The sequence below is a fragment of the Neolamprologus brichardi genome, chromosome 7 (assembly GCF_056152115.1).
Source record: "Neolamprologus brichardi isolate AB-2024 chromosome 7, ASM5615211v1, whole genome shotgun sequence".
NCBI lineage: Eukaryota > Metazoa > Chordata > Actinopteri > Cichliformes > Cichlidae > Neolamprologus > Neolamprologus brichardi.
This window is the reverse complement of record NC_142110.1, coordinates 32,095,648-32,159,436: the sequence shown is the minus strand read 5'-3', so window position 1 is coordinate 32,159,436 and position 63,789 is coordinate 32,095,648. Positions and strand designations below refer to the sequence as shown.

Sequence of the window (63,789 nt, the reverse complement as noted above, 5' to 3'; positions counted from 1 at the left end):
TGAAAAGTCTATTGTTCTTCCAGTGTTGTAAATAATTGAAAATTCTGAAAAACAAGCTAGCTGTAATTGCTGTAGCTCAATTATAACTAGCTTGTCTATACCATGTCAATAATTGGTAAAGTCACTTTTCTAATAACAAATGCGTTACCAAAATAACTGTTTTTCAAAACATATCTCTTGGGGACAGTGACAGTGAAGGCGATGGGGCACGTTCTGTGGCCTAGCTGGGGGCCAGCAACAAAGCAGGAGACTGACAGTGCTGACAACAAGGAAGGAGACCTTCTATAGAGTGGCATCATTGAACATATCAGAATCACAATCACAAAACTTTATTAACCGTTATGAAAGTATGTGGTTACAGTTCAATTCAATTTTAATTTTTACAGCGCCAAATCACAACAACAGTTGCCTCAAGGTGCTTTATATAGTAAGGTAGACCCTACAATAGTACATAAACATTTCTAGCAGTGCTTCACAAACAGGGAACAGTCTGTCTATTCTCTCCATCTGTCAGCTGCTGCTGGCTCTTCCTCCTCCTCTTCCTCACACACTGCTGAGTTTGTCCTGGTGGATCATCAGGGGTGCAAAGCCTCACAGATGATGTGCAGCAGTGGGTCCCTCCGTCTGTCCTCACTCTGGACACTTGCAGTTGTCACACATGGAAATCAAATATTTGATAAGCTGCAGGATTCAAACACAAGTGTAACTGTCATGGCGAGTGGGATGAGCCGTGTGGGGAAAAATAAAGGAGGATCCAAATGCAGACACTCGCCGATATGTGAAGGTGGTTTATTGAAAATATAAAGCACGGGATGAACAATGACAGAACGGAACAAACACTAAACTATACTGGGAAAAAACTAAACTACAAAACTGCAAACCAGAACATGAAGGAAAGTAGACAGGGGTAGATGATGGTTGATAGCAGGGACGATACACAGCAGATTCACAGACAGACCAGCGACTACAACATAAAAAGACATGACTTAAATACACACAGAAGAACACAGGGAGATTACATACAGGTGGGGAACACAGCTGAATGTAATTGACGAGACGAGACAAGGGAGGCATATCTGAATACACTCACATAAGATACGGACTTTCACAATAAAACAGGAAACAAGAAACCACTCCACAAAAACGCAGACTAGACACAGAACTAAACCTACACTGAACATGAGACACAAACCTAAGAACTGATCTCTTAACAAGAATAACTGAAACATAGATTAATAATAATAATAACAACCAACAAAGCACCACAAGAGAATGAGAAAAGAATCCATAATGCAAAATTACACAAAAACATGAGAACTTAAACTACTGGGTCAAAACTGACCCAGAACCGTGACAGTAACTTATAAATACATGTTCATACTTTTATTCCACAATCAGAGAGAAAGAAAAAGAGAGAGAGTGCAGGACAGACGGACAGGTGACAGCCTCAGGTGTACACTGCTGCAAAACAGCACAAGAGAAGGAGGATTTAGTGTTTGTGTTATTACGAGTGCTAAACAAGAAGAGTTCCCAGATGGTACAGTGGACACATGTGTGACTCCTGTGATTAAAGCATCTTTCTTTCAGCTTAACGAGTGAACCGTCAGCTCGTTCAAACACACGTTTGGCTCGACACCACCGAACAGAGGCAGCAATATAACATAGCTAACATTAACAGTGCAGTGAATCCTGCTTGTACCGTGATATTCAGGACTGCAAACCGAGCACCATCACTGACTTTCAGCTTGTTGTGTTTTGAGCAGCCTTTGAATTAGGACAGCCTTCGTCGCATAGTTTTGACGTAATCGGCCTTAAAATGCAGCCTTTAAGGCTGCAGACCCTGAATTGGGAATTGGGGGTTTAATAAATTTGTCCATATTTCTAGCTGCTCCATCCAGAGTGGGATGGATGCCGTCTCTCCTAACAAGACCAGGATTTCCCACAGTATAATTCACACCCCCATTAGTGAATAAATATTTCTGCCCTTTTACACCATCAAACTTAGATAGCTAGGGATGAAGAACCTTTTGTTCTTTAAAGAACCATTTGTAATAGCTGAAGAGCCATCCAAAAAATAAAACGGTTTTTTGACGTATGATGTTTCTTTAAAGAACCATAAAGACATCTGAAGACATTAAGAAGCATAATTTTAGTACTTGCCATGTGTCGTAGCTCTCTTGTCCAACTACAGCCTAGTTTGACTCCACAGCCGTCATGTTTGCAAAACTTAGGAAACTGATTCATACTACAACCAAAAGCTTAGAGTTCCTCGGTGAAACTCAGGGGAACAACATCCTCACACAGGATCAGGATCTATTTTATCTATACTTTGGGCAAAGTTCTCTTTTTTGGATCTGCAAAGGCTCTGATGTGCTTTTCATTCACAAATCAGTTTCTCCTCCCCACCGTCATCTACTGGTTGTTCATGTTATAATTGCCACTCTCCCTGGCAATTATAAATAGTATCATTTGTCTACAAATTTGTTACTATAATTACATCGCTGCATAACATTGTAGCCTTATTAACATTAAAGAAAACAAAAAAGAAATATAAATCAACTTAAAGCAAAGAATAACTTTACGAATATTGTTTTTTAGTCTGTAACAGAAAAGATTTAAAGTGCATGTAGTCACAGTGAAGCCAAGCTACATACACTGGTTATATTTCCTTGTCTTAGCTTTCGGGAGACTTTGGTTTGTCTCATTATCTCTGTCTGTCTCCGCCTTTCTTTTTGTTACTGTTAAATATTTTTCCATTTATCTTGAGGGTTTGTTTACTGCTAGAGGTGGGCGGATCGATCCAAATAGTATCAATACCAACTCTGCTATTGGTATTTGATTGATACTAGCACAATTGAATCGATCCAGTTCAGTATGCAGCTCACTGAACTGTGTTAATTATTTCTTTGTAAAAAATAAACCTCAAACTTGCACTATGAAAAATGTTCGAACCTTTATGTGTGCTTTAGAGACCAGAAAAATGTACATTCCAGGTCTCCAAAAACCCAGTTTCAAAACACATGAAAAGGTGAAAGGTGTGTTTTGTTGTGTTAACTAATTGTTGTGGAAATTAACAATCACAGTCATATAGTTGTGTTTAAATTGTGTTCAAAATTTGCAAATTGGGAATTCATCTCATAAGTCATGGCACACTACTTTCCTCCAATTAGCTGCCCGAATAACTTCTGCAATACTGGCCCTGTGTTTACTTTGTATTAGATTGATACCAACATTTGTAGTGTGCCACAGCAGTGCTGTGAATGAGGGAAATTGTGAATGTTGAATTTTCTTGTTGAAATGTCCAGGCAAGTATATACATGTTAAATGACAAGATATACATGTTCAAATAGCATCAACTAACAAAAAAACTTCAGTTTTTAATTTCTATATGATAATTCAACAATAGGAACAAGTAGTCTGATGTCCTGTAATTATTATGACGATATAATTTAAAATACAATAACACGTTATGTTTTTGTACAAAGTATCGGTATCGGATCAGTATCGGCGACACCACCCTGAATTTTGCTTGGTATTGGATCAGAAAGGAAATCAGTGGTATGGCACATCACTATTTACTGCACTTTCATTTCTCCTGCTCTGTGCTGTGTGTGTGCACATGCTTGGTGCAAAAATAAACCCTGCCACCTACTGTAGTGGATATGCAATTACAGTTTATTCTAGTATGGCGATAAAAGCATCTTCCCATTCCCCCCTGACATCGGCCCCACTATTTGAGAAAGACTGCTCTAGGGTCTTTACCTGACAGTACAGAGAGGCATGAGGTGGTTATTTGATTAGGAGCTATATAAATAATCTGAAACTGAATTCAAATAAACAGTCCAAAACCAAAACAAAATAAAAAGTTACAGTAAAATATTTTCAATAATTTATCTTTTACTCAGTTGTCTTAATGAGTTTGGTAGTGATAGTGTTAATTTGTCAAAAACAAGTTTAATAAATAAATTAATCAAATTATGATGTGAGTTCTATTCCATGGAATAAAGTCCTCTATGTTTTACACTGTATTAGTTCGAGTTTAATATGTGCATACATCTACAGTGCTTTTATTTTTCTAAGAACATAATTACTCATGATGGATAAATACATTCTACTACAAATTTTATGATTTTTAATCATTTATTGTGTTGTGCTTTGCAAAGACAATAAGAATCATTTCAGTTTTTCATGGGAAGCAGTAATTGAGAAACTAAGCAGCTTTAATGTGAAGGAAAAGAAATGCTAATGTTGCCGTGGTAACCAGAATGTTACCACTGTTCTATGCTCTAATGACATGCTCCTTCATGATGTCATTTGAGTTTATCACACATGATGTCATTCAGATGGCTTTGATGTCTGGAATCCTTTCATCTTTCTTTATTCTTATATAGAGGTTTGGACTCATTTCACAGCACTTGGTTCCTCCATAAAACAGGTATTTTATTCTTTACTGCTACGTTTCGTAAAACTCGGCACAACGTTTGTATTACAAATTTTCTTTCTCTTCTACAGAACTGACTATAAGCAGACATGCCCCTCCTGCTTTTGTCTGCGATTTCATGGGCTGCTAGAAGTGCTGCAAATGTCATCAGATCAAGTCTTGGATTTGATCATCCTGATTCATCCACTGCCCACCAAACAAAAGATGTGCCATGTGACGTAGCTCCACCAGACTACTGTCCAACTAATGGTGAGTTTGACCCCACACTCTTCAGCTACATAAAACTTAGGTCACTGACTCATTCTACAACCAAAGGGTTGGAGTTAGTCAGTGAAAATCAGGGAAACAAAACAGAAAATACTCACACAGAATCAGGAAAATCTATTTTATCTGGAGTTTGCACAAAACTCTCATATTTCTCTTCCCTACCAAGAGCTGCTGCTCTGTCTGTGGCTCATGCAATAATTTACATCACCAGGACAATAATCAATAATTCATGCAGGGCAGTTGTGGCGATGTTTAACATGCTCCTGGCAACAATTAGACGCTCTTTTTCTCGGTTTTGGGAAAGAATTGCAGCTCTGATTTCCAGAATCAGAATGGCTGCAAAACAACTGGTGACAACAAAAGTTGCTGTTACCTTTCGTGGAAGCAAGATAGTAATTCCACTTTTTATTGTAATCATATTCACACCAATTGCAATTTTCCATGCAATACTTAACACTTTAGTAAAACTTGTACTTACTAACTTAAAAAATGAACAGGCGAAAAATGAAAAATCTGAAATTTTAATTTCCCTGGCCTGTAACAAAAGGGCAAACTATGAAAGTGTTGGATGCTGGATTTTCAAAGACAAGAATCTGATTTTTAGATGCATTAAGCCTCAATATCACCAAGCGAAAAGCTTAAATTTGCTTGTTTGGTACCATATCAAAGGAAGACTTGTGGAAGTGGCTTGTATCAAAGATCAAAAGAAGCGCCGGGGAGTCGCTTACATGTTTTTGTAAGAGACTCCCTGGAGAAATCCAACAAACCAAACTTGCTGTAAACCCCCCAAATTGGCTCAATCTTAATTAGGCTGTAATGATGTTATTTAGGCTCTTATCACACAAACAACAGTTAAAAATGGTTTATCTTACAGGTAAACTAACCCAACCAGTCGCGACAGATGGCTGCCCCTCACTGAGTTTGGTTCTGTCAGAGGTTTCTTCCTGTTAAAAGGGAGTTTTTCCTCTCCGCCATTGCCTAGTGCTTGCTCATAGGGGATCATTAGATCGTTGGGATGCTCTCTAATACTTTAGGGTCTTTACCTGACAGTATAGGTGACTGTTGTTGTGATGTTGAGCTATAGAAATAATTTTAAATTCAAATAAACATTATTTAAAAAAAAGAAAAAAGATTTGCATATTTTTTAAGCGATATCAGTGTCACAATGAAACTCAGTTGTTCATATAGAATGTTGCTGTTTTGCACTCCAATAGGTCTACACAGCAAGCCAGAACCATGGGTGCCACAGATACCACAGATAAGCTGTGGTATAACTGTAGCTTCCTGTGTTTTGTGATTGGTGTATAAATACACTGTAACTCATTAGGACTTGTTGTGGTCTGTTGTGGTCTAATAATCGTAGCGTATGTCTGTACGTATGTTTGCATGTTCTTTCTCTCTTCCTGCACAAGTGGACCAATGTTGATCAACTTTTGCATAAACATTGACTGGGGCTCTGTGATTGCTAACATCTGTACTGCCTACACAAATATTTGTTTAACAACACTATACATTTGTATATTTTACAGTTAAGTTGAGCAACTAATGGAATGTCATAGCATAGAATGGAACGTGAGATTAGAATAGTGTGACACAATCATAGCATCATGCTGTTGTGACTGTAGCATACGTATGTTTGTATTTTTGTTTGTTTGTGTGTTCTGTGTCTCTAATGTGTTGTGCAGGGATTTGCTACTGTACATTTATGACTGCACAGGGGTGCTCAAAACTTTCTGTACTACCTTCTTGGTTTCTGGAGTCATACACTCTTACACCTAAACCTTGCATTTATTGTGCAGCAAAGACAAACAGTTGGTTTACTTCCTGGTTTAATGTGTCTTTAATGGTTACTTTTTTTTTTTTTTTGCCTGTCCCATTTGGTTCTTTAGCCGTCAGAATTGTTGTCTGAAGACCAACAAGGATACCCAATGGATTTATTTTGCCAAATGGATCATCATGGCATTGCCATATTGCCGTATTGGTCCATTTGATCGACCTTTGTTTTTATTATTTATTTTATTTTATTTTCAGTTGTTACAGACGGGACAGACATGAGTGAGGGATAGGAAAGGGAGAAAGAAAGAGGAAGGAAAAGAAAAACAGAAGGGGAGAGGGACAGTGAGAAAGGGGGGGGGGGGGGGGGGGGGGGGAATATATCTCCGGGATCACCTGTTGAGAGAAAAAGAATAGAAAACAAGCAAAAAAAGCAGAAACAAAGCAACATACTATACACAACACCATCGCATTAATCTAGTTAAGTGTAAACAGCAGTAAATATTAAATATTGAATGTTGTTGTGCAGCACGCAGGACAGACAGCGCACAATGTGCTTTGAAGTAGCAGCCAAGAAAGGTGTGATTTAAGTCTACAAACAGTGAACACCCGTGTGCACACCTGTGTGGATCGGCGCGCTTGTATTCAAATGGTTTCCCCATGTAATGGTCTGCAAGAGGATGTAGAGAGCCATAGCCCTGTCCCCCAGGGAATGAAGCAGGCATGGAGGAGATCCAGGCCCCAGACATCCAGAGGCCCCAGAGTGCAAGAGCCCAAGGAGGACCACCGGAGGGGCATCCGTGCCACCTTCATGGGAAGGGCTGAGGATCCCCAGAGGAGGGGTCACCCAGTAGCCACCGGGCAGAAGCTAGAGGGGGCTGCACCGGCGTGCCCGCCGGCTCCGCCGGCAGCCAGCTGTGCCAGAGTGAACCGAGCCGCAGGCACAGAGGCCGGAGACCCGAGGGCCCTCCGCGCCCCGGAAGAGGCCTGACCAAGCAGTAGGCGCCAGGCCCCGCCAAGTAGCCACCGGGAGTGAGCTGGCACATGACCTGAGCGCCCAGCCCCGGACACCAAGAACCAACAATGCACCGACCCCTGAGGGCATCAGTCACCGGCAGGGAGTATGGTGAGGGGAGATAGGCCTCCACACTTGGAGGGCCTGGGAGTTCCCAGAGAGGTGGAGTCTAAGACCCGACCTGACATATAGACCCAGACAAACAGGCACACACAGACACAGACATGCATTCCCACCCTCATGCACACATATACAAACACTCAGCACTCACCCAACGTAGGAATAAACGTAAATGGACATGTACACACAATCACACTCCCCAAACATACTCTATACCCCGGGTCCAGGTATCCTCGCCCCCAGAGGGGGAAACGGCACCCAGACCCAAGAGATGTTACCCTTCCCTCCGGGGTGGAGGCAAGCAGACCGCCCCAGGCTCCGCAGCAGCAGGGAGGCCAATCGGACAGCCAGCATCTCTTCCCAGCCCCCCCGCCCCGATGGCTAGCAGGGGTGTGTTGAGACCCCATACCTCCCTCCTCCCGCTCAAGTGTAGTGTTGCTGCGTGTTGCTCTAAAGTGTGTTTAAAACAAGGGAGAGCATGGTGCTGCTGCCAGAGAGCAGCAGGTGTTAGCACGGCCCCTCCCGAGAACCCTCAATGTCTACATGGATTTAAAATTGAGAGGTGGGCACCGGCGCCAGAGGTAGGTTTGAATACACAGACCGCCTACTGGACGCCGTTAACGTGCCCACCCTCAAGGCCCTATATATATATATATATATATATATATATATATATATATATATATATATATATATGTGTGTGTGTGTGTGTGTTATGAGAGTGTAAGTAATGTGGATGTCTAAGTTGTGAGATAAAATTGAGGCACAGGTGGCCAGAAGAGGACAGAGGGGGGGGGAATGTCTCCCCTGCACCCTGGTGACACACCCGCACCCCAAGGCCCTACCTGTGTGGGTGGGTGTGGTGGAGCGGGAAGAGGGAGGTAGTCGGGGATGGGGAGAAAAAGAAGGGAGGGGAGGGTGTCCCTCCCTAGGGCCAGCTCCCCCGCTGACCCCAGTAGGCACCCCCGTCCTCTGGTATCCACCAAGGCAAGGGAGCCCAGGCCCATCCAGACCGGGGCCTACGACAGCAGCACCGCCAAGCCCCACAGGACCCGGGGCAGCCCACCCTACCCCACCGCAGAGGAAACTGTACCCACCCCAACATTCAATCATCTCCCAGACTGCACAAGACACAGACACCCAGGTTAAGTATATTCTCCACCTCTCCTATGTCTCTCCCCCACCTGCAGAGTGGACTCCTGCAAAGATGGAACAACCTCCCTGCTTTAATGGTTACTTAAAGACTCCTTTGAGGCACTTATTTAAAATTTCTCTACTTAAAAAGTGTGAAGCCTTTTGGTCAAAAGACCAAAAGTTAGACCAAAAGACCAAAAAGTGTTCAAATTAACTTAAGCTATCATCAAACTGTGAAGAAAAGTGCTCTTATTTCCTGTCCTAAACGTCTGTGGAGCATGTTGAAGAGATGTCAGCAGAAATGTTGAAGTCTTGCTGAGCAGAACTTTTGTCTAATATCACTTTGTACTACAAGATGCTGCAACCTCATTTTAAACCAGCAATGTCAACATACTCACTGGTGAAATACTTTTCTTTTTTATTCTTATTTAAATTGTCTAGCTTTGAATAAATAATTATCAGAATCTCATAACCAAAGTGGTCATCAAATGTAAAATGTATAGAAATCATAGATAAATACCAACAAGACAGTGTATATCACTGTGACAACAGTGTTCGTTTTCATTCAAAGGCTTTATGGCTTTTCCTATAATACCTGGTGGGCCGGTCTCTAGTCAAAAAGCCCATGCCAATTTTTTGTCCAAGTTCAACCCTGGCAAAGACAATAAGAAACACTTCTGTTTTTCATGTGAAGCAGTAATTGAGAAACTAAGCAGCTTTAACCCTTTAAGACCTACCATAGAACCAAGTCCGCCAGAGCTTATATTTTTACATGCTGTGGAGCCATTTTTGGGAGTTTTTCAAGTTGATATACATCAATACAACCATTATAGCCCAAATTTTAATAATATGTATGCATTAAGTGCATAGTAATTACATAAATTGCAAAAAAGTGCAATAAACTACAAAAAAATAGAAAATTGTTTTTGTTTTTTTTAACATATATTTCTAGTTAGAGAAATTTAGGGAGGCTTATCCCTCAAAATTTTGTAAATACAAAAAAGTTGCACAAAATAGTTTCCCACCACAAGAAATTTATTTTGAGTATCTTCATAGTTTTATTTTTGAAATACACCAATTTTTATATACTGCAGGAAAAACGAAAATAAATATTATACTGCAAATTTGCAAAAAAGCAGCATATGCATCAAAATAAACTATTTCCAGCAGTGCAATATGAGTCCTAAGCATCCCAGAAACGACACAGAAAGTCATAAAGTCAAACATAACTTTTAAAAACACCAGTATAGGCTCATAAGGCCCTGATAGTAAAAAACTACATTTCCTCAAAATGGCATCACTTCTGGTTTCGGGCAGGACATGGCGGACATGCGATAGTTCGCGCTGATGGACGTAGGAAGTGTTACAAACAGCTGATCAGAGCGGCAAAGCGTGTTTCTGGAATATTATGTTTTTGTTGCTGCAAGTGCTTTTTATGCAGTTTTTGCAAAGCCATATGTAGAAGGAAACTGTGACCTAGGACAAGCTGATGGCATAAGATGTAAGTACAACTCCTCCGGTTTCATATGCAAAAAAAATTATTGCCCTAGCTTATGTGGTTGCAGTGCTACCGGGATTTAAAAATAGTTATGCAAAAACGGAGCATGCCTGCTCAATCGGCTTTAAAGGGTTAATGTGAAGGAAAAGAAATGCTAATGTTGCTGTGGTAACCAGAATGTTACCACTGTTCTATGTTCACATGTATCTGAAAGCATCATGCTCCTTTAATATTGCACGGTCTCTACCTATCAGTATAAAGAGGCTGTTGTTATGATTTGGAGCTGTATAAATAATCTTGAACTGAATTCCAGTAAACATGCCAAAAACCTTTTTTTAATGTATGAATTCCTTTTGCATTTTCATTCTGTTCCTTTCTTGTCTCCATGTTTTATCTTCTGTCTGTGTCAAACTCATGTCTTAGTCCAGGTCTCAGTGTTAATTATTATTAATCCCCGTAGGAAAATTACTCCTCTGAATTTAACACATTCACTCAGTGAAGCAGTGGGCAGCCACCAATCCAGCGACCTTCTCATCATGGGTGACCACCAGAATAATGCTGGCATCTTTGGTCGTTTTAATCCTGATAGTTGTTTCAGCCTACACCACTCTGTTCTTCTGTTGCTTTGCCACAGATTACTACAGACTCTGGTTACAGATGTACTATCGCAAAGACCTGATCTTTCCCAGAGTACTGGTAGGACACAGTCAGTGTGAAAATGTATTTGCCCCCTTCCTGATTTATTTGATTTGCATATTCGTCACACTTTAGTGTTTCAGATCATCACACAAATTTTTTATATTAAAATAACCATGTCAAATATGAAAAAAAAAGTAAGAAATTGGGAAGGGGGCAAATCTGTCTCCAATAGGCAATAGTGATGTGTCGGTCGCGAACGAAACGGATCTTTGACGTGAACAAAGCGAGCCGGCTCCTTATTGCGAGCCATGGGTTCTTTCTCTCACCCTCTCTCTCGCACTTTTTTTCCGCTTCACTCTGCACGTGAGCCTTGTGCTTTGCGCTGGGAAGAGGGGGGAGGGGTGGTAGTTACACTCGCAGTAGCACAGGAACAGAGCGGGAGGGAAAGAGAGAGAAAGAGAGCCAGGGACAACAATGTCACATTTGAAAGGTATAGTAATCATCCACAACTATTTTAAGCTGCAGATGATAAAGGATTCAGAAAGTTTATTCATGCAGGCCCATATGACAGAGAATGTGCATGTTGTTTTTGTTTTCATATTTTAATTTCTATTTAATTGTATTCTGGTTTGCAGTGTTTTGTGTTGTTTCACTTTAAATTTGTTTAAAAGGAAAAAGCTGAAAATTTAAATGGTTAAAAGTTGAAATGTGAATAGTTGGTTTTTGTATTATATGATTTATTTGTTACATTTTATGTGGAGTGAATAAATAAAAGTATATTTATGGTACCCTAGAGACAAAGCACGTACAAACTTCAAAACATGTAAAATCTCCAAAACACGTAAAAACTCTGAAGCATGTGCAAAAGACAACAGAAGTGCTCCAGGATGCTAGGGGCAGTGTTGAGGTTTTGTTACCTAGTGGCTACAGGTGTTGGTCAAGTTACTTGAAAAAAGTAATCAGTAACTAATTACTGATTACTTTCCCCCAAAAGTAATCCCGTTACTTTAGTGATTACTTATTTTCAAAAGTAATTCTTTACTTAGTTACTTAGTTACTTTTTAAAAACATGATTTACAACCTTAATAGGTGATAAAGCGATAGATCTTTCAACTGAATTCTACTTTTTCTACATAATCCATCATACAAAATGTAATCAAATGGAAAAGTCTCTTTTTAAAAGTTTTTTTTATTAGTTTTAATCTTTTAACTTTATGCATCAAGCAAAAATGTAATTATACGCAACATTCTCTGACTGGAAGAAATTTGTTTAACATTTAAACCTATTTTCTGCACATCCCAGCATATAAAATAAAATATATTTTGTGTTTACACTCAGTCTTTCAAGTAGATGTAAGTAAAACACAGCAGAAAATAAATAAAATCAAAGACTCAGCGGCCCTGTTGCTCTATTTTCACCTGTATAGCAGGAGTGGGTAGGCGGAGGTTTGCCCTGGTGCAGGTGTGCCGCAGCGGTCAGTTGAAGAATCCGCGAGTTTCACACTCTTCACTTTCACACTCACACTCTCTCCTGCACTCAATATATTATCCATTGTTTATCTGCACACAGTGTTACAAGTAACGCGTTACTGCCCATCTCTGGTGGCTACACAAGCCAGGAAGTACCAACAACCTCAACATCAACTCTAGTCCTGGCGTGCATCCTTTTCGTGTCCAGATTCTTCACGGTGCTCTGGAGGAACAAGTGGCGCCCCCTCCACTCCCCGGGCTCAGCACGGCTGATGGTGTCACCCCTCGACGGCAAGATGTTCAGAGTCTTTTCTTAAACGAAACTCGTGCCTCCCCAGACCCACTGAGTTACATGTTCCCACCACCTCTACCTGAAGGTAGATCTAAATGTTAAACAGAGTTTATCTGTCAGCATGGGGAACAAATGTATTTCTTCAGTGGAAGAAAGAGTCTGCACGGGAAGGCAGGAAACCCACAAATCTTTTCTATCTGTTCTTCAGCTGTACTGAAGAAAATAGTCTGAAATACTTTCTTTAAAATAAAAAACTACTACAACTGTTTAATACACTGCTTAATATTATCTTAATGTACTTCATTCTTGTATTTCAGTGTTTCCTACTCATACACTTTGGTTTGCAGGTTTATTAGTGGCTCCCGCAGCTCATTTTTGATTGCTCAGACTATAATGTTAACAGGAAAAGGAAGAATTCCTTTTTAACAGGAAGAGGCCTCCTCAGCACCAGGATCAGGGAGGTGCTGCCATCTGCTGGAAGTGTTTCAGGTTTGAAGGGAAAAGAAAAGAGAAAAGAGGAGCCTTAACCACACCAACCCTGACTGTAAGCTTTGTCACAAACATAAAAAACAAAAAACAAAACATTGATGTTGACATTATACATTTAAATGTTGATTGTGTGAATTCAGTTTTTAAGCCGTGTCACCTCTCTGAGGTATGTTCGACACTCACCTCTTCTTCAGCTTTCCTGCTCTTTTGGTGTCTTGTCAGTAAATTGCTGCAGTCTGCAGATGTGAACCCAGTGTGGGAACTAAAACTGTCAACATGTAATATACCAGCTTGCATATGACTGCTTCACCAACATTGTGGTTTTATACAGCTGCTTAAAATAAAGACAAAAAGGAGGTTTAACAAAGATGAAGAGCTCAAGCTTCAAGTGTGCATTTACATTTAAGCCCTTTTTATTTAATATTATAAGTGTGTTTTTCTTCCTTTCAAGTTGCTTCCTAAAGCCCTAAAAGATTACCTGAAATTGGTTCAAGAGACTTTTAAATGATCTGTTTTGTGCCCATTTTAATGAATCAGTTCTTTTGGCCACTTAGGATCACATGTGAACATGTGTGACCAACCGAGATGGGCAGTAACGCGTAATCCGATTACTTTTTCCAAGTAATGAGTAATGTAAGGGATTACTATTGCAAAACGGGTAATTAGATTACCGTTACTTTCCCGTAAGCACACTGCATTACTGCTTTATTAATACCGTGACTTTTTTGCGAGTGTCTCATGACAATGACGTAAGCCAGTGTGACGTTCGTGACAACAGCTGTGTGCAGATCAACAATTAGTGATGGGATTTCCGGCTCTTTTTAGAGATCCGGCTCTTTCGGTTCGGCTCACTAAAAAGAGCCAGCTCTTTCGGCTCCAAACCGGCTCTTCAGGTTGTTTTGTTGCTTTAATTAATTTATTATTAACAATAATATAAAATTATGCACAAAAGGAATTACTAACGTAAAAAAAGGGGTTTTATTTATATATGTTTATATATAAATATATGCGGTGGCCCCTAGAGACAAAACACGTACAAACTCCAAAACACATTTCTAGCATGAACTGAACTTCCAAAGCAGAGCTACTAGATCACTTAAATTACACAATTGAAAGCATGTGTGTATTGTTTGTGTATTTATACACAGGCACTCATATATATTCAAATAATTTTTAAAAAAAGTTCATTTACCTGTTACTACCACACACCAAATCCGGTCGTTGGTACTTGCTGGCTTGTGTAGCCACTAGGTAACAAAAGCTCAACACTGCGCCCTAACATCCTGGAGCACTTCTGTTGTCTTTTGTACGTGTTTTGAGTTTTTACGTGCTTCTGAGTTTTTATGTGCTTCTGAGTTTTTACGTGCTTCTGAGTTTGTACGTGTTTGTACGTGATTTGAAGTTTGTATGTGCTTTGTCTCTAGGGGCCACCGTAAATATACTTTTATTTATTCACTCCACATAAAATGTAATAAATAAATCATATAATACAAAAATCAACTATTCACATTTCAACTTTTAACTATTTAAATTTTCAGCTTTTTCCTTTTACAAATTTAAAGTGAAACAACACAAAACACTGCAAACCACAACACAATTAAATATAAATTAAAATATGAAAACAAAAAGAACATGCATATTCTCTGTCATATGGGCCTGCATGAATAAACTTTCTGAATCCTTTATCATCTGCAACCGAAAATAGTTGTGGATGATTACTATACCTTTCTAATGTGACGTTGTTGTCCCTGGCTCTCTTTCTCTCCCACCGGCTCTGTTCCTGTGCTACTGAGTGTAACTACCGCCCCTCCCCCCTCTTCCCAGCGTAAAGCACAAGGCTCGCGTGCGGAGTGAAGTGGAAAAATGTGCGAGAGAGAGGGTGAGAAAAAGAAAAAAAACCCCACGTGACGGCTCGCAATAAGGAGCCGGCTCGCGTCGTTCACGTCAAAGACCCGGCTGTAAGAGCCATTTCGTTCGAACGACCCATCACTATCAACAATGGTGCGGGAGAGAGTATGAGCATGCAGCGTTTAAAGCGTGGAAGTACTAACCTTACTTTGAGTTTGATTCCGTAAAAAGTGACAAAAACATTAGCGTCCGCTGTTCACTGCGTGGGAAGAAAACTTCTTTTAACAGCAAAAAACCCACTTAACTTCCGAGCAAGCACTGAATACGCTACGACGGAATGGAAAATTCACAGACAAACTCGCGGATTCTTCCACTGACCGCTGCAGCACACCTGCACCAGGGCAAACCTCCGCCTGCTAAACAGGTGAAAATAGTGCAACAGGACCGCTGAGTCTTTGATTTTATTTATTTTCTGCTGTGTTTTACGTGCATCTATTTGAAAGAGTGAGTGTAAACACAAAAAAATATTTTATTTTATGTGCTGCAATGTGCAGAAAATAGGTTTAAATGTTCCAGTCAGAGAATGTTGTATATAATTTAATGTTTGCTTGATGCATAAAGTTAAAAGATTAAAACTAATAAAACAAGTTTTAGAAAGAGACTTTTTTCATTTGATTACATTTTGTATGATGGGTTATGCAGAAAAAGTAGAATTGGGCTGAAAGATCTATCACTTTATCTATGGAATCAGAACGATGCCACCTTAACGAAACCGAAAAAAATATTGAAACCGAAAACCGCATTAGTACCAGCCACCATCACTGCCACCACCCAGAGGCTGACAGTATTTAACTCCAACCCTCACTTTCAGGAAAAAGGTTCAGTCTACCTTCTACTTTGCTGTGAGAGCTGTCTCAAAGGAAGGATGTGGATAATTTATTTATTTATTTATTTTTTATCACTGTTTAACTTAATCAGTGTTCTCTGCTATGGAGAGATCACTACTGACTTTAAACCATGCATTGAATTTTTCTACGCAGAAACGATACCACAGGGCATCAGTGGAGACGGCTACCAGGCATTATGTCAGCACTATGAAAATCAATACCACTTTGCCACCCTGTATGACAGAAACCGTCGTATACCATTGTTCTCTGTGTATATACTCAGTCCTGGAGATGGACCTAGGCCCAAAAATACAAACTGGATGATTGAACCACGGGTAAGCTGTGTAAAATATCACTGTGTGATGTTCAAAGACAGTCATGTATTTGAACTGCTCTCTTTTAAGAACATTGTCTGATACGGTGTATTTTAAAAATGGTTTTCTTAGAGAGGATGAAGAACAATAGTTACAGTGTGAAAAAATTGCTCTGTTTGGATTTTAACTGTTTGTTGAAGTGTGTATTCTCTGCATTTTACTGCCACATTGTTCTCCATCACCTCAAACAATATGCAACACATTTAAAGCAGCTATTTTCCTCCTGCCTGTCCTGCCTTACATATTGTCATACTATACCACATATAATGTAATAACTTAAATAACACAAAAATAACTGAATAAATAACAGGACAGGATAAAGAAGAACACATACACAAAATTAGATGATCTTTAATAAAACGATGGTTAAAAAAAGGCTGTAGGATCTTATTTGCTCTCTCACATTTTAAAATGACATGACTGCAGTATGACAGTACGCTCTCAGTGTTACACATTCCCACAAACTCACACTGAAACACAATTTGCACACACAGTATGAAGAATGATAAATACTCTTTGTAGCTTCTAAAGAAATAAAAAGTCTGTCTTTGTTGTCACTCAGCTGGTATCAGACAAAGTCGACACAGGAATGCAGTACCAAAAACATCTTGACCAATATGTGAAGAACAGCCAGGCAGTTAATGAAGACTATAAACACTCTGGTTATACCAGAGGCCACCTCACCCCCAGTGGTCACCAAAAGACAGAAGAAGACAAAGAGGCTACCTTCACCCTGACAAATATTGCTCCTCAAATGGAAAAGTTCAATAAAGGCCCCTGGAACAATCTGGAAGATAAGATGGCAGAAAGACTTAAAGTCTGCACATCAAAAATGTATGTTATCACTGGAGTCATGCCTTATGAGAAAGATGAACCCAAGATCAATAAGAGGGTGTTAGGATGCCTGGGTCGTTGACCCAGGGCTTTTGAGTTTATTATATTATTTATAATTTCTAGTCTTTGGGTTTTCGTGAGTCATGTCTTATGGTTTGTCTTTGTGTAATCCTTGGTTGCTGTCTCCCCTGTCTGTTGTATCCCCGTGTCCAGTCTGTGTCTGCCCTGGTCCCACGTCTCTGTTCCTTCTGTTGTAGTGCCTGCATGTGAGTCTGTGTCTTTTGTTCAGTCTGTGTTTTGTGTTTCCTGTTTTACTTTGAAGGTTTCTGTCTTATCTCAGTGTGTTCAGTTTACGCTTCCTTGTCTCGTCAGTTCTGATTTGCCCCAGCTGTGTTTCCCTCCTGTTGTCCATTCCCTGATTGCTCCCTCTATGTATTTAAGCCCTGTGTTTCAGTTTGTCATTGTCGCGATCTACTGTTTATTTAGCTGTGTGTTTTTTCTCAGTCCTCTGGTGTAAGTCTATTTTGTTATTTTCAGTTATGTTACATTTGAGTTTAAAATTAAAGCTGTTTTGAGTTACTTTCTGTCTCCGGAGTCTGCACTTTGGGTCCTTCTCCTCCCTGCACTCAGCCAACCCATAACAGAAGATCGCGACCAGAACATGGACCCCGCAGACTCTTTTTCCTCGGAGTTCAACGGCGAGATGATGCGGATGGTGAGTCTGCTCGACCGCATTGCCCAGTCACAGGATTTACGGACTATGGCAGTCGGGCTAAGTGCAGTAGATGCCATCATTCATCATAACCCTCAGCTCTCTCAGTTTGCTAAGGACACTAAGTTGGATGACACCATTACTGCCTGGAGAGAACAAGTCAAGGCTGGTGAGCTTGCTCTCTCACTCACTACATCTTCCCAACCGCTGCCCCAGGACAACACACACTCTCCACCTGTCTCAACACTGCCACGGACTTCCTCTCCCTCCCCACACCAGCCGGGTCCTCGTTCGCCTGCCTTTTTCCTGGCGGCTATGTGGTCAGAGGATGAGGAGGTGGAGGTCTCCTTTTCTCCACCGGTTCCTGTTTCCTCGTCCCGAAGGAAACGGCGTTCAGGCCGCCGCCACTCCAGGACGGTTGAGCAAACTCCTCTCGGGGAGGACGGTGACTGTTTATTGTATGCTCCATTCGAGCATTCTGACTCTGGACATTCTGACATCACACCCACTTCATTTGTTGGTCCCGCTGGGGGTTCTGGAGAACTGCTCCAGCCGTCCTCAGTCTCCACTGGAGGGGCGGAGTGGCCCGTTCAGCTTTCTGTCTCCGCTGGATGGTCCGAGGGACCGCTTCAGCCGCCTGTTCCCGCTGGAGGGTCCGAGGGACCGCTTCAGCCGCCTGTTCCCGCTGGAGGGTCCGAGGGACCGCTTCAGCCGCCTGCCTCCGCTGGAGGGTCCGGGGGGCCCGTCCAGCCTCCTGCCTCCGCTGGAGGGTCCGGGGGGCCCGTCCAGCCTCCTGCCTCCGCTGGAGGGTCCGGGGGGCCCGTCCAGCCTCCTGCCTCCGCTGGAGGGTCCGGGGGGCCCGTCCAGCCTCCTGCCTCCGCTGGAGGGTCCGGGGGGCCCGTCCAGCCTCCTGCCTCCGCTGGAGGGTCCGAGGGGCCCGTCCAGCCTCCTGTTCCCGCTGGAGGGGCCCGTCCAGCGACCTGCGTCGCCTGCAGCGCCACCACCTGCGGCTCCCACGCCGTTCCCTGCAGCGCCGCCCTCGCCTGGTCCAGCCTCCGAGTCTTCGCCCTCGCCTGGTCCAGCCTCCGAGTCTTCGCCCTCGCCTGGTCCAGCCTCCGAGTCTTCGCCCTCGCCTGGTCCAGCCTCCGTGTCTTCGCCCTCGGCGTCGCCTGATCCGGCCTCCGTGTCTTCGCCCTCGGCGTCGCCTGGTCCGGCCTCACTCCGTCTATCTTCGTCTGCGCCTGAGGTCCCCATGCCGTCTGGGCCTGCCCGTCCTGCACGTCCTGCACGTCCTGCACGTCCTGCCCGTCCTGCACGTCCTGTCCGGCCTGCTCGTCCTGCACGTCCTGTCCGGCCTGTTCGGCCACTTTCCGGGCCGATGACTGAACATCATTGCCGTCACGGACAGCCCCCTGACCTGCGTCGCCGCCGGCGCCTCCCGCCCGGCCGGCCTCCTGACCTGCTCGGTCGCCGCCGGCGCCTCCCGCCCGGCCGGCCTCCTGACCTGCTCGGTCGCCGCCGGCGCCTCCCGCCCGGCCGGCCTCCTGACCTGCTCGGTCGCCGCCGGCGCCTCCCGCCCGGCCGGCCTCCTGACCTGCTCGGTCGCCGCCGGCGCCTCCCGCCCGGCCGGCCTCCTGACCTGCTCGGTCGCACCGGTCGCCGCCGGCGCCTCCCGCCCGGCCGGCCTCCTGACCTGCTCGGTCGCACCGGTCGCCGCCGGCGCCTCCCGCCCGGCCGGCCTCCTGACCTGCTCGGTCGCACCGGTCGCCGCCGGCGCCTCCCGCCCGGCCGGCCTCCTGACCTGCTCGGTCGCACCGGTCGCCGCCGGCGCCTCCCGCCCGGCCGGCCTCCTGACCTGCTCCGCCGGTGCCTCCCGCCCGGCCGGCCTCCTGACCTGCTCCGCCGGTGCCTCCCGCCCGGCCGGCCTCCTGACCTGCTCGGTCGCACCGGTCGCCGCCGGTGCCTCCCGCCCGGCCGGCCTCCTGACCTGCTCCGCCGGTGCCTCCCGCCCGGCCGGCCTCCTGACCTGCTCCGCCGGTGCCTCCCGCCCGGCCGGCCCCCTAAACTGCCCGGGTTTGGACTGTTGTGCCGTCAGCCTCCGGGCCGGCCTCCTGAACCTTTTCGAGACTGTTGCCTGGGCCTCTGCGCCTTTCGTGGGCCTTTTGTCTGTTTTCTTTTGGGCTGTTGCTGGGCCGCGGTGCTGTTGTTTTGTTCTGTTTTGGGCTTTTGCTCCCTGTATTTTTTTTTTTTTTTTTTTTTTTTTTTTTTTTTTTTTTTTTTTTTTTTTTTTGTCTCTGGCTCCGTGTGTTTGTTTCATTTCGGTCCCTCCATCCTGTTCCCCCGCCGCCCACCCTGGTTGGGTTGTTTTTTGTTTGGGTGTTTCGGGTTGGGCTGTCTGGGAGCCAGCCCTTTAGGGGGGGATACTGTTAGGATGCCTGGGTCGTTGACCCAGGGCTTTTGAGTTTATTATATTATTTATAATTTCTAGTCTTTGGGTTTTCGTGAGTCATGTCTTATGGTTTGTCTTTGTGTAATCCTTGGTTGCTGTCTCCCCTGTCTGTTGTATCCCCGTGTCCAGTCCGTGTCTGCCCTGGTCCCACGTCTCTGTTCCTTCTGTTGTAATGTTACATTTGAGTTTAAAATTAAAGCTGTTTTGAGTTACTTTCTGTCTCCGGAGTCTGCACTTTGGGTCCTTCTCCTCCCTGCACTCAGCCAACCCATAACAGAGGGTGACTGTTCCTGAGTACGTTTGGACTGCTTACTGCTGCCCAACGTTCACAGCTGGACCTGACCAGAATTACTTTCCTACTTATGCTGCAGTGGGAAGAAATGATCCCAACAGTAAAGATGATATTGTGAAAAAAACACAGAAGATGGCCATGATGTGAAGGAGATGTCTTTGGAAGACCTGGAGAAGATCCTGCAAAAAAGGCTAAAAATGCCTGAAATGAGTCTCTTTAAAAATAAATGTAAGGAATAAGTCTTTTTTCCTTTTGCTTGAACTAAAAAAAATCAAATACTTGTCACTAAAATGTGTTAAGATAAAAGTGAAATAAATGAAATGAAATAAACATTGAGCTGTCAACTGTAATGTTTTTATCATTAAGTTAAAACAAAATAATATTTTAGAAACATATAACATATCTGAGTTTCTTCAAAAAAATGAAAACATCGTACAGCCTTGTGCTGCAGGATGGGTTGGTTAAATAATACATTTATAAATAACTACCTATTTTCCTTTATTTTCATAAAGTATAATATTTTATTATATTTTTCATATTATATAGAGATGAGGTGATTAAATATTGGTGGTGAAAGAATGCTCTTTGGAGGGTGTACACTCAATAAATATTCAAAAGGATAATTTAATGAGATGATGATGCTTACATCCATACATGTCTAAAGGTCATTCCTGTTTGGGAATAAATATAATCTACAACCTGGCTGGCCATCAGAGGCACGCAAACACAAATAGTAATCTCTGTGTCTGTGTGATTTATTTATTGTGCTGCTCTAACCTTAGTGTACAATACAAAGAAACAGTAAAAAGAGCTGAAACTGAAAGATGTAAAAACAATTAAATAGAAACTGTCAGCATGAAAAGCCTGATGTAAAGAAAAAACCTGAAAGACTGAGATTATGCATTCCACCAGAGTTTTAAAAAAATGTGAAATTGAAAATAAGATGTAAGATTGTTAGTTCATAGTCAGCTGATGAACAAAGCTCTTTTTATGTCTTTATTTCCTTCATGTTGAAACAATCTAAATATTCTACTGTGAAACAGAAGCACTGAACATTTCACATCATGTTGAGTGGAGGATGTGAAATGAAAAAGCAGTCGAAGATTATTAATGATTTTTAAGCACGTGTAAGTGTTGGTCACCAGTGTTGGTCAAGTTACTTGAAAAAAGTAATCAGTAACTAATTACTGATTACTTCCCCCAAAAAAGTAATCCTGTTACTTTAATGATTACTTATTTTCAAAAGTAATTAATTACTTAGTTACTTTTTAAAAACACGATTTACAACCTGAATAGTATGGAATCAGAATGATGCCACAAAAAAATATTGAAACCGAAAAAAAAAATTGTAACTGAAATAAATGTACTGAAAAATCTTGTATTGAAACCGAAAAAGAAATTGATAGTGAAAAACAATTAGTTGAAACTGTAATTTTTTTGTTTTCGCTTACAATTTTTTTTTTTTCAGTTTCAAACCATTTTTCGGTTTCAATCTGCTGGCACTGTTTTGTACGGTGGCCCCTAGAGACAAAGCACGTACAAACTCCAAAACACTTGCAAACTCCAAAACACATGCAAACTCCAAAACACTTGCAAACTCCAAAACACATGCAAACTCCAAAACACTTGCAAACTCCAAAACACATGCAAACTCCAAAACACATGCAAATTCCAAACACTTGCAAACTCCAAAACACTTGCAAACTCCAAAACACTTGCAAACCCCAAAGTACATGCAAATTCCAAAACACAACGGAAGTGCTCCAGGACGCTAGGGGCAGTGTTGAGCTTTTGTTACCTAGTAACTACACAAGCCAGGAAGTACCAATGACCGGATTTGGGGTCTGCAGCCTTAAAGGCCACATTTTAAGGCCAATTACGTCACAGCGACACGACGAAGGCTGTCCCAATTCAAAGGCTGCTCGAAATGCGGCCCTCAAATGCGTCCTTAATTTCCCTGAATTTTAAGGATTGGTCGGTGTAGCCTTCATGGCCCAACATATCCCAGATTTCATAGCGCAGTGGCAGTGTGGATAATTTTGCCGAAAAAAACGGCGGAAGCGGAGCCGCCGAAGAGTAAACTTTCAGAAGTACTGAATATTATGTCACTTATTTATGCGCAAATGTTTTTATAATGAAGAACATTAAAACATTACTGTTGGCCACATGTCAGGAAAGTTATGTGACATTAGCGATGTTTGTACTAACTTGGTTTTAAAGCCTTTACTTCAAAATATACGCCGTTCAATAGTTGACTTTAATCTTACAGAGAATGTGATGATTTTATGGATAATTAAAGTCAGTCATATATCCACAAACACAACAAGCTGAAAGTCAGTGATGCTGCTCGGTTTGCAGTCCTGAATATCACGGCACAAGCAGGATTCACTGCACTGTTAATGTTAGCTATGTTATATTGCTGCCAAACGGACTTTAACGTGTGTTTGAACGAGCTGACGGTTCACTCGTTAAGCTGAAAGAAAGATGCTTTAATCACAGGAGTCACACATGTGTCCACTGTACCATCTGGGAACTCTTCTTGTTTCGTAATAACACAATCCTCCTTCTTTTGTGCTGTTTTGTAGCAGTGTATACACCTGAGACTGTCACCTGTCTGTCTGTCCTGCACTCTCTCTTTTTCTTTCTCTCTGATTGTGGAATAAAAGTATGAACATGTATTTATAAGTTACACTTGTGTTTGAATCCTGCAGCTTATCACACATTTGATTTCCATGTGTGACAGCTGCAAGTGTCCAGAGTGAGGACAGACTGAGGGACCCACTGCTGCACATCATCTGTGAGGCTTTGCACCCCTGATGATCCACCAGGACAAACTCAGCAGTGTGTGAGGAAGAGGAGGAGGAAGAGCCAGCAGCAGCTTACAGATGGAGAGAATAGACAGACTTTTCCCTGTTTGTGAAGGACTGCTAGGAAAGTTTAACATAACTAATTGTCTGTCCTGAATCAGTCTTATTAGGTAATGTTCAAATAATTTTATCATTCCAGTGTTTGCAGTGTGGGAGAAAGTACTCAGGGCCTTTAAGTTAAAAACAATGAAAGGCAGAAACAAGTTTAATATTCAGAAACCTAAATTATGTATCAGCAGCTGAATGGACCTAAAAATAAATGTTTGTTTCAGTTCTATGAAGCTTTGCGTATTTTGGATTAGTAGCACTGCTGTGTTTGTTGCATCATATTGCTGTAATTGTTTACAGTGTTGGGAAGGTTACTTTTAAAATGTATTCCATTACAGAATACAGAATACATGCCCCAAAATGTATTCTGTAACGTATTCCGTTACGTTACTCAATGAGAGTAACGTATTCTGAATACTTTGGAATACTTAATATATTATCATGCTGTTTACAACTACATGAATGTACTATTGCTGTGATTTATTACTGTTACTGAAGGTCCGCGGCTCCAAACCGTAGTAAAGGGACCTCTGACTAATACGGTGGGTTCTGTGTCGGGCTCGTAGCCGAAAACTAGCTTTAATAGCTTAATAGCTTACTTACAACTGGGCTGTCAGTCACTCATCTTGGCTGCAGTGGTTATTATTATATTTACATGCTTCCAGCTCCCGTTTTTGCCCGATGACAGCTTGTACTTTTCCTTTTTCTCCCTCCCTCGCTCACAGACACATAACGTGTATGGCAGTCCATTCTCCCTGCAGCACGGACTACACTGCCTATGATGCTACATTCTTTAGAGCTATACCTGTAGCATTCTGCCTATTAGCTTAGCACAACAACAACAGGCGCTCTCTCACCCAGGAAACACGCAGAGAGAGAGCGTCACCCTGTAACCATGGCAACCGTAACGCTGCCACCTGGAACAACAGAACGTAGCTGTCAAACAAAACCCAAACAGTCCTGACCCGCCACAATATGAAACAGGGAAGTACCGCCGTGTAATCCATTTATTTCAACAAAGTAACTGTATTCTAAATACCACCTTTTTAAACGGTAACTGTAACGGAATACAGTTACTCATATTTTGTATTTTAAATACGTAACGGCGGTACATGTATTCCGTTACTCCCCAACACTGATTGTTTATATGCTTTATATATTCTGAGGTAAGTTGATCTATAGTGTTACATCATATTCTTTAAGGATGTTGTGTGTTTGTATACTTTCTGCCCAGTTTGACCCATTTAGCAGAAGTCAGCCTGTTTAAGGCTCTGATATCTATTCTGTATGACTTAAAGCAGTTATGACATGGTCTGATTTTCTCACCCAATAAAGGAATATTCAATATATCAGTCTGCTCTTTATTCTATCAGAAACAGTTATCACAGCTCATACATTTTCTTTTTATAAATATATGGAAGCAATGAGCCAAATTTAGTAATGCCAACATACTGAAGGAACATTTCTCTCTTATATATGATACACCTATATATGCACTGTCAAAGATACTTGTCTTTGAGTGAAGATTTAAGGTGATAAGACATATAAATAACTGCAACTTGAATCTGTACTGAGGCTCAGTATTTGACACAGAATTCATGTTCACTGCTGTAATAGCTAATAATGACTAATATAATAACTATAATATTGGCCATATTATATTTACATTACCAAAGTGATATGACTTTAGTCTCATGAACAATATTAGCTAATTGTTATTTACTAACTAATCTTAAATGACTGTTCAGTACAGAAATGAAGCCCAAAAATCATGTTTTACTGTCCTGTGGTCTCAGCCTCAGATATTTATCAAATCACACAAAGCTCTTATAGAAACAAACAAACAAATGAACAAAATATGTTTTCCTTCATTTCTGTCAAACAAAGTTGTATGATACGTTTCCAGCGGTTAGTATCATGGTTGCTAGGCAACCTGGGAAGCGCAACGGAGACTAGACTGTCCCATACCATTGACTGTAGAAAACATGGACGACGCGACCCCGCCTCCTACCATTGTGCAAAAATGAAGCCAAAATATCCCGCTTGTGGAGGCTGCCATCGTGCAAATTTGGAGCCAGAGTCTGCGCAGTAGTGACTTGAGGTGGAGCGACTGTGTAACGCTCCCGCCCACACACCCGCTGGATGTGACCGCAAACACGCCCCCCTACACTTTTTACGTAGCCCGGCTGCTCCATTTTTTTGCTGGTTTACCGCAACTGACGACTCGTTTAATTAAGGTAAATACAACCATGTCACTGTTATAAAAAAGACACACAGCTTATCATCTTATAGGCCCTTTCTCAATTCTCAAGTACGCGAGTACGTACTCGCGCACTCGCCGAGCACGCACGGGAGTACGGACTCGCCGAGAACGCGAGCACTGGTGTAACAGTGTTTATGTGGTATTATTCCACTCGCCACAAATGTCAGTGTAATAACCAGCCACACCGAGCCCCCTCTCGGTGTGGCTGGTTAGGTGAGGCTGGCTGCAGTAATCGCTGCCAGTCTGCCGTAGCCATACGAGAGGTGAGTTGTATTGTTCCGCACCATTGACTGTAGAAAACATGGACGACGCGACCCCGCCTCCTACCATTGTGCAAAAATGAAGCCAAAATATCCCGCTTGTGGAGGCTGCCATCTTGCAAATTTGGAGCCAGAGTCTGCGCAGTAGTGACTTGAGGTGGAGCGACTGTGTAACGCTCCCGCCCACACACCCGCTGGACGTGACCGCAAACACGCCCCCTACACTTTTTACGTAGCCTGGCTGCTCGAGTTTTTTTGCTGGTTTACCGCAACTGACGACTCGTTTAATTAAGGTAAATACAACCATGTCACTGTTATAAAAAAGACACACAGCTTATCATCTTATAGGCCCTTTCTCAATTCTCAAGTACGCGAGTACGTACTCGCGCACTCGCAGAAGTTCTGTTGACCCACTGTAAGAGGCATCATTTAAGAAACACCAGGAAGACTGAAGCTCATCGCATTAATCAAGCAGGACTCATGATCTTCACCAGCAGCTCCCTCACAGGGAAATCTTCAGCACTCCTCTGTAGGCCCGCCCCAGGAGATGGATAAACCCAGCATTTCATCAACACTGTGATTAGACCTTTGGTTTGTGTAATGTTATAAATACTCAGATACTCCCCAGAGGCTCCGGACTTTTACATAAAGATATTATATTCAGTCCTGTAGAAAGTTATATATTTAAAAATATGTGGTCCTCTCTGGTTACTCTGGTATGAATAACTCTGAATCACTTTATGGTAAATAACACACTATGTGTAAAAAAACTGAAAAAATTCCAGATGACAAGTTTGTAGTTCAACATACAAGTGACGACCTTTGACCTTCATCAGGTTTTTATTTAATTGTGTTAGAGAAAATCTCATATGCTCTTCATGCAGCTAAGTACATCAAGTGTTTAAAACGGAAGCTGTGCAGGTCTGAGATCAGCAGCTTTGTGAAACACCAAACTGCGGTCCTGTTAATGTTGATATATAGTGACACAGTTACATGAGTGATTAATCCTTTTGTTTTTTTGTCTTTAACTTTATCAATAAAGCAGCTGCAGCTTTCACTACAGCACATGTGGTACTTTAACCTTTGTACTGTTTTCATCAGTTCATTTTGCAGTTAACATGTGAACATGTTGGATGATCTGTCTGCTGTCACTCGATGGTGCTGAGGTCTGAATCTGAGGGCAGCTCCTGTAATCACAAAGACAACAGAACCATCAAACTCAGATATAAATTTTATCCCTCAATATTGAAATAAAGCTGATTCTTCTGTCCTCACACACTCAGGATCTGAAGCTCTTCTCTTACATTTTTTTCAGTATTACAGTACACTACAGTACTTTAATCCATAGTTCCTGATTAGTGAGGAGTTACTGAAGTACAAGCTTTTAAAAAAATTGTTACTGTCTTTACAGATGTGGCAAGAGACTGAAAACATGCTGTTGTTTGCACATATTTAATATTCAGCTCTGCACAGGAGCTGAAGCAGGGTGCAGCCTGTTGTTTTTACAGTATAATACTTGTAATAAAAGTACAGTAATTAGTGACTGAGCAGCCCGGGGCGTTTCTCTTGATTTCTTTAGTAAATTCATTCACCTGCACAGATTAGCTAAACGAACCCTGACAGCCGAGTGCTCATTTTAGCTAGCTAGGTCTCAGGAGCTAGCTAAGGACAGTTGTTACGGATTAGTTTACAAACACGTTTAACTTACCGAAAAAGTGCAGCGGGGCCTCGGGTCCTTCAGTCGGGTAGTCCAGTTTACTGAAGAACACCTCAGGCTGTCAGGTTAAAACACTCGGTCGTGTTTTCGTAGCGTAAACGCTGGGCGTCCTCTCAGAGCCTACGCTCTATCTGCTATTCGCGAACAGAGATACGCAAGTTTCTCCGTGACTGCAGCTGTCAGTCAAAGCCGCTATGATGACGTTTCACCCCAATTTAACATCACCGCGGTAGGAATTAGAATCAAACTTATGCGAAAGGAGACCCCTTGGACATCAATCAGCGTGATGAGAACTATTGATAACAAAAGAAAGAATCTTTGGAAAAAAAATTATCTAAGGAGAATTAATTTATTTTAGTCTGACCCCAGTCCCATCCGCTAACATGGAGGAGGCGGGGTTTATGACCTATACTGCAGCCAGACACCAGGGGGCGATAGAGACGTTTTGGCTTCATTTTTGGGGAGCTGTCGCGTCGTCCATGTTTTCTACAGTCAATGTTCCGCACATGATTTAGCTAAGTAGTACAGACACATAAAACATGTTTGATTAGCTGATGGGCACCGAGTGTAATAAGTGCTTAGTGGACACATGTCCAACACCAGTTTTATGTTCTTTTCATTTGTTTATTATTGTGTAAAACTGTATGCTAAAGCGGAATGCTAATGAGATGTTCTGCCATAGTGTGCTGTGCGGAGTGGTGTGTGGCGAGCCTGTGCACTGATAATACACCGTTGTTTCCATTCACGAAATAAAGTGGCAATGATCGATCAGAGACTCCTTGTCTTTTTAAAAACAACACAACGCAGAGTCGAGGAGTCTGTTTGGGCCGAACTGTTGCAGCGGGATGAAGCAGAAACCGGTTACACTGGGAAGGACAAGCCCAGAGCCCAAAACAGACAGTGCAGGAGATGACAAGGTTAGTAATTGTATGGTGAAAATTATACTTTTAGTTATCTTGATTGGCAAAAGAAAAGTAAATACAAAATCTGCTTCTCACATATAGGGCATTTCCAAGATTTTTTTTTTTTTCAAAACTTCTTCAATTTCTTTCATTACAGCTGTCCTGTGCCAGATGTTCTGTTGACCCACAGTGAGGCATCATTTCAGAAACACCAGGAAGACTGAAACTCATCGCCGGGATCAAGCAGGGCTCGTGATCTTCACCAGCAGCTCCCTCACAAGAAGGATAAACCCAGCATTTCATGAACACTGATGGAGACCTTTGCTTTGTGTAATGTTAGAAGTACTCAGATAATCCTCAGAGGGTCTGGACTTTTACATAATAGAATAGAATAGAATAGAATTCAACTTTATTGTCATTGCACATGCACAGGTACAGGGCAACAAAATGCAGTTTGCATCCATCCAGAAGTGCTTTAGCCATGATATAGATATATTACAATGTATATTAGCAATAATATAGATATGTAAGTATATTACAGAAATGGGTCTATTATGGTATGTTATAATGTACACGGTATGAAGTATGTTATGAATATTCTATAACTTTAAGTATGTACAGGCTGTAGTGAGTACAAGCTATGTACAGGCTATGAACAGGATATAAATATGAAATAAAAAAACTATACAGAAATCTGAGATATACAGTTATACAGAAATGTGAACTATGCAAGTTATAAACAGTTGTAGGATTAAAAATTATCGTATGTACAGAATGATTATTTACACAGAACTATACAGTAGTGCAGTTGAGTAATAGCTATAGCTATAGTAATAGCTTTAAGTCCTGTAGAAAGTTAAATATATGTTGTGCTCTCTGGTTACTCTGGTATGAATGACTCTGAATTACTTTATGATGAATAACACACTATTGTCAAAAAAAAAACAGTGAAAGAATTCCAGATCACAAGTTTTTAGTTCAAATACAAGTAACAACCTTTGACTTTAATCAGGTTTTATTTAATTGTGTCAGAGAAAACATGTGCTCTTCATGTAGCTGAGTACATTCAGTGTTTAAAACAGAAGTTGTGCAGGTCTGAGATCAGCAGTTTTCTGAAACACCAAACTGAGGTACTGTTAATGCTGATGTATAGTGACACAGTTACAGGGGTGATTAATCCTTTTGACTTTTTGTCTTTAAATTTATCAATAAAACAGCTGCAGCTTTCACTGACAGCACATGTGGTACTTTAACCTTTGTACTGTTTTCTTCAGTTAATTTTGGAGTTACTACAAAGATTGAAGATATAGGATGATCTGTCACTGGTTGGTGCTGAGGTCTGAATCTGAGACAGCTCCTGTAATCACAAACAGAACAGAATCATCACAAACTGAAATATAAAGTGTATCTCTCAAATCTGAAATAGAGCTGATCCTTCTGTCCTCACACACTTGGAATCTGAAGTTGTTCAGTCCTACAGTTCTGCCAACAGCTGTTTATTTTTTATTTGTTTTAAAGGCCTTATATACTAACACATTTTCTAATATCATGTTTACCTTTGAGTTGTTGATGCTTTATAAATGGACATCTGCAAAGATGAGATGATGGAGCAGGTTTCAGTCGAGGTTCAGTCTGCTGCTGCATCCTGGTCACAACATACAGAGGTGTTATCAGCTCAGTATTGAACAAGAAATATTAATGTTTCAAATTATTTGTCCTAAAGGATGCAAGCTGTACAGAGTACTGCACATGTGACTTTGTGAACATAATTCATTAAAAAATAATTTTTTAACCTGAATATTTGTAACAAACTCAGTATAAAAAATGCTAAAAAAAATAATCAGAGGAAAAATGTAACATTTTAACTTAAGCTGACAAGCGGAAGTAGTTGGTTTCAGTACATAAGTATCGGGCTTTGCTATTTAATCCGTAGCTATTGACTAATGAGGGGTTACTGAAGTGCCAGGTTTTTAAAATTGGCGTTAATGTCTTTCCACATGTGGAAAGCGACAGAAAACATGCTGCTGTTTGCACATATTTAATAATCAGCTCTGCACAGGAGCAGAAGCAGAGTCCAGCCTGTTGCTCTTACAGTATAATACTCATAATAAAAGTACAGTAACCGTGGTTAGTCACTAAGCAGCCCGGTGCGTTTCTCTTGATTTCTTTAGTCAGGGTAAATTCATTCACCTGCACGGGTTAGCTAAACGAACTTTACAAAACAAGTTTCCCCGACAGCCGAGTTCTTAGCTAGCTAGGTCCTTAGCTAGCTACCTAGCTAGCTAAGGACCTAAATTACAGATTAGCTTACAAACACCTCAGGTCCTCCTGTCCGGTAGTCCAATTTACTGAAGAACACCTCAGGATGTCACTTTAAAATAGTCGGTAATGTAAACGCTGGACCTCTCAGCATCTGCCATTCCCGAACAGACACGTGCAAGTTTGTCCGTGACCGCAGCCGCAGCCACCGAAAAATGGATTGAAACCGAAAAATGGATTGAAACTGAAAAAAATGGATTGAAACCGAAAAGTGGATTGAAACCGAAAAAAATGGATTGAAACCGAAAAATGGATTGAAACCGAAAAGTGGGTTGAAACCGAAAAAAATGGAACTTTTCTCTCTTCCTTTCGACTTGAGACTCTGTGATCTCTTTAAAAAAATGAGTTAAAAACAAATGTTTTAAATCTGCTTTCTATTAATTTTGCTTGGTTTTTATCCATTGTTGGGTCTTGTGAAGCACTTTGTGAATATATCTTGAAAGTTGCTATATAAATAAAATTTTACTTACTTACTTACTTAATATATACAATCTACTATACAGTTTAAAGTGTCATGTCAAGTAAAAAGCAACTAAAGAAGAAACTAATGGAAAAGACAACAATTTCTTAACCCTGGGATGTATTTTTATTTTTCTATAGTTAATTTTTCTAATTTTTCATTTCTATTAAGTTTTAATGAACACCTTCTGTTTCTATACATGTACTGGCCTCATAGAACCACTTTCTACTATCCAGGAGTTAAACACCTCCACACAAAAGTCACTGACGCCAGAGTGGGTTTAGACTTTGCTTTATATGGCAGGTGTGAAACTGTAACAACAAAATACAGTGTAGATGAGTGAGAAATTAAAATAATTACTTGAGGAGCTGCGTGCTAATGCTAGCACCAAACAACTGTCTACGAACCATAAATTAGCACGCGTAATACAGCATCTAATTAACTGCTCTTAATCAACATAAAGTGCCAAACAATAATGCATACTCACAGGGAATGCCTTTTTATCAGCCTTTCACAGCATAAATCACACCACAGATCACATTCACTCGATTGTCTGATTCTTTCTTACACTTCCCCTGTCCGCACACGGACCATGCCTTTCTCTTAAAGGGCCAGTGCACTAACCAAACAAAACAAACATGTACAAATTTGACAACAGTCAGAACACTCCCCGCCTGGTATCTTAGGGATACCACAACAGATATCTAAACATCACTAGATAACAGAAAAACCATTTCAGAAATGGGTCTATAATAAGTCTTAACATTTCCCTTGGAAGCAACTCTAACTTCGGCCTTTCTGATGATTCCATCTTCACTCGCAACTGTCTTTTCGATTACGCCCATTGGCCACTCATTTCTTCTTGTTTGTTTGTCCTTGAGGAGAACGACATCTCCCTGTTTAATGTCAATGTTCTTGTGGTGCCACTTTTGACGAATTTGGAGGCTGTGCAGATATTCCTTGCGCCATCTGCTCCAGAAAGTGTCTGCAAGGAACTGAACCCGCTTCCAATGGCTTCTGAGCATTTCTTTGGGTCCTACATCATCACAGATGGTGGGTACAACTCCAGTCTTTTGTGTCAGCAGCATCGCCGGTGAGAGAATGTGAGGATGTTCTGGGTCTGATGATACTGGCAACAACGGTCGTGCATTCAGTATAGCTGTGACTTCCGCAAGAAATGTGGTCAAGATCTCATGAGTGAGTTGAACACGGCCAGTTTGCAGCAGCATATTATCAAGTATTCGCCGTGCTAAACCAATCATCCGTTCCCATACTCCCCCCATGTGGGAAGAATGGGGAGGATTGAAAACCCAGGAACACTTCTGGTCCTGCAGAAAGTGTTGCACTTTGTCTTTCTCTGGTGCATTACTGGCCATCTCTTTGTGAGCACCAATGAAATTAGTGCCGCAGTCCGAGCGCAGTTGTTTTGCGGGTCCTCGGAGGGCGAAGAAACGCCTCAGTGCATTAATGAAACTTGAAGAGCTCATCTCCTCCACTACTTCAATGTGGACAGCCCTTGTACACAGGCACGTGAATAATATTGCCCACCGCTTTCTGTTTGCTTGTCCCCCTCTCGTTCGCCTTGTAGTTACTTCCCATGGGCCAAACATGTCCATGCCCACGTAAGAAAAGGGGGGCTCAACTTGAAGGCGATCTACGGGCAAATCACTCATTAATTGCTCCTCAAACTTCCCTCTCAGCTTCTTGCATGTCACACATTTACTTATGACTCTGCTAATGCATCCTTTCCCTCCTACAATCCACAAGCCACTTTCTCGGACAGCGCCCTCTGTAAAATGCCTGCCTTGATGGCTTACTTTCTCATGGTGGTGGCGCACAAGGAGGGTAGTGATGTAGTGACTGCCTGGCAAGATAATAGGGTTGGTGTCTTTTACTCCCAGCCCCGCGCGATTAATGCGACCACCAATTCTCAGCAGATTGTCACTTCCAATCACAGGGTTTAGTTTTACCAGCGGGCTGTTTTTTGGGAGGTTCTGTTTTTCAGAGATCTGCTTTATCTCGTCTGCATATGTTTCAAACTGCACATTTTTAATGATCATTGTCTCTGTTTGATCTAACAGTTCTGGGGTGATGGCCGTTTTACAGATGTGCCATCCTTTACAGTTTGGCTCAACATTTGATTGTGAAAAGCACTGTGCGATGTGAATCAAGTTTGACATGGTTTTCCGAAGTGAGCGCCATGTGGAGAAACGCTCCCAACGTCCTGAGCCCAAAACTCCCTTGGTTATGTTAGTGCAAAGCGTCTTTACCTCTGGGCGCACCTCTGCGTCGTTGTCTGGGTCCAGCAGTTTGTAATCAGTCTGCTCTATATGGATGTATGAAGGGCACTGGAGAAACGCTGGACCTGTGAACCATGTCGTGTGTTCTAACTCAGCGGCTGGAACTGATCGTGAGCCGTGGTCAGCAGGATTCTGGTCGGTCGTAACGAAATGCCATTGCTCTGGAGTAGTTGACTCTCTAATACGACACACACGATTGTTTACATAGACATAAAAACGTCTGGATTGGTTGTGAATATAACCAAGAACCACCTTGCTGTCTGTATAGAAACTAGTTTTGTCTATAGGGTGATCAATCTCTTCACAGATGACCTCTGCCATTTCAACCGCCATTACTGCAGCGCAGAGTTCGAGCCTAGGTACAGTGAGCTCTGGCTGTGGAGCGAGTCGTGCCTTACCTAGGGCAAACCCAACCTCTGTCTTGCCATTCCCAGTGGTGACCTTGAGGTATGAAACTGCACATATTGCCTTCATGGACGCATCTGAAAAGACACAAAGTTCTACACATTTAGCCTGTGACAGTGACATCTTAGTGTAAGTGCGTGGAACGTTGACTTTGCTGAGGCATTGGAGGGACTGTTGCCATTCTATCCATCTGCCTTTCAGATCCTCTGGGAGAGGTGAGTCCCACTCTGTTGTCTGTAGCGACAACTCTCTTAGAAGCAGACGTCCTCGAACGGTGACTGGGGCCAAAAACCCAAGCGGGTCAAACACACTGTTCACAGTTGAAAGGACTCCTCTTCGTGTGTATGCCTTTTCAGCATGAGGAATGTGGAAAGTGAAATAGTCCTCCATTATATTCCACTTTACTCCAAGACTGCGCTGATCTGGGAGTTCATCCTTGAACAGATCCAGATTTTGGAGATCCTTGGCTCGGTCTTGAGGTGAGAATGCGTCTATCACTTCAACCTTATTTGATGCTATTTTTAAGAGGCGAAGGTTGGAGTCTGCTAGCATGTCTTGTGTCCGTTTCAGGAGGTCGATAGCATCATGTTCGTTGGGAACAGACTTTAAAGCATCGTCCACATAAAAATCACGCTCAATGAAATGGCGAACGTCTGACCCGTATTTGGCTTCTCCCTTTTGCGCGGCCCTCCTCAAACCATATGTGGCCACAGCAGGCGAGGGGCTGTTTCCAAATACATGCACGCACATTCTGTAATCCACGAGCTCTTTCTGTGGATCGTTGTCTTTGTGCCAGACAAACCTCAGTACATCTCTGCAGTCCTCACGCACCAGGAAGCAATAGAACATCTGCTGGATATCTGCGGTTACTGCGACTGGATGTTTTCTGAACCTCACTAGCACACCTAATAGACTGTTGTTCAGATTAGGTCCTGATAACAGCACTGTGTTGAGCGACATACCTTCAAACTGCGCGCTGGAGTCAAATACCACTCGGATTTGTGACGGCTTTTGAGGATGGTACACTCCGAAATAGGGCAGGTACCAACACTCTTTGTTCTCTTGTACTGGGGGTGCGAGCTCTGCGTGCCCATTGTCCAACATTTTCTGCATAAAGTCTATTAGGTGAACTCTCATTTTTGGGTTTTTGTCTAGAGTTCGTTCAAGTGACTTGAGGCGACTGAGTGCGTAGCGGCGATTGTTAGGCAGCAATGCTCTGGGCTGGCGGAACGGCAGTGGAGCCACCCAGCTTTGTGACTCATCTTGGAAACACTCATTGTCCATGATATTCAGGAACTGCAGATCTTCCATGGAGGGTGCAAGCTTATTGTCGTTCTTGGTCTGGCAGAAAACATTGTTTCCTATTGTTCTGCTTTGTGTTCTGTCCTTTCTGTTTGAACCACCAAGTACTAAGTGTCGATTTAAGAGACTGGTGTCTGGCTTGACAGTAAAGTGGCTTTCGCACGGGGAAAAATGAGTTGGCCTTCCATCCGATAGAACGTGAGTCTTAAAGGTGGAGACTTGGGAAGGCTTATGAGTATTGCCTAAGCACACATCTCCTATTATCACCCAGCCTAAGTCCAGTCTCTGTGCGTATGGTGCATTGTGCGGACCATTGATCTGACTGCGCACTTTATGAACTCTCAAAATGTCTCTTCCAAGCAACAGCAAAATGTCTGCACCACTGTCCAAGGGTGGTATTTTGTGTGCTATGCCTTTGAGGTGACAGTGTGCATAAGCTGCGGAGGGAGTGGGAATTTCCTCTCTTTTGTTGGGAATCATGTTGCACTCAATTAACATGGGCAGCTGAATAGCGAGGGAGCTATCGATTGCCTCTATCATATACCCAGAGGCTCTTCTGCCAGAAGTGAGACCTACGCCACTGCATGTCTGGAGGGTGTATGGCTCTGCCTTACCGTTAACCTCGAACATGTCAAAAAACTCGGAGCGTGCTAGTGAAACGTTACTCTGGTCATCTAGCATGACATACATTCTCTGGCGTTTACTAGGATCGTTGGCAGGATAAACGTTAACCAGGCATATTTTTGAGCAAGATTTCCCAGAAAATCCTTCCCCACATACCTCAGTGCAACTTGAAACAACGGCAGTCTCTTGTACCTCTTGTTTCTCCCCGCCGTGACTTGCTGGGGGCTGAAGAGCTTTGGGAAAGCGAGGAACATCTGAATGCAGAGCTGCTGGATGCTTATCACTGTTACATTCAGAGCATTTGATTTCTGCTTGACAGTCGCGAGCTACATGTTTGTTAGAGGCGCAGCACTTGAAACAGATGTTGTGTTGCTTTAATATTGCCTTTCGTTCCTGCATTGGCTTTTCTCTGAAACCTCTGCACTGTTGTAAGGCGTGAGGTTTGTTGTGCACAGGACAACATTTGTCCGGTCCTTCCTCAGAAATGGCCGTGACATTGGTTTTATGCACTGAAACTGACCTGCGGTTGTTGCTGTAACCATCTCCAAGCTTGTCCCTTTTAACTCCAGAGTTGCAGGTTGACAGCAGATTGAAGCTTGGATCGTTGCGTGCTTTTGCTTGTGTCCGTATGAACTGTAAGAAGAACGTGAATGGAGGGAAGGTCACCTTGTGCCGCTGCTTGTAGTGTGAGCCTTCCATCATCCACTTGTCTTGTATCCCATACGGCAGCTTATCCACAATGGGAGCAACACCTCGCGCCGTATCCAGATAGGAGAGTCCGTGCAAGTACCCTTCTTGTTTTGCTGCATTTATCTCCTGCAACAGATCACTCAGCTCTCTTAGTTTTTGATTATCTCTGGGCCCTATTTTAGGGAATTGATCAAGTTTGGTGAAAAGAGCACTTTCAATGGCTTCTGGCGACCCATAGATTTCTTCTAGCCTCTCCCAGATTAGCTCTAATGCCACAGCTGGGTTTGTTATGTTTACAGCTTTAATGCGATGTGCATGCTTGGTAGATTCTGGGCCCAGTGATTTTACAAGGAGGTCGATTTGTTCAGACGCCCTAAGCTCTAATGTGTCAATGGCGTTGATGAAAGATGACTTCCAAGATAAATAGTTCTCCGGCTTGTCATCAAACTTGGTGAGTTCAGAGGTTAACAACTGACTTCTCATTAAATATTTGGCAAGCTCATTAGAGTCCCTAGAGGAATTTGGATCTGGAGGGTAGTACCGAAAACGTCCAACAGAGGGCGGTGTAAACCCTGGTGAGACATTGCTGAGGTGCTGCTGATAGTTAACAGAGTGTAACTGTTGTCCTTGCCTTTCAGGTGAGTAATGTCTTTGATCAGGGGGTCTGAGGGAGCCATAGTCCTTTTGTGTTGAGGGCAGTTCATCCGGTGACATGTCCGGTGGCTTAGGTCGATTTGCATACTCGCCTTTTTCTATTTTGACGTCTTTTGATTTGACTGAATCACTGCGTGCCTGATGCATATTGACATAGTCTGTAGTTCGCTCATGAGAACTCTGTGTCTCCTTTGGTAAGCTCAGGTGCTCATCACTCATGTCAAAACTTGCAACAGCAGACTCCAAGACAGCTGCTTCAGCGGCTGCGGCCTCAGCTTCACTTTCTTTTGCTAGAACATCAAGCTTTGCATCCAATTTGGCTCTTTCTACTTTAAATTCAACTTCCTTCTTTGCAAACTCAGCTCTTTTTTGGGCAGCTTCAGCTTTAGCGCGGGCAGTAGCGGCGGCTAACATTACACTTGCAGTGGAAGAGCGGCTAGATTTCTTTGAGGTCGTGGATCTTACTTCATATCCTTCTTTCTCCATCTTTAAGCTGATTGAATGTGCATTTATGCTGACTTGGTGTCACTGCGTCTGTCGTGCTGGTCTGGATACAGCGTGTAACAATACAGTCTTCATCGCTGTTGTAGGGTGTCCCTTTTCACTGTACTGGCCTCATAGAACCACTTTCTACTATCCAGGAGTTAAACACCTCCACACAAAAGTCACTGACGCCAGAGTGGGTTTAGACTTTGCTTTATATGGCAGGTGTGAAACTGTAACAACAAAATACAGTGTAGATGAGTGAGAAATTAAAATAATTACTTGAGGAGCTGCGTGCTAATGTGCTAATGCTAGCACCAAACAACTGTCTACGAACCATAAATTAGCACGCGTAATACAGCATCTAATTAACTGCTCTTAATCAACATAAAGTGCCAAACAATAATGCATACTCACAGGGAATGCCTTTTTATCAGCCTTTCACAGCATAAATCACACCACAGATCACATTCACTCGATTGTCTGATTCTTTCTTACACTTCCCCTGTCTGCACACGGACCATGCCTTTCTCTTAAAGGGCCAGTGCACTAACCAAACAAAACAAACATGTACAAATTTGACAACAGTCAGAACAATACATATGTTATTCAGTTCATTCTTTTATAAAAAAAAATGTTTTACAATAAATGGTTACTTGTTTACTGCTATAGTTTAGGACACTGACATAGTCTCTGGTATAGTGCGTACACTGTTCACTGTTATAGTCTGCTCAGAGCACTACGCTTCCACTGCTGTAGATATACTCATAGGACTCTGTAGATCTGTTACCACACACCAGCACATCTGTATATATTTAGCAAATCTGTATATTTGTTCATAGTACATCTGTATATCTGCCCATCTGTATAGCAATATAGAACATCTGTACATATGTACAGTACATCTGTACATTTGTCTGTAGTTCATTTGTATATTTGGTCTCTCTGTACATAATCTGTTCATAACTATTGCCCCATTTATACTACTCTTATCTGTATATATCAGTATATCCATACATTTGCCCGTAGTACATCTGTATATTTGCTTAACTAAACTGTATAATTGCTCTTTTTGCACTTCTAATTAGATGCAAACTATATTATATTACACTGTATTTATACATGTGTAATGACAATAAAGTTGAATCCTAATCCTAAAGATACCACACATAAATAAATTCAAGTTATGTGTTGTTTATTGATCTTTAAGGTAGTTAAAATCCTCCTCTTTCACATAGTTCTGCCAGTAAAAACTTGCTCCACCATTAAATATCTCTGATTACACTGATGACACTGAACTCTAATGATGAGGTTATGAGGTTTAATATGATTTTTTTTTATCTAAAACCTGTTTGCTTTTTTTACTTGAGCAAAAGAAATTTGTTTTCATCCGTGTCAGTCTTATAACAAAGTCATGGAGTTGGCATCAACAGAAAATAAAATCACCATGAGAAAAGAACGCCTTTAAAGTTCATCCAGTAAACAAAAAGGACTGATCATTCTACTGAGTGTAGTCAGCTGCTTTGCCTACATGGCAGATAAACGTAGACAAAGAAGCCAGTTGAAAAATGACACTTCGGGTAGATGTGTGAATGGAAAAACTGAAAACTTCTTATTTACTTTTGACGACATTTGCCTGTGAACTCACAGTAGACACAGTATCTACTCAGTAAGAAAATGAACTGATTAAATGCTGCTCATGCATGGCTGGAGGCTGAGGTCAGTTTAAAGTGATGTCACTCCAATCCATTCTTTTTTTTGCAGCTATGAATAACCTTTATCAGATTTGATGGTTTTGTTACAGACTTTTCGAAAAAGTGTTTTGCTTTTCTTCCACAAATGTGGGGATTAAATTGTGTTAAAATGTACAAAAGAGTGATGTCATGTTTTGTGATGAGGACCCAGGCACAGAGAGACTTGATGAATTTAAGAATCTTATGATTTAATAAAGACATTTGCAGACTTGCACAGAGATGCTAAAATTATGATGACTGTTAACAGAGATTAAGACAACAGACAACGAGGACAGGGAGGAACAGGGGTTTAAATGCACCAAGGAGGCAGTCAGAGAGAACTCGGGACAACTGGAGACATTTAAGGATGCAGGGACTGACAGAGACAGGGAAGAAGTCTCATTGTGACGAGTAAAGTTTATCTTGCCTGGCTGGGCAGCTCTCCGAGTGCTCAGCACCCCCAAACCTCTGATCCTAGAATCGCCCCTGTTTTTAAGTATTTATTAAGTTATGTTTATTGTATGTATTTCTGTTTGTTTTTTCTTTCTAATTGCTCATTTCTACACTAAATACTTGGCTGAGGCTCCTTTAACATGAGTTACTATATGATCATGGTGTGGCATGGAGGCAATCATATTGTGGTACTGCTGAAGTGTTTTTGAAGTCAAGTTTTGATAGCAGCCTTTAGCTCATCTGTATTTTTGGGTTGGCTGTTTCTCATCCCTCTGGTCAGCAGACCCTCTAGTATTAGCTTTAGCACTGTGAGGAGGTGCTAGCATGGTTGAAAAAAGAAATGTGAGTCTCCATAAAGCTTGTCATGAGAAATAAAGTAATCTAAAATCTCCTGGTAGGTGATTGCATTGACTTTGGACTTGATAAAACACAGTGGACCAACCACCACCGCAACTCATGACATGACACCCCAAATCATCCAAGACTGGGAACTTGTATCTCTCCACTCTTCTTCTACACTCTTCCAAATAAAATGCAAAGTTGACGTCCCTCTGAAAAGAGAACTTTGAACCACCGAGTAACAGTTGAAATATTTTTCTACAGAGTCAGTTGCTACAGACCTTCAAACTTCATATGGCCTTCAGATTATCTTTAGAACAGTGAGTAGAGAGCTTCATGGAATAAATTTCCATGGCTGAGCAGCTGCATCCAAGTCTTACATCACCAAGCACAATGCAGCGAATCAGATTCAGTGGTGCACCCAACTTTGTAGGAACAGTTTTAGGATGGCCCCTTCATGTTCCAACGTGACTGTGCACCAGTGCACAAAGCAACATTGATAAAGAGGTGGGTGAGGAAGTGGGGAAGAACTTCACTGGTCCTGCCCCAAAGCTTTTGGATGAATTCGAGCGAAGACTCCAAACCCTGCCTTTATGTCCAATATCTGTGTCTAACCTTATAAATGCACTTCTAGAAAAATGGTCAAAAAGTCCTATAAACCCTTCTAAACACTTCTAACCTTGTGCAAAGCATTCACAGAAGGGTTAAAGCTGTTATAGCTGCAAGGTGTGGGCTGACATCACCTTGGATTAAGAATGGGATTGCAATAATAAACTCAATATCTGCTTTGGGGGTTGATCTTCATTTATTGAATGAAATAAATTATTAAATGAAAGTTAAATCGTGTAATTTGAAATGGAATGATGATCATATTACATTTTTGTCCAAGAAGTACAAGAACCAAAAAAGCGTATGTTGGAAATTCTTATTTCATATTTGATTTTATTTTGCCAAACCTGTGTTGCTGCAGTGAAACCAGCATTTTATGGTCAGTCATTTTCAGATGGAAAAAAAAAGAATCAATGAAGCTGTTAACAGGTTGGAGCATGCTAACATTCTCAGATTTAATTCTCCAGACAGCTCATATATGTTCATGGTGTAATTTAGACTGCAATCAAAGTGTACCTAGAGCATTCTGATTATGATAAAAAACAGTGATGAGTGCAGGCCCTCATAATCAGAATGCTGTAAGTTCCAGAAAAAAAGAACCATTGAACACAGGTGAAAACATTGAGATGGTCTTTTAAAAAAAAAAAAAAAAGCTGGTTGTTGCTTCACACAGTTACAAGGAAGAGTATATGTTTATCTGCACAGGAATGAAGACGGAACTTTAAGTACCAAGCTGACATTTGGTTTAAAAGTGAAAGGTAAAAAGCCATTGTCATGGGTCTTTAAATGTCTTTAGGATATCCCAGTAAGATTATATTTTGTTGTCAAAGTAGCTTGCAAAGAAAAGCGTCTGGACTTCTTTAAGTTGCTTGAAGACGTTTCACCTCTCATCCGAGAAGCTTCTTCAGTTCTAAGGTCAAATGGTGGGGAGTCCCAGATTTAAACCTAGTGGGAGTTTCCCCCCACAGAGGGACAAAAGGACCCCCTGATGATCCTCTAATCGCCTGAGCCAAGGTGAAAATGGGTGTGGGTCCCAATCAGCCAGGGTTTTGGATGAGCTCATTGTGAAACCTGGCCCCACCTTATCATGCGAATTCCTGAGGTCAGATGGCCCAGGATGTGAGTGGGCATTAAGGCGTCTGGGGAGGGAACTCAAAACTGGATTATAGATGGCAGACAGTTGGTGTCATAAACCACCGCCTCTGTTCAAAGATGGTCGCTCACAGTGGACATAAATTGCTTCTTTCACTCCTCTTTCAAACCATCTGTCCTCTCTGTCCAAAATGTGAACATTGGCATCCTCGAAAGATGGTAAATGGACTGATTCTTATATAGCGCTTTTCTACTCTCTCGGAGCACTCAAAGCGCTCTATACAACACGCCACATTCACCCAGTCACACCCATTCTCACAAGCACTTTATCTACACTTAGTGCTATCTAACTACATTCACACACATTCATACTCCGATGGACGCATCGGAGAGCAACTTGGGGTTAGTATCTTGCCCAAGGATACTTGGCATGCAGACTGGAGGACCCTGGGATCGAACCTCCAACCTTCCGATCAGTAGGTGACCTGCTCTACCTCCTGAGCTACAGCCACCCACAAAAAAAAGGAAAAGTGTCCTTTATCCTTAAGATGCAGATGGACAGTGTGAAGTGGCTGTTTGGTCTCTCTGATGTAGAGGTCTGGGCATTCCTCGCTGCACTGTACGGCATACACCACATTGTTAAGTCTGTGTTTTGGAGTTTTGTCTTTCGGCTGAACCAGTTTTTGTCTGAGTGTGTTGCTGGGTCTGAGATGCACCGGGATGTCATGTTTGGAGAAAACTCTCCTGAGTTTTTCTGATACACCGGCTACATAGGGGATGACAATGTTGTTGCGTCTGTCCTTCTTATCCTCCCTCGCTGGTGTCTGATCTTCTTTTCTGTGCCTCTTTGCTGACTTTAAGAACGCCCAATTAGGATAGCTGCACGTTTTGAGTGCTTCCTTTACATGCACGTGTTCCCTCTTTTTTCCTTCAGGAGGAACACAGCACAGCGCAGCGGGGATGAAGAGGGGGATGAAGAGGAGTTTACACCTGCATCACGAACAACATAAGGCTTCATCAGATTAACATGGCACACACAACACTTTCTCCTATGGTCTGGGGTACCTATAATATAATCTGTGTCACTCAGTTTCTCTTGAACAGCATAGGGCCCACAGAACTTTGCCTGGAGAGAGGATCCAGGAACGGGTAGGAGAGTCAACACTTTGTCACCCTCCTCAGATTTTCTCTGCACAGACTTTTTAATCAAATTTCATTTTCATTTTCTCCTGAGACACGGAAAGCGTGCAATTTTGCAGGCTTTATGCAGACGCTCCCTACAACAATTTACGTAATCGAATACGTTCCGCTCAGGGATAGCCGTGTCGGACAGATATTTCTCTTTAAGCAGCCGCAGGGGACCACGCACTGTGTGTCCAAACACCAGCTCCGCGGGACTGAAACCCGTGGACTCCTGCACACTCTCTCTCACCGCTAGAAGGAGAAGTGGCAGACCCTCACCCCACTCTCTTCCTGACTCGAGGCAGAACTTCCTCATCATGGCTTTTAATGTTTGGTGGAAACGCTCAAGTGCACCCTGTGATTTGGGATGATACGCACTGGATTTTTGATGCTTTATGCCGAGCGATTTTAAGACCTGAGCGAAAATTTGGAAGCAGACCTACACAATCAATGATTATGTGCTCAAATGGTTCCCCTAAAGCCGGGATTGGATGCAATGGAGTGGGAGGAATAACCTGGTTGGGTTTTCCACTGACCTGGCAAATGTGGCATGAATGGCAGTACTTGGTTACATCAGACTTCAAACCTGGCCAGAAAAAGTGACGCAGAATACGGTGGCACCTTTTCCTAATTCCTAAATGTCCAGAGAAACTGTCATGTGCGAGGCTGAGTACTTGAGGTCGGAATTTTACAACTACCTGTTGAAATACATTCCAGCCAAGATCACTAGATGAGGGAGGATGCCATGTACGCATTAATCATTTTCAATGCTAGTGACTTTGAGATCATCCACCGTCCAGGTCGAGTGCACACCAATGCTGATAGCCTCTCCAGAAGACCCTGTCGCCAGTCCTGTCCATGCAGAGTGCAGGACCCCCCCCCCAAGCATCTCGGGGGGACCAGTCATCAGGCGGTCCAATGCGAGTTGGACTCTGACACCAGCTCCCTGTTGCTGAGTCCGGTGAGGGTGGAGGGACAACCGGCTACTACAGCGGTGTGCCTAGTGGGGGTAGGTCATGACACCACTACACCAGAAACAAAGACTTTAGACCAAACTGCTCTTACTATGTCAGACATTTTATGTCAAAACACTCCTACCAACACAGACATCTCAGAACAGATAATTCACACTAGAACAGACATATCACACCAGAACATTTCCACTAATACACACACTGTAAAGCTGACTGAGAAAGTATATGTGGCTAAAACCCTCTATACTGCTTCTCTGTTTCACGGCTGGACCATGGAGGAGCTGAGCCAAGCCCAGGACACTGATGCAGACATTGCACCCATACGCGCCTGGATGGAGGCCAGCAGTGAGCGCCCCCCATGGACTATTGTTTCACCATGCAGCCCAGCCACTAAGACATACTGGGCTCAATGGAAACGGCTCTACTTCAGAGATGGAGTTCTGGTCCGTCGCTTCTACTGCCTTGACGAGACCCAGTTCTATCCCCAAATTGTACTGCCACACAAGCTACAACCAGAAGTGATGGGCCAGATGCACGAAGGGCCAGTGGGTGGACATTTTGGTGTCGAGAGGACTGTGGCCAGACTACGAACCCGATTCTATTGGTATCACATGAGGGAAGACGTCGCTCTTTGGTGCCGTACTTGTACCAGCTGTGCATCCAGGGCCCGACCCCAGAAGACACCGCAAGCTCCGATGGGAACTGTCCGGGTAGGAGCCCCAATAGAGCGCGTTGCGCTGGACATTATGGGACCACTGAATGAGACGGAGCGCAGAAACCGATATGTGCTTGTGATACAAGACTACTTTACAAAGTGGACTGAAGCCTTTCCTATCCCAGATGAACAGGCTGCAACCATTGCCGAGGTCGTTGCATCTGAGTGGGTGTGCCGCTACGGGATACCTCAAGCACTGCACAGTGACCAGGGACGCAATTTTGAATCTGATGTGTTCCAGGGGGTGTGCAGTTTGTTTGGCATAGACAAGACTCATACAACGCCATTCCGACCCCAGTCAGATGGCCAGGTTGAACATTTCAATGCCACTCTCCAGAAGATCCTGGCCTCCACAGCAGAGCGTTGCCATTGGGACTGGGACCTGATGATCCCGTACGCTGTTATGGCCTACAGGGCGACCAAACACAGTGCTACAGGTTTCACCCCAAACTTCATGATGTTTAGCCGAGAACTGAGTGAGCCAGTGGACCTTGTCGCAGGTCTACCTCCTGATCCAGACAACCAGCCCTCAGCTCCAGAGTATGTGCGGCAAATGCGTGAGCGGCTGGAGCTGGCCCACCTCATCGCCAGGGAAGCCCTGGGTGAGTCAGTCAAGCGCGCAAAAAGGCAATATAACAAGAACTGTTGCCACACACAGTATAAGACTGGAGATCATGTGTGGTATCTCATCAAAGGAACACGTCACATCAAGAACAAGGTCAGAAAGTTCCTCCCATCGTATGAAGGACCATTCTTTGTCCTGGGGCAATTGGATGACCTAGTTTATCGGATCCAGAAGAACCCAAGGTCTAAAGTGAAAGTTGTCCACCATGACCAGCTAAAGCATTATCGCTGCCGCAAGCCCCTGGACAATACCTGGGTCCTTGATCAAGCTCATCAGTGGTCACCTACAGAGGTCCCACCACCAGCTTTAGAGGATGACCCAGCAGACCGTGATCTGGGTCTGCACAGTCTGTTCTCTACTGCAACTGGCAATGGCCCCAGCTCCTCTCAGCCATCTGTCTCAGTTGCAGCTGATCCCACTCCGGTTGTGGTTATCCCATCGTCCCCTTCCCATGTAGACCATGAGAATGGTGGGGGTGTGGTGGGTGAGCCAGACCACCTGAGCCAGCAGTTTCGGCAACCAACTCGTCGGCGCAGAGCTCCACACCGGTATGGGGTGTGGATCACTTAGCTTGGTTTACCTACCATGGACAGTTCCAAGTAGGACTGAAGATTCAGTTCAAGTTTAAATCATTTCAGCCTCCTACACTGTTAGCTACAATGGCTTAAGAGAGCTATATTTTTCATTGTTCCAGTGTTTACATTTGAAAAAAAGTGAGTAAAGTATCTGAAGGACCTATGGGGTTATCTACATGCACTTATCCATTTGTATTTGTGCCTTCCTAGATGCTAGGATATGTTAGTTATTCCCGGTCGCCATGTAATAGTTACAATTGTGTAATTTCTTTTCTACTTAACAGCACTTGAAATGCTTTATTTTGCACATGTATGTACACCTTACTTGAGCCAACGTCTTTGTCACTGAAGTGCACTAGTTGATACTATACCTCACCTTATATGCGGTAATGGCTAACACTTTTATCTCCTGTGGGCTCCAAGTGGTAAAGGGGATTGTGTACCAGTTTTATCCATTACAATGCTGGAGTGGAATTATTGTTTAATTGCCATCCAGAGTGGGGGTAGTGTTGCGGGAATTGCTGTCTTGTGTGTGGCTGGGTGCAGTAAGGAGTGTATGTGATGTGTGTGTGAGCATGCGCGTGAAGGAAATGCGGGGAGCGGAAGAAAAAAAAAGAGAGAGAGTGCGTGTCATGGGTAGAGAGGGCGGGAGCAGCGTTCTAACGGGCTACAGCCTATGCAGTGTGTTTTTGAAGTGTGCAGTACTGTTATTAAAAGCCTCATCTCTTCAGTACTCTCCGGTGCCTCGGCTGATTTCTGTCTGCCTCACTACTCCACAAAAGTGAAGGGAGTTAACCCCGAAGGAGGACAAACTTCGGCCCTGGAGGAAGCATCTCCCCTCGTGTCTCCCGACCACGGTTAGGGGACTGACGGCGAGGAATGGTTAACACTGTAAACAAGTCAACATCACCGTATTTGCGCTTGTGGGCGCGCGTGAAAACACAGGCAGGAAAAACAGAGGGCAGACTGTCAGCGACAGGTTCAAAAACAAAAACAGAATCATTGACGGGGTTTTCAATTACCTCAGGGATTGGGAAAACTTTTCCATTGGCTAGACTCTTAAAGACACAGAGCACAACAGAGGTACACAGCCAGCCCAGGGCCGTAACAGCGTGTGGGACAAAAGAGTTTTTAAGTTTGTTGGTTCTTGACTTTGGGAGAAGCAAACTGTCGCTGAATAGGCTCCTCTGATTATTTACGAGTGTGCAGAGAATGCTCAGCATTGTCCATAATGTCCAGCAGTTTCTTTAGTGTCCTTTTCTCTGCCACTGTCGCCAGTGTCCAATGTCAGGTTTATATTGTGGATCGTCATTCATGCTTAGAAATATTTACTCATATATGCTTAGTTTTATAATCGATTGCATAATGATAGGATGTCTGATCCTTAGCAGTCTGCAAAGACTCTGTGTGCCTCCCAGAGCACTCTGGCATACACACACACATCCTGGGGTCATGAGAGAGGTCATACCTTCTCTTACTGTTTTATGGTATGGTAAACACAACTATATCTGTTTCAGTATAAGTGCCTTTTGTTTAGATGAACTGCTGGACTTCCAGGCCAGCAGGTTTAGGGAAGTCGTTCACAGGGTCACATCTTGACCCCACACACATACACACACACACACACACGCATGCCTATACGTACACACAGACAAGGTACTCTTTGTTCACATGTACGCCTATGTAAGATATCCTATGTTAATGAACCTATGCATATTCATGTAACCTCAATAAAGAGCAGTGTTACAAGGGAGCAGACGAGAGAGACTGGGGTGAGCTACAGGAACACACTTGTCACAGTTCTCTCCCTCGTGCACGTGTAACACAAAGAACTTTGGTGATTTGCGTCTTCCTTCTGCTTTTGTAGTAGAATTGTCTCGTTCCAGCGAGGGGTTGTGCTAGACAGACCCATCATCCAGCTTCATGCCGACCACAGAGCCCACCTTCCTGATCAGTTTTTCCAGCCTGGATGAGTCCTTCTTTGCTGTGCTGCTCCCCCAGCACACCACAGCATAGAACAGCTCTGGCAACTACCGACTGGTAAAACATCCTAAGGAGCTTTGTGCAGATGTCGAAAGACCTTTATACAGGTGCAGCGTGTTGTATGACCAGTCCAAGTTTGTTGTCCACCCACAGCCCAAGGTACTTGTATGTGTTGACCACCTCCACCTCCTCTCCCTCTATCCGAACTGGCAGTGGACCTAGTCTGGACCTCCCGAAGTCCACAACCAGTTCCTTGGACTCTGAGGTGTTGAGCTGCAGATGGTTTGAGTGACTCCAAGTGACAAAGTTCCTCGCCAGACTCCTGTACTCCTCTTCCTGGTCATCCCAGATACACCCCGTGATGGCCGTGTCGTCCGCAAACTTCAGATTATGGCATAATTCAGAGTTATAGCAGAAGTCAGAGGTGTACAGGGTAAAGAGAAGAGGGGAAAGCACAGTTCCCTGTGGTGCCCCTGTGCTGCTGACCACAGTGTCAGATGTGATGACCTTCAGCCTGACGTACTGTGGTCTGTCAGTGAGGTAGTCGGAGATCCAAGCGACCAGGCAGGGGTCCGCCTGCATCCTGTTTAGTTTTTCCTGAAGTAGACAGGGCCGGATTGCATTAAAGGCACTCAAAAAGTCAAGAAACAGGATCCTTACCGTGCCTTTTCCCTTTTTCAGGTGTGAGTGGGCTCTCTGCAGGAGGTACAGGATGGGATCCTCCACTCCGACATCTGACATTAGCTGATTCTACGGGGCTAACTGTGCATTGCTGCGATGCCCTGACATATTTAAACAATGTTAGTCTTCACAAATATGTAACATTTATACATATCTTAGACTTCAAACCAAAAGGAAAATGCTCACCTGGTAAATATTATTTGGTGTTTGAAATTAGGTGCATTTCAATCACTGTTATAATAATAATGATAATAGTAACATGAGGAGGGCAAGAGAGTTCCGAAGCATTCTCAAATATATTATTATGATATATGGATGCAATTACAATAACCTAAATAAAATATAAGCAAAGCTTCCTCTTGTTTTTGGTGGAAGATGATTTCTCAGGCGTTTCCAGTTACTGAGGCAGGAATGCATAGCAATGCACTTAACACATATTAGGTCATTCAAACCTGCTGATCCTGTTTCTGGAATCTATCAGAATATGTAAACCCCTCCTTCTTTTGCTCTCTGTCAAAACTGTAAAACATTCACATGCATTCACTGACACGTTGTCTATGGGGCGAAATGGCACAGAAAGGATTTAAAATTGCTGGTGACAAACTCTGCTGCGCGATCTGTTTGGATCTACTGAAGGATCCTGTGACTATTCCCTGTGGACACAACTACTGCAGGGACTGTATTAAAATTTACTGGGATGGACAGGATCAGAAGCACATCCACAGCTGTCCTCAGTGCAGACAGAACTTCATACCAAGGCCTGCTCTGGTGAAAAACACCATGTTAGCAGAGTTAGTGGAGGAAGTGAAGCAGACTGGACTGTATGCTGTTCCTGCTGATCACTGCTATGCTGGACCTGAAGATGTGGCCTGTGATGTTTGTAGTGGGAGAAAACTGAAAGCCTTCAAGTCGTGTCTGCACTGTGTGGTCTCTTATTGTGAGCGCCATCTACAGCCTCATCATAATGTACATGGATTGAAGAAACACAAACTGGTCAACCCGTTCAAGAAGCTTCAGGAGAACATGTGCCCTCACCACAATGAGGTAATGAAGATTTTCTGTCGCACTGATCAGCAGTGTATCTGTTATTTGTGCTCCATGGGTGAACATAAAGGCCACGACACAGTCCCAGCTTCAACAGAAAGAACTGAAAAGCAGAAAGAGCTGAAGCCGTGTCTGGAAAATTTTCAACTAAGAATTCAGGATAGAGAAGAACATGTTAAAGTGCTTCTGCAGGATATGGAGGCCATTAATCAGTCTGCTGATAAAGCTGTGAGGGACACTGAGAAGACATTTGAACAAATTTTCTTTCACATCAAAGAAAAAAATTCTGATATCCAGCAACAGATCAGATGCCAACAGAAAACTGAAGTAAAACGAGCTAAACAGGTTGTGGAAAAACTGCAGGAAGAGCTCAGTGAACTGAAAAGAAAACATGCTGAACTGGAACAGCTCTCTCACACAGAGGATCACACTCAGTTTCTACACATGTTCCCTTTGTTCTCAAATTTTACTGAATCTACAGAGATACCTTTTACTAAACGTCATCCTCTGCTGTACTTTGATGATGTGCCGGCTGCTGTATTAGAGGTGAAAAATAAACTGCAGGATGATCTTCAGGAAGGATGGCAAAAAGTTTCCCGCACAGTGACTGATGTAGACGTGTTGCTACCTCAACCAGAGCCCCAAACCAGAGCTGAATTCTTAAAGTTTTCAACTCAGCTCACACTGGATCCAGACACTGTAAACATGCGGCTGTTATTATCTGAAGAGAACAGAAGGGCAACATTTGTGAGTAAAAAACAGGCATATCCAGGTCACCCTGAGAGATTCATGAACAGGTCTCAGGTCCTGAGCAGAGAAAGTCTGACTGGACGTCATTACTGGGAGGTAGAGTGGAGCGGGTTTGGTATTTACATAGCAGTCGCATACAAAAGCATAAGCAGAATGGGAGATCAAAGTGAATTTGGAAACAATAGTGAGTCTTGGGCATTAGACTGTTACAGTAGTAATTATTCACTCAGTCATGGCAAAAATTGTTATAGGTTTACAGGCCCTGTGTCTTCCAAAATTGGAGTGTACCTGGATCACAGAGCAGGTATTCTGTCCTTCTATAGTGTCTCTGGCACCATGATTCTCCTTCACAGAGTCCAGACCACATTTACTCAGCCACTTTATGTTGGACTGAGGGCAAGTCACTTCTTAGGATCAGACTCCTCTGCTGTGTTTGTCTGAGTTTGAGTAGGGAGAATCAAGTAATTACTTTGTGCTTTTATTGTGTGTGTGTGTGTGTGTGTGTTTTAAATTAAATATATAGCCCTTGGTTGGTTGCACCCTGGAATGTTAAAGAGGATATGGACAAAATACATTTGCATGCAATAAAATAATTAACAAAAATGTCATGCTTTGACCAGAGATTTTAAATTGAAAAATTTAAATTTCATTTTCTGTATCTTTTGAACAATATTTTGCTCATCATTACAGTTTTTCATTGATGAAATGCAGTTCATTTTATTTTGTAAATACTCGTAAATATTTTCATAAAATGTTGTAGTAATGTATCCACAAGTTGATCACCATCATTAAATAAATTTGCTTTAAAAATGTGTTTCTTAAATGAAGTATGTGTGTCTGTTTATTTAGAACCATGAGTATTTTGTTCCATGTTTTGAATAACCAGTGGAGTTTTGTTGTTTCATTTTCTTTATTCATGCTTCTAGTTCCGTAGCATAGTGGTTTCTTGTTTGGCGAACGCATAGCAATACAATGGAGCCTGAACTTATCGTTTTGGTTTTTTTTGACATTTACGTTTTTTATTGATTTTGCATCATAAACTTAAACCTGTATAAGAGGGAGAAAAACCAAAAAAAAGCCAAAACCAAAACCAAACAAACAAAACAAAACAAAACAAGAAAACTGCTGGTGTGCACCCCTGCCCTTACAAGTCTAAAAGAAAGAAAAGAGAAACTAACTAACAGTGGGTTCCAAGAGAAGAAACACAGAAATGGGCAAATAAAATTGACGGTAAAGTAACATTTGGACCGGTGGTCACAGTTAATAGTCCTTCAGATTACGATAATATGGTCATGATTTCCTGTTTGCTTCAGATAGTAATTTGCTTCAGATAGTTTACTGCAGAAAACGCCAGGACCGCCTCCTACAACGCGGGTCTCGCCACTGGCGATATGAGCGCATACAAAGCGGCCTCATACGGCGTGCGGCGCGCGGTGAGAAATGCCAAATGCCAGTACCGGGAACGTGTGGAGTCCCGCTTCCACCAGGGCGACACACGGAGTATGTGGCACGGACTACGCACCATTACGGACTAGCCAGGGACACTGCGCCGATCAACGCCGACTCTGCATTCACCAACGACCTGAATCAGTTCTACGCCCGTTTCGAGGTTAGCCAGGCGGCTAATGCTATCTACCGCCTGACTACCGAGGACAGTGACGTCATCAGCGAGAGACCAGTGACCAGCATCGCGGAGCATGACGTCCGAGCGGCATTGAGGAGAGTGAACACAAGGAAAGCGGCGGGGCCAGACGGCATCACCGGCCGTCTGCTGCGCTGCTGTGCTGACCAGCTAGCAGGTGTGTTCACTTACATCTTGAACGAGTCCCTGGCGAAGTCTGTGGTCCCCACATGCTTCAAAAGATCCACCATCATTCCTGTGCCCAAGAACAGCAAACCCTCATCCCTAGGGATGGGTATCGAAAACCGGTTCTTGTTGAGAACCGGTTCCCACTGTTTCAATTCCTTGAAATCGTTTGCCATTTTTGCAAATGATTCCCTTATCAATTCCACTTGCCCCGAATGATGTCACCACGTTGCAGAGCGTCATTTACCTGGTAGGAAACACGGCGCCTAAGCGGCTCAAACGCTCCAAAGTTTGGTTATACTTTACGAGAACGGATGACAACAGGGCAACTTGCAATACTTGAAAAGTAGATATTTCATTTAAGGGAGGAAACACTACGAATATGCAAAAGCATTTGCTCACAAAACACGCAATAACCTTAAATGAATGTCATGTTTTTAATTCCGCTCCGGACTCGTGAATCTCAACCCAGCAGCAGCGGTGACGTTTGCACGTCCTCTCCCGTTAATGCGGCAGGTAAATAATCAACTAACAGTGCATATTATGTTAGCACGATCTGCCTTATTACAAAACCTGCCATTACTGTGCATTTAGGTGACCATGATGAGAGAGACAGACAGAGTCCGGCTCAGATGCTGGCAGTTCTCGCTGCAGTCTACCGGTAGCGTCTCCTTTCAGGTCAGGATAGACGAACGTCACCGAGCAGTGACTAAGTTTGTGGTCAAAGGTTTGCACCCATTTGCCACAGCAGATGCCCCCGATTTTCGGTAAGTGAATGTGTTTAATTGTAGGCAGGGACATTACTGGATATTCTTGTGTAATTGCTACAGAATAATATTTATTTGATTATTTTACATTTACAATTTTTTTTCCTGGGGACCCTGTGACACCCCATTGAAGAGCCGTAGGCTGGATCTCTTAAGATCTCACTGTTGGGTTTGTAAGGCCATGTTACTCCTAAATTTCTATCTTGTTCAAAGAGAAGATATAAAACAAAGTTCTAAGCTAATCGACCTTAGTGTTCTCCTTTTTTAAAAAGAATCGATAAGGGAATCGATAAAGAATTGAATCGTTAAACAGAATTGAAAATGAAATCGGAATCGTGAAAATCTTATCAATACCCATCCCTACTCATCCCTGAACGATTACCGGCCAGTTGCACTGACCTCGGTAGTAATGAAGGTGTTTGAGAGGCTGCTGAAGAACATCATCTCCTCCTCCATCCCAGACACCACAGATCCGCTGCAGTTCGCCTACCGATCCAACAGATCCACAGAGGATGCCATCGCCCACGTCCTGCACACCATCCTCTGCCATGTGGACAAGAAACAGGGTAACTATGTGAGAATGCTGTTTGTTGATTACAGTTCAGCGTTTAACACAATAGTGCCCTGCAGACTGTTCACAAAGCTCAGGGATCTGGGACTTAACAGCCGTCTGTGTGCATGGGTGTTGGACTTCCTCACTGGCAGAACTCAGATGGTGAGGGTGGGTAGATGCGTCTCTAACAGCATCACCATCAACACAGGAGCACCTCAGGGATGTGTCCTCTCGCCACTGCTCTACTCCCTCTACACTTCAGACTGTGTGGCCACCCATGGCTCCAACACCATTGTGAAGTTTGCTGACGACACAGTGGTGTTGGGTGCCATCTCCAACAACGATGAGGCGGCCTACATGGACGAAGTGAAGAATCTGGCATCATGGTGCCAGGACAACCACCTCCAGCTGAACGTCGGCAAGACCAAGGAGCTGGTGGTGGACTTCAGAAGGAGTCAGCACAGAGACTACAAGCCCATTATCATCAATGGAGCTCCAGTGGAGAGGGTACAGTCCTTCAAGTATTCCACATCTCCTCAGAACATGGTCTGCCCACATTCAGGTCCAGACCAAAAAGGCTAGGCAGCGCCTGTATCACCTACGACAACTGAGGAAGTTCAGGGTCTCTCCAAAGATCCTCAGGATTTTCTATACAGGCGCTGTGGAGAGCATCCTCACACAGAACATCGCATCCTGGTTTGGGAACAGCTGTGTGAAGGACCAAAAAGCTCTCCAGAGAGTGATCCGTACAGCAGAACGCTGCTGCAGGATTGCTCTCCCCCCGCTTCAGGACACCTACACCAGGAGTTCCGGACTAGAGCGGCACAGATACAGAAGGACCCGTCCCATCCTGGCAACAAACTGTTCCAACTTCTGCAATCTGGTAGAAGGTTCCACATCATCCGGGCAAGGACAGAGAAACTCAAGAGGAGCTTCTATCCCCAAGCCATCCGGGCCCTAAACACACACACCCGCCCTCTCACATCATCTATAATTGACTGAGACAGGACTCTCTTCCAAACACTCTAAACCCAGGCACAATGTACATTTCAAATTCCTTTAATTTGAAATATGTTTATATTGTCTATTCTGTAAAATAGTCAGATGTCTATTCATATTAATGTAAAGAATTCACCTGCTTGCTGCTACTACTGCACATTCACCCAATGTATATATATATATATATATATATATGTATATATATATATATATATAATGTTCTTCCTCTACCCCCCCATTTTTGCACATGTCGAGGAGCGTGTCAGGCTATATTTCACTGTGTGTTATACTTGTATAACTATGCATGTGACAAATAAAGAACCTTGAACCTTGAACCTTGAGATAGCTCCAAAAGTAGTCCCACAGTTCATCTTTGTCTTCTGTATCATTTTTAAGTTTTTTAAGTTTATTCAGCATGGACTCATAGGAAGCAGTCTCTGCCATTGCTCTGATCCAGTCTTTCAGTTCAGGATGTACTGTAGTCTTCCAGTGCCTAAGGATAATCCTCGATGCATTTACCAGTCCAACCATAACAACCGTAAAAATATTATTATGAATTCTTGGAATATGAGAACAGTCTCCTAATAAGCACAATTCAGGAGTTAAGGGCACTTCTAATCCTGGCCAACCTTTTAAAAGTGTGACGACTTCCTTCCAAAAAGGAGCTATAAGGGAACATTCCCAAAAACAATGTTGGAAATTCCCCGCCTCAATTTTACATTTCCAACAGAGATCGTCACGCATAAGCTTCATACGGTGTAATCTTGTTGGAGTATGATAATATCTATGCAGAATTTTATATTGTATGCATTTGCTCCTCGCCTCCTTAACATAAATCCCATTTTTCCGCCAAAATGCCCATCCATTTTTCATTTGGAATTGGTGCATTTAAATCTTTCTGCCACAAAGTTTTAGTATTCGAACATTCCCCACTTCTATTATCATTTACCAACCTAAAAAAACATGATGCTGTGTTGCTCCTGAGGCATATTTATAAAATTTAGAACTAGATTTTCATGTCCCCTTCTGAACTTCGACGTCACACAATGTCTAATTTGCAAATATCTCCAGACATTTTCCTTCCCTTCCAATTTGTATGTTTGAACAAGGTCTCTATAGGACATAAATTCCCCATCTTTAAATAAGTTGCTAATAACATTTATGCCATGAGACTGCCACAATTTCCAAAACACAATTTTTTCCCTATACGAATAGCTGGATTGTTCCAAAGAGATGAGTAAAACTGCACATGAGGTGATATTTTAAGAATTCTATGTATATTGAGCCATACCTGGGTAGAGTGAAGCAAAGTTGGGTTCATTGAAGTGCAGCTTTGAGACAACATACCTTTTGGATCGAAAGGAGAATAAATCTCAGACTCTATATTTAGCCATTCCTATCCAGCTTGATTTTTTCCCAGTAATTAACAAATTTTGCCACCTTGAATGAGACTGAATATAATCTTGGATCGGGTAAACTTAAACCCCCCTTCTCTCTAGGAGCATATAATTTACTTAGCTTGATTCTTGCCCTTTTGCCATCCCATAGAAACTGCTTAATTAAGTCTTCCTACTGTTCCTACTAAGAAACCAGGCGGTATCGCAATTGGTAACATCATTACTACATAGTTAAATTGGGGAGCTATGATCATTTTTACAATATTTATTTTGCCCCACAATGAGATTTTTAATTTGCCCCATTTTTCTATATTTGTTTTTATTTTTAGAAGGACTGGGTCAAAATTAAGTTGGGGGTAGGTCCTCCATATCTTGGCTTAGCCTAATCCCAAGATACTTCATCCCTCTAGGTACTCATTTAAAATTGAATTTTTCTACCATGTACGGATAGCATAGTGGGGATAATGGCATTACTTCAGACTTTCCCCAGTTAATAGTATAACCTGACACCTCAGAGAACGCCTTTATGGTGTCCATTAAATGCGGCACTGATAAAAGTGGGTCTGTTATAATGGCAAGAATATCATCAGCATAGAGGAGGAGTTTGTGTTCCTGCTGCCCACCTATGACACCTTTAATCTCCTTGTTTGATTTGATACTCACTGACAATGTTTCTATAAAAATTAAGAACAAAAGGGGGCTTGGTTGAAACCAAGCACACCATTGTTTTTCTTGTGACATTACCAATAAGTTTGATGTGTCACATGGCCCACTTCCTATTGAAAAAACAAAAGTTGTATCCAAGATGGCCGACTTCTAAATGCCCACCATGGTCACCACCCATCTTGAGGAGTTTGCCCCCTCTCATATACTAATGTGCCACAAACAGGACTTTAATATCACCAACCATTCCCATGTTATTACGGTGTATCCATATAAATGGACCACCCTGTACATTGCTGTCTGTATTATTGCTGAAGTCCTAAATGATCACCTTTAAAGTGTTTGCGCTAATAACATCATGTACAGTCAGACAGGCATGGAGAACAGCACTAATTGGGAGAGGTTTGAACAGATCACATAGTTCAATTCAACATATAAGACTTTAAGAATGCACAAGCATCTACTTAAAATCTATTGAATTTATCATCTATGATATTATTATGTACAATTCCAATGTATTTTGTTCATCTCCCTTAGATAAACAGGCAGCATTAAAGTATGAAATATTTATATACAAATACACATATATGTGTGTACTGTCTCAGTGGCTGATAGTGTCCCACATGCCTCAGTGTGAGCTTGAAGACATTTATAATGTTTAAGTAGTTTAATGTGTAGGTGCTGACGATAAACACAGTTTGAATGAAAGCCGGGGAACTTTGCTAGCACAGAAACAAGTGGCTATTCTTTGTGACCATATGGATCAGTCCCTCATATTACCATTATTTCACCCAAAGGCACCAAGTTAATACTCAAAAAAGCTGCAGCAATACACACAAATATAAACAGTACTTGGTGACAACTTTGCTTTTAGCCTTTAACCCTCTGGGGTCCAGGGTATAATTGGCCGTTTCTGACTACTTTTGATTTGGCATCTATATTTCACCTTTAAAAACTGTTTATCTTGCCAATCTATTATTTTCTCATTTTGACATACTGTATCAGCACAATTTATCTAAATTCAGACAAAATTTAAAATACGAGTAGAAAGTGATAGTTTTGACTGTAAAAACCACAAGCATGTTTAACAAATCATTTTCATAACTTGAAATGCAAATAGAAATTTTACATTTTTTAAAAATATGCACAAGTTTTGCAAACAACAATGTTATATGGTACTATCTACCTAAAAATGCAGCCAAGGCTTAGACATTTTTTATATAACCATTTAAAACTATTTACAGAACAATCAGGTGTTCTGCATCAAATAAGAAGGCACACAAATTATTTATGCAACTCCAAAAAAAATAGTTTGTGTCCACTATAACACAGATGAGAACAGCACAGAGATAAACCTGCAGGTCTGACAGCAGGTGTGTCACTCAGCGTTTACACTGCAGTCTGCCTTTGGTAGCTTTTTTGCAGCAACTGTGACATTCACTAGTAGAACTGGCACACAAAACAAAACAACAACTATACATGGACATGGTTAATATTATGTAACAGCAGTGTTAGAAAAATGTTGAGTATGTTTCCTCATCTCTGCTTCTGTCATTACTAATCTGACCACTTGAGGGTGCTGTCAAATCTAATAAACTGTACATCCAAGGTTATTTTGTACAAAGGGCTATGTTTACATACAAATTATTATGGCAACCATTTACTGGAGATATGTTTAAAATAATCAGGCATTAAAATATGCAGTTGCATTTAAGCAAATTAAACAGAGAATGTCCTTCATTAATTTTATGCATATTACTTATTAATGTCCAGAGGTATATATATATATATATATATATATATAAAACAGACAAACCAACATTACATTTTCACATCAGTTAACAGGCTCACCTCAAAGTGATTATAACAAAGAAAGCTACCTGTTCCTTAGCATAAATGACTTAGTAGTAATTAGCATTAGGTGTCTCTGTAGTTTACCAGTGTTGGCTACCATGCAGTAGCACATTTAGGAAAACTGAAAGAAGGTAGGCTATTAAATCTGTACAAGCGGTTTTAGTTGTACAAGAAAGTTACCTAACAGGTAACTTTTAGTGTCAACTTCACATTATGTACTTTTTGTGTCCTTGGGGTTTTCCACAGGTTCAACAGCTTCATTCACAACCAAATTTACAAGTTAGAGATCTACTTCAGCCCTTGGTTACACAATGGTGCACATTTAAATGCCTTACAAACACCAATTATTCTCTGGTATGCAGTCATGTGAAACTATTTTTATTACTGGGCATCACGTCACCTTCGTGTGCATTTGTGCATGCCCATGTTCCTCCTACACTGATAAAAATGAAATTGCCATCTAAAAAAAGTGCTCTGTGCTCCACTGATCTGCTGGGACCTTTCTCTGTGAAGCAGTTTTCTCTTGATATGCTGGCTTCTTCTTCTTCCCTCTGTCCAAAAACATGTGCTAAGTTAACTGGCAATTCTGTTGCCTTATGAATGTGAATTGTTCTCTCTGTGTTTGCCCTGTGATAGACTGGTGACCTGTCCATGATTTTCCCAAACTTTTCCGCTGGATTGATAAATATTAACACTTTATATTAAGAATGCAAATCATATACTTAAGTCATGCTGAAGTCATGCATGACTGCTTATGACTGCATGAATTAATGACGAACAATGTTCCCTCTGAGCTGCGCACGTGCGCAATTGCGCACTGCTGGCACGGTCTCTGCGCACAGAAAATCTGCGTTGCGCACAAAAAAAAAAATCAAATTTGATGCAGAACAGCTGATTGTTCTGTAAATAGTTTGAAATGTTTATTTAAAAATGCCTTGGCTGCATTTAAAAAAAAGATAGCTGCAAAAAACTTTGTTGTTTGCCAAACTGAGTTACTTTTTTGAAGAAGTAACTATATAATTAATTGCCCAACATTGGTCATTATATACTGTATTTTGCAGACAGAGAGTTTCAGGACTCTCTTTCAGACCACAGACTCATACAAGTCAGAGCTTTATAAGAAAAGAAAAAAAAGTAAGTTATGTTTTTGAAATTGGAGTTCAAGTTATTTTTACTTCCAATAGTGTTAACATACTACACAGGTCAATGACTAGATTTTTTTTAAAATTTTCATTGTAAGTGGGCTAAAGCAGTTAATTAAAAGTAGTCTAACATAAATGTAAATGCTGTAATTTGATTCTTCATTCTGTAACAGTGTCCATCTGCTCCAGCTCACTAAACACAGCAGACGAGTCTGCACCCAAGAAATGATAAGCTCTAAGTCCAGCATACAGCAGCTGAGTGAATGTGGCCTGGACTCTGTGGAGGAGAATCATGGTGTCAAAGACGCTGTAGAAAGACAGAACACCTGCTGTGTGATCCAGGTACACTCCTATTCTGAAGGACTGAGGACCTGAAAACCATTCACATACTCTTTTATGACTTAATTCATAGTGACTGGAAGAACACCTTAACGCCCAGGACTTATCATTATTTCCAAATTCACTTTCATCTCCTGTTCTCATAATACTTTTGTATGCGACTGCTACGTACATACCAAACCCGCTCCACTCTACCTCCCAGTAATGACGTCCAGTCAGACTTTCTCTGCTCAGGACCTGAGACCTGTTCATGAATCTTTCACGGTGACCAGGATATGCCTGTTTTTTACTCACAAATGTTGCCCTTCTGTTCTCTTCAGATAATAACATCCTCGTGTTTACAGTGTCTGGATCCAGTGTGAGCTGAGTTGAAAACTTTAAGAATTCAGCTCTGGTTTGGGGCTCTGGTTGTGGTACCAACACATGCACATTAATCACTTTCCGCAAAACTTTTTGCCATCCCCTCTGAAGAACGCCCTGTAGCTTATCTTTCACCTCTGATACAGCAGCCGGCACATCCCCAAAATACAGCAAAGGACAGGCTGTGGGACATCGTGACTCTGAAGATTCACTGAGATCTGAGAGCACTGGAAACATATTCAGAAACTGGGTGTGATCCTCTGTGTGAGAGAGCTTCTCCAGTTCAGTATCTTTCCTTTTCAGCTCATTGAGTTCCTCCTCGAGCTCTTCCAGAAGCTTGTTGACTCAATTTATTTCAGTTTCCTGATGGAATCTGATCTGTTGCTTCATATCAGAGCTTCTTTTCTCAATGAGGAGGATCAGCTCACTGAATATTTTGTCAGTGTCCCTCTTAGCTTTATCAGCGGACTGATTAATGGCTTCCACTTCCTGCTTAAGCAAATTCACGTCTTTTTTTCTATTCTCAATTCTTTGTTGAATTTTTTCACGACATGGATCGAGCTCTTTCTGTCTTTGAGTTCTTTCAGCTGATGCTGGGACTGTCTCGTGGGCTTTATGCTCATCTATGGAGCAGGTATAACAGATACATCTGTTATCAGTGCGGCAGAAAATCTTCATTACCTCATTGTGGCGAGAGCAGATGGTATCCTGAAGCTTCTCGGAGGGGTCGACCAGTTTGTGTTTCTTTAATGCGTCTACATTATGATGAGGCTGGAGATGTTGCTCACAGTAAGAGACCAGACACTGCAGACAGGATTTGATGGCTTTGAGCTTTCTCCCACTGCAGACATCACAGGCCACATCTCCAGGTCCAGCATAGCAGCCATCAGCAGGAACAGCATACAGTCCAGTCTTTTTCAGCTCCTCCACCAACTCTGCTAACATGGTGCTTTTCTTCAGGACAGGCCTCGGTATGAAGGTCTGTCTGCATGTAGCTGAGTAAAGCTCAAATATCTGCTCGATTTTTCAAGACATCACATATTTGCAAAAATGCTCCGACGTTTTTGGAGACGTCCATTTTTTTCATACTTTGTGGCAGCTTTTAAACATCTGTGGCATCTATTAATGTCAAATCTAGCCTTTCTTAACAACATAACCAAACTCTGTTACAATGATTGCACAGCCATTAAGGATCAAATTGGTTTCTGAAAAATGTTCTGCTTTTTCTCCCTCTGCTTGCTTCTTACTGTCTTTGAGGCTCGGGACCAGCACTCCTGCTGTTGGACAGAAAGACATCAGTAAGTATTTTGGTTTTCCAATATATTAGCAACTGTCAGTGACATTTATATTAATCAGGCTGAACTTTAATCATACTTTAGATCAGCCTGTTTTACTTTTTGTTTTATTTGTGCTTTGGTTTGGGGAAGTTGTTTCTGTACTGATCTTTTCCTGTCTTCTGTTATTAGACTTGAGATATGACTGCGCGATGCTGTTGCTGGTGACTCCAGTTAATTCTACAAGACATGCTGTGTAAGTAAACAAACAACAACAGTTTGTCTGCATTTCTTGAAAGATCACATCCCCCAAACTTAGTTTAGAGGGTCTACACTGTAAATAGTGAAGTCTGCAAGTTTTCTAACAGCAAAATTTGTTTTGTGCCCAAATCATTTTGCACATCATTAGAATGAAAGTTATTGGCCATGTTTGCATAGCCCTTTTTAAAATGATGCTTTCATGACATTATTGTGTGTTGGGTGGTGGTCACGGCTATCCAGAGTGACAGTGGGACATTGAATGTCACCTCTCCGGTGGGGAGGGAGCCTGAGATTGTCTAAATTGGAGTCTGTTTTATACCAAATGCAGAAAAAATGTTTTAAGAAAGCAATTAAGTTCATGTTCCAAAAAATATGATTGTTTGCTTGCAGGACAACAGGAGAGATGAGTCCTCCGTCACAGATGGTGTGGTCAGTGAAGATGGTCGCCTGCAGGTTCAAGCTCATTGCATCTCCAACCCACATCCACTGCCACTGTACTTAAGGGAAGTTAAAGACTTTCTTCTGCACCTACATTTAGATCACCTCAATCCATGACAGTCATTCAGGCAGTAATGCCTGGACTGGAAACAAGCCATCCTTAAAATAATACAACATTCCAGCTCCTGTGTTGGAATGAAAAACAAATGTGTTGTTTAAATTAGAGACTGCACTTGTGACAGAACAACAAATATTTTATTTTGATTATATAAGTAATGTTAGTACAAAACAAAGTTGTGGTAGGCCTAAACTTAATTTCAGAATAATTACATCTGAGACTTTGTTTCATTGTAAGACTATAACAGTGATGGCAATATAATTGTTTGTTGTTCAGCAGAACAGTGTCCAGTATGTTGGCTGTTATACTTTGTTGTGTTTGAAAATAAAAGTTGGGAGTGACGGGTAAGGTAAGCGACCCATGTTGTAGGTGACGTCAGACGCTGGAGATTTGGCGGAAAAAAAAGCGAATGGTAGCGTAGAGTTTAACAAAGTTTCCTTAAGCTTCAGTACTGCCAAATAAACTAACCAACTGTCATATAACTAACAACATCTGTCTTATCATCTCTAACACCCTGGAGGACAACGGGGAGAGTTTAGACGCTCTCCAAGAATACATCGACCGCTGCTTCCAAGATTTAGTAATGAAGAAGGCCCAGAGTGCATCTTCCCCGGCCAAAACCGAGACGCCGTCATCGAAGAGATGTCGCCCGGCAGACTCCCTCGGCACAACATCGCCTGCCGGCAAAGACATCGCAGATATCCTGGAGTCAATCGACAAGCGATTGTCCAGTTTCGATGCGAGGCTGTCCCTGGTGGAGATTTTACACCGGGAATTTAAATCTCTGAGAGAATCCCTGGAATTCAGCCAGCAGCAGGTGGAAACGCTTGCCGCTGAAAATGCCACGCTACGGGAGTCGGTCAAATCTCTCGCTGATAACGTGACCCAGCTAAACACTGAAAATAAAAAAATAAAAGAGTCCGTTATCGATCTACAAGCCCGTAGCATGAGAGATAATCTTGTTTTTTCTGGTATTCCAGAATCTACCGGAGAGGACGCGGAGGCAACGGTGAAAAGCTTCATTAAAATCCACCTGAAGCTGCCGGAGGACACCGTAAAGAACATCGCCTTCGATAGAGTGCATCGCTTGGGGGGCGTGAGGTCGCGGACCGGGAGACCACGTCCTATTGTGGCCAAATTTGGTCATTTCAAACAGAAGGAACAGGTGAAGAGTCGCGGCAGGGAACTGAAAGGAACGGACTTCAGCGTGAACGACCAGTTCCCCAAAGAGATC

The 63,789-nt window shown here is 42.5% G+C and overlaps 2 protein-coding genes, 1 long non-coding RNA gene and 2 pseudogenes across 4 annotated transcripts; 4 read left to right on the top strand and 1 right to left on the bottom strand.

Annotated features, from left to right (window-relative positions):
• Positions 1-4,338: 4,338 nt before the first annotated feature.
• LOC102793402 (uncharacterized) lies at positions 4,339-5,838 on the top strand. The gene is made up of 2 exons (XR_015719348.1): positions 4,339-4,435; positions 4,513-5,838. It is a non-coding gene; the product is annotated as an uncharacterized LOC102793402 (long non-coding RNA).
• A 4,946-nt stretch (positions 5,839-10,784) lies between these two features.
• On the top strand, positions 10,785-20,773 carry LOC102781809 (endonuclease domain-containing 1 protein-like; annotated as a pseudogene). Its single transcript, XR_015719205.1, has 6 exons — positions 10,785-10,788; positions 10,883-10,944; positions 12,566-12,734; positions 16,027-16,208; positions 16,810-17,139; positions 20,520-20,773. The product of XR_015719205.1 is annotated as an endonuclease domain-containing 1 protein-like (transcript).
• Positions 17,743-19,175, top strand: LOC148102073 (uncharacterized). Its single transcript, XM_087844345.1, has 3 exons — positions 17,743-18,210; positions 18,415-18,641; positions 19,040-19,175. Exons 1-3 carry the CDS (start codon positions 17,743-17,745, stop codon positions 19,173-19,175), a joined length of 831 nt encoding a protein of 276 aa, XP_087700471.1.
• Positions 20,774-49,323: 28,550 nt separating the features above from the next.
• LOC102782091 (tripartite motif-containing protein 16-like) lies at positions 49,324-51,181 on the top strand. Its single transcript, XM_006782657.3, has one exon. The coding sequence runs from the start codon at positions 49,324-49,326 to the stop codon at positions 51,022-51,024; it is 1,701 nt and encodes a 566-aa protein (XP_006782720.2). The 3' UTR covers positions 51,025-51,181.
• Positions 51,182-59,924: 8,743 nt separating this feature from the next.
• LOC118453394 (tripartite motif-containing protein 16-like) lies at positions 59,925-61,651 on the bottom strand (annotated as a pseudogene).
• Positions 61,652-63,789: the final 2,138 nt, after the last annotated feature.

What these genes read in the sequence shown, in the direction of transcription:
- LOC148102073 (XM_087844345.1), top strand. Translation starts at nt 17,743, where the DNA reads ATGGACCCCGCAGACTCTTTTTCCTCGGAGTTCAACGGCGAGATGATG. An exon ending in GCCGCCGCCACTCCAGGACG is followed by an intron (nt 18,211 to 18,414) that starts GTTGAGCAAACT and finishes GGATGGTCCGAG; the next exon opens with GGACCGCTTCAGCCGCCTGT. An exon ending in CCTCCTGCCTCCGCTGGAGG is followed by an intron (nt 18,642 to 19,039) that starts GTCCGGGGGGCC and finishes TCTGCGCCTGAG; the next exon opens with GTCCCCATGCCGTCTGGGCC.
- LOC102782091 (XM_006782657.3), top strand. Translation starts at nt 49,324, where the DNA reads ATGCATTCACTGACACGTTGTCTATGGGGCGAAATGGCACAGAAAGGA.